The sequence below is a fragment of the Nyctibius grandis genome, chromosome 25 (assembly GCF_013368605.1).
Source record: "Nyctibius grandis isolate bNycGra1 chromosome 25, bNycGra1.pri, whole genome shotgun sequence".
In the NCBI taxonomy this organism is placed as follows: domain Eukaryota; kingdom Metazoa; phylum Chordata; class Aves; order Nyctibiiformes; family Nyctibiidae; genus Nyctibius; species Nyctibius grandis.
The window spans coordinates 5,413,626-5,470,739 of NC_090682.1; the positions used below are offsets into that span (position 1 = coordinate 5,413,626).

Here is a 57,114-nt window from a genome sequence, read left to right on the forward strand (position 1 = left end):
CTCTGATCACACACGCTGCGCAAGACAAGAGTTAAGGCTTGCTCGCTGGCTGGACTTGGCTCTTAACACAGCCTTGGCAGCGGCAAGAGTCACATGCCACACTTGAACACCTTTGCACTGAGTTTACACAGCAAGTCAAACCCGAAGTGGCTCCAAAGCCAGCACAGAGCTAGTGGCAGCACTGGAGAGAATACAAAAAAAAGAAGAAGGAAATAAAACCGTAGTGCTCCCTCACAAAAGGGTTTTTACCAGGTTCTCCAGGACAAAGCCAGGAAATAACTCGCATACACTAGGACTGGTTGCTCAAGCTCACAAGTGTGACATGCTGATCTACTGAGAGAACAACCAGAGCTGCCCCTTGTTCCTGCCTCAGCAGCACAAGTGCTGGGCTTGCTTCTCTTGAAGCTCCAACAGACACCCCGACCAAGGCTGCCACGCACAACTGGCAGAGCATTTCACACAGAAAGAGCAGGACTGGCTCATGATACCGTTGACTGTTGCACATGTGGGCAGAGGAAAAAGAACAGCTCTTCCTCCCCGAGTGCAATGTGCACTGACATCGCCTTCTCTGCAACTCAGCACCTTCACCAAGGCCAGACCCTGCTCTTGGCTGCACCTGACCTCTCTCTGCACCACTGCAGAGCACCATGCCCACCGACATAAATCTCATCAGCGTGCTGCATTTGCAAGTTTCAGCCTGGCCCCAAAATAGCAACGGTGGTGATGGCCTGTAAGTGTTGCAGGAGATCTCCTTACAGTTTCAGAGAACATTAGCCAAGGGAAAGGAGGGGCGTAAAGAGAGACAGTTCATGCTTTTAAACTGCCTGGAACCCACACTGCATCAATTTATAAAGCTGTAGATCTAAGAGAGAAACCTACACTCTACATAAAACAAACATTTTATGCTTAGTTCCCTTTGCTAATACTTGTTAAGTCCTCTTCGCCAATTGCAAGCCATTTCTCTGAGATGTGGGCCCAGCTACTAGATTCTTTAAAAGGCTAAACTGCACCCAACTGCCATCATCACTCCAGGAATATTTCAAGTTGCAACCCTTTGCCTAGTGACTACTGCTGCCCGTGGAGAGACGCAAATAATGCCAGACGTGCTTCAAAAGGCTAATAGCCTCTCAGTGTACACAGAGCACTTGTTTGCCTGTCAGGCTGTGATCTGCCTATCCCTACTTGAGTTAAATCCTCTCAAAAGGAACCACACACCTCTCGCACATCAAGCGTAGACGAACAGTTAGGCAGCTGAGTATGCAATGTAGTTTTTTTCAAAGTAACAGCTAAGTGCTGACTTCTAAAGGTGTGTGATCGTTTTACAAATACAGAGGTTTCCCAGATCTGTTTTAACACAAGCTCTGGCAATACCTTAGAGTAATGGAAATGGAAAGACGAGCCCCCACGTTGTTTTGATAGCCATGCAGAGAACTGCCGCGTTTCTTTTACTGCGAAGCAGGTAAGGTACCAACGAACACATTGGCTGCACCTACCAATTCCACAGAACAACCTGGCACAAAGACAGCTGGCTCCTGCAAAAGCTCTCTGAAGGAGATGACGGAATGTGTGTGAAGGCCACTAGTCAGCGTCAGCCACCATGCAATTAAGATAAATAAAACATCATATTTACCAAGTGCCACATTCCTAGAGACAGAGCGCATGGGAGTGTCCAGTGACGGCTGCTCAAGCCCAGCAGGGCCACAATCAAGATTGAGCACTGAAGCACAAAATGCTCAAGGCTAAAAAAGGAGAAGCAGCAGCCAGTTCTTTGCTCTCACTCAAATTCTTCCCACCCTCTCCCACCCCTCAAAAACACGCAAAACTTTCAGCACGTCTAACTGCCTGGAATCTGGTGCTGCCAGTGCCGCCGGCAAGAGGACACACATGAGAGAAATCCAACTCCCAGCACTATCAAGATCAAAATGCCTGACAGAAGCTAGTCATGGTACATCCAGGCAAAAAGGGAGGACTTGAATCATAAGCAATAAATGCTATTATTACAGGCAAGAGGGAAACACCATGGCAAACAGGAAGCAATCGAAAGATTCTTCCAAGGTCTCCTATTTATTCCCAGCAGAAAGTGACCCCCCAGCTGCTCTAAAAAGCCTGAGCCAGACACACAGCAGCAAACAGATCCAAACCTAGTACCATGAACCACAGGACACACCACAGCGACCTCACGACTTTGTTTCTCAGAGCATTCACTTAGAATTCACAGCACAAAACACGCCCCCCAGCCTCCAGGGCATCGGCTCGGGGATCCCTTGTCGCGATACCTTTCTCTACCAACGCCCTGGAAATAAATCTGTTCTCTCCAATAAGAGGTAGGGGTAAAGGACTCCAAGACACACACTGTATAAAACACCATTCTGCTCCATTTCATCCCACTGCTTTGAAATCTGGAACCACAAAAACCTGATAACTGATTCTCTTAAGAGGCAGGACTGACCTCAGCACGAAGTCTCTAAAGGAACCCCCTTCCCCTTTGGTGTGTAGCTGGGCTACGGCTGCCCAGGCAGTTGGTCCACAGAAGCTGTAGGTGTGAAGGTAATGTGCTATGTGGCCACATGCGCAGGGGAGGAAATGGAAACAAACTCCCGGAGAATATTCTTGGCCATTTCAATATTGTTATGTGCAATGACCAGTGCTTTCTGAATGTCCTGATATGAGTAGCCTTGGCTCATTAGATTCTCGATCTCGCTGGAGAGCTGCAGTGACGCACTGGTCCCACCGCTGGCTCCGCCTGTTTGGCAGCTCCCTGCTTTCCGCTCAGAATTTATTCTCCGTGGCAGTGGCTTCGGTGGCCTTTCTGGAACTTGAGAGCTGTCTGAAAAACCTGGAAGGAGAAACAAACACATCACTTCAAAAAAGAGCATGTGATTCTTGCTTGGAACCGAGCGGGAATGACATTAGACTGATAAATGGCACTTCAAAAACATGCCATTGAAAGCTACGCCCCTTTCTCCAACCAGCCTATCTTCTCGCACAACAGTACAGACTAGTGCAGCTTCCCCTCGTGTGTGAAAAACCAGCCTTGGAGATTTCTTTAATTAAGAGGCCACATCAGGCTCATTTATTAAAATAAGACCACATAAATAGAAAAAATTGACCAGGGGTGTATGCGTGCACGTGAGCAGAGCTCAGATATCAGCCTTAGAATAAGAAGCAGAGACCTGCTGGGAAAAAAATGACACAGAGAATATGCAACTTCACCAAACATGCCATTTCCTTCTAGAATCAGACAGCAACCCCCAGTTTAACTGTCCAGATGCTGATCTCTCCTCACAGATCTGTTGTCCGCATTGCAGCGTGCTGAGGGAGTGTACGCACAAAGCCAGATCTATCAGTTACAACTCATCCACCACAATTGCTCCAACAACTGAATTATGTTCTCTGAAGAGTCTGCTCCTTTTCCTCTGCCAGCCCATCAGCAGGCCAGGGCCGGCTACAAGAGCTCCTGTTGAAGCTCACCCTACCTAATGGCTGGCAGCTATGGCAGATCAGTAAGCTCAGCCTGTTCTGCCTTTCCTCTTAGTCATTCAGATGTGTTACTTGCCAGTAGCCACATCATGCACTGCTCCTGGGAGGAAAAAGAATAGCCAATAAACCAAACAAGATATCAAAGACTCCACGGATTTAGCTCATGCCTTGGAGAAAAAACATTGCTTAATGTGTTAATCCAACTTCTGATAACTTCTGATAAATTCTAACCTCCTGTATCATTGCAGAAAACATTTTTTCCTACTTTGCAAACCACAGGAAACTTTTCTGCATGAATATTTGACATCACCTTAAAGAAAGTTTTATTTGCCTTCTGGAGAAACTCCTAAAGGCACTCAAGATAGAGTTTTCTAGCAGTAGAACCAAGGTACAACAGACCAATCCGTAAGGCTAAGTAGGTTCAAACAATCCCTTTTTAAGAGTGGGCACTGCAGCACTGGTCAGAAAAGAAGCAGTCATTGTGGAGCCTTTCTCAGAAACTTCTACTGAAAGCACTAAGATAGAGAAGGCTCTTCAGGAAACAAATTCATTGAAGCTTCCTCACCAACCACAATGCAGTTCAACTCCCTTGTCTTCAAAGTACAAGCTGCTTACTCATAAAAAGCTTCTTGTACATTTGAGAAAAAGGACTACCCACTTCTCTCCCCCCAGTTGTCTTCTGAAATAGCTGTTTCAGCTTGAACTGGATCAAATTTCAGAGACCATGGGTCAATTTGAAAGGGCAACTACTAGCAGAGTTTTTTTGGTAAATGATTAAGAAACTAAACTGTAGGGCACAATGCATGAGAACATAAATCTGCCAGAATGTATCCCATACTAGTCAGGCTTGCTTAACACCAGGCTTCAGCAGTAGCCAATACCCAGTGTTTCAGAAAACTGCATATGCTTTCCAGAGCAGTAAAAAGCAGCATTTTCACAGCATTTTTCATTAGCAGATCTCCTAACACTCCAAAGCAGGGCAATAGCGTTGTTATTTCAAGGCTGTAGAAACAAAGAAGCATCAATGATTAAGCTCAGTACTTCATCTGGGAGAAGGATGTGAGCTCTCTCTGCCCTTCTTAACCCCGTCAGCCACATTCTACAGACACAGTGACAGACCTAAAAAATGAGGCAGGGAGGAGTGGCAAAAGCTAGTAAACCTCTCTGCACTAGTAAACTCTTCTCTGTGCTGAAGAAGGGCAAGGGGAACTGGTGAAGCAGGTAAACAGAAGACTCACTGGGGCAAGTGGTCCTGGGTACAGGAGGATCTGACCCCCGTTCACCTCTAGAAGGACCATGAAACTCACTCCTCTTACTTGGCAAATTGTCATAGTGTTCAGACATGCTGAAAGCCCCCAACAGGAAGAGCTTCAGAGCTTCCTTTAGAGCTGCTGAGCAGTTGTAGGGAATAAGTCAAGCATTACTCAGAAAGGCTCTTGGAGAGATTAGGCTTTAGTTTTTTCCTCAGAGAACATGCCTTGCAGCCAGGACAAGATGTCCTCTACACCACAGGGACAAAAAGCTGACCTTGCTGAGCCACTAGGTCCCTGCTCAAAGGGTCTGAGAGCATCAAACAGTACACTTGTGCCATCTGCTGGCAACAACCCCAGCCGAGACTGAGCCAGACAAGCTGTGCAAGGCCAGCCATGTCACCTTCTCCTTGGAACAGTGATAAGCAGTAATGTTCTCAAGTTCTCTTTCATGCCCTGGTAATGCTCTGGTACAAAAGGTATGCCACACGCCCTGTCAGAAACAGTGGCTTAAGGAATATCCTTTAAGCTGAGGAAAAGTTCTCCTAACTGTGATTTAAATGTGATTTGCTAGCTCAGTGATTAAATGACCAAGTTGTAAATCAAACCGAACACTTAAGAACCAGTGTAATTCTGCCTTGTAAACCTGACTTTACACCTTACATACAAAACCTTGAGCGAGTGACAGAAGTTCCAAACAAGCACGGCAATCCATTAGTACTCACTGCAACATGAAGGGTATGAGTGTTCTCTAACCTGTTACAGGGTCGTTTTCCAAAGACATTCGGCTGAAGGCAGGCGTGGCATTGGAGATATCAGACAGTGTGCGACGGGCAATAGCAACTGGTAGCGGTGGTTTGGGGATATCGTAGCCATCTTCTTCATTTTCTGACTCCTCAGGGCCATTGCTGGCAATGGCTGCTGCCAGATCCCCTTCATCTAGAACAAGAGGCACATTCTGAGCTCTGGGAGTGAACAGAGCCTCTGTCTCTCAAGGCAGACTCTGTTCCCCTGCAGTCCACAAACATTGACAGGACACACAACTAAGGTTTCGCTGCCAAAACCCCACATTCAATGGAAGGCCTTTCCAGAAGGTAGAATTAGATTAAAAATACTATGATAGATGTGGGCTGGCAACTGCTCTCCAGAAAAAAAAAATAATCTTCAAACCAGCAATTTTTTTAACAACTGTTGAGTATTTTTACAGTGCGTTTCAACTAGGCTTCTCAACAACATCCCCACGTGCACTCTGTAGTACACAGACCCAGATGTTTCCACATACATCCTAGCTATTTTAACAGCAAAAGCAAGTAACATTTAATTTAGTCTAAAATGCTGTTCCAGCTGGGACTGGGACCAATTCATTGTACCACGGTTTCTCAGTTGGTTTTTTTTCGCACATCCACTCACCAGAAGCGTTGACAGTCTCGAAAGCAGAGGATGCTGCTTGGGAGTGAATGTTGTACATTGCTTCGTACATACAGCCATCTGTCTGCTGGTCGCAGTCTAAAACTCTGAGGGAGAGAACACATATTTCACTTCAGACAAAGGACAGTGGTCAACAACCACCACCTAGTCTGTGTGACTGAGATTCTGCACAGATCCCTGCTTCAAAGTGAAATCACCACTGTTCTGTGAAAGAATATTTGTCCCAGAAAATGCTCCAGTAATGTCTATTGCAATACAGCATATCAGCTTAAAAGAGTTTAATTGATACCACCAGAACACAATCTTTTAATAGAAGTTTAAATTTCAGTTGCTGCTGCTCTCAAAAGGTTACCAGCAGAAAGAGGGGGGAGTGTCTATCTGACTCCTCTAATGCTGTATAAGGATTCCGCAAAAGAGCAGCAGTCACATTTCATTTACAGTTAGCTATGTTAGTTTATATCTGGTGAGTATCACTGGGGGAATTCAGCAAACCAAGCAAGCAAAACCTCCACCCTAGTAAACAAATATGCTTTCCCAGAGCTGTGAGGAGGAAGGACAGTACATACAAAGAGACTCTCACCGTAAACTCTGAGTCATTTCCAAAGGCATTTTGATCTCTGGTTTTTGTACAGCAGGACCTGGAGGCACTACAGGCAAAGAGGATGGTGACATGTATTCAGTGTCTTCATCGCTTTCAGACTGTTCCCCAGGAGGCAGTTTTGGTACAGGCAGTGGTCTGGAGGCAGAAGAAACAAGATATAAACATCGGAACAACATTTACACCAAATCTAATTAATATTGAAGTGGCCTTTAAAATCCACAGCAGAAGTAACAAGCAGACATCTTATAGTGGTTCGGTCTAAAGAAATAACCGAGCTCTCACGATTCTCAGCAGCCCAGCTGCAAGGTCACACTGGCACAAGGTCATCATGCAAAAGGAAGTTGACAATATCATACACATTATACATCACCTACTTCACATAAAGACCGACTCAGAAGTGAATTCATAAAGGATCTAACAGCAACTGTAGCCTGTTTTCTATTGCCACAGCCAAGGGTAACTACCACTACTATCCACAGATCTTTGGGATGCTGATTTCATCTACTTTCTCTAGATTATCTATTTTGAACCTGTCAGAGATTGAAACTAAGGCTGACAGAGTTGTGTCAAATTCTGTCCCTGGTATCAGCACGGAAGGAGCACTGCAACTACCATTCTGTAAGTTATAAAAGAGAACTTTTGCTAGAAAGTAACAGACCTGGCAGCTAAGGAGTAGATCGCGTTGGCAGACGAGGAGGGTTTAATTTTAGGGTGTTCACACTCTGAGGTTGTTGGTGGACCACTGTTCAGGCTCTGAAAGAAAAAATTCCAAACCAGGAATCAGGAACACCACATATACCAGTGTAGTTGCAAAGCTGTCAGCCAGTCATTCAACACATCCTTTGGGGGAATGAAGCACCTTCATTTATTCCAAAGCATTAACTGACACCTTAGAAATCCAGTAGCTCTGTGACAGTCTTCCCTCAAGTGAGGGCACAAGTAAGGTTTTTTTCTCCTGTAGCCAACTGCTTGTCTACACAAAAACCGCAGGAACTTCATCTCTTTTGAGACTCCAATGACTTTGGCAAATTCAGCTGAAATAGGCCAAAAGGCCAAAATGGGGGACAAGTAGAAAAGGATGCAGACAAGCACACACATACAGAGACAGAATGACAACTGTGCAAGTGTCATTTTCTTAGACAATCTGGCTAAAAATGTACTTGCTTTCAATTTTAGAAAGCTGGAGATTTTAAAAGGAATAATTAGGGGAATAGAATCAAAGAAAGCTAAACTACCTGGGATTTCTTTTAGAGAACAATATGTTGGACTACTAAGTTACGCATTATGACACTGGTAATAGTAATAGATCCGAATTTAACTCAGGTTTTACTGTGCTAAACTAATCATAGCTACTGTGTGTAGGTTTTTCAGGACTGAAAACTGAGAAGAGTAAATTACACTTTTTCAGCATACCAGCTCCAAATACAAAACGTTCTCAGTTTTTCAAAATTGAAAGATGAACAATGATCGTGAAATTGTGGCTCATGACTGCTCAAACTGGGATTTCAGCCTTGCTCACAAGCAGCATAAAAGCACTTCCCTAAGAAGTCCTTCCATTATTCTTCCTTGCTGGGGCATTCACCGGTTCCTTTCTCTCTCTCCCTCCCTTGGCACAAGATCACCCTATTCAGATGTAAACCATGAGAAGACTGCACCCTGGAAGACTTAATTCCTCACAGATTACCTTCACCTCCAATAGGCCTACTCACCACTGGGTTGTCCAGGCTGAGCGTGCTCCCAAGTCGATGGCTGTCAGCCCTGGAGTCCATCTGAGAGGGCAAGGAAAAGGGAAGTGAGTGCCTGTTTGACAGTTCTCTCCCAGCCCAGGGGTCACCAGGGCTGAGAGCTACAGCCGGGGCTTTTGGAATCGGCCTGGATGGCCACAGATCCGCCTGACGGTTGGAGGGCACAGGGGGTGGTTTGTCTCTCGAAGGACAGTCTCCTGGCGTGCAGGGCAGCGGACGTCTCTGAGGTCGACCCTCAGTCCCAATGGAATGTGGCCTGTCTGGAGGCGGTGGCGGTGGGAGATCTCTGAGCGTGGGTGGTATCGGCAAAGGTTTATCCTTGTGAAGAGCACCAGGTGCAGCCTGGAAGGCAGAAGAATGTAAAATATTGCTTAACAAAGGTAGTCTAGACACAAAACATAAAAAGGAGGGAGGGCGGGTGGCAGAAAGGTGAGGTCTGGATTTTGTTTTATCCATTTTTACAAGAAATTATCTCCAAGGATGCGGAGATAGCTCTCCATATCTCCACAAGTTAACCCTCCAGAGACACCTTCTCTACAGGCTTGAAGAGGTAACACAGTAACTACACGCAGCTACAGCTAGGCATTAAACACACCAGATTATTTTTCTTGAAGGAAAAAAAAAAGCTTACAGCAGCGTTAGATTGGATTCCAAACAAAGGATACCCATCATTTTAAAAAATGATTCAGTTGTGGGTTATTTATACAATTTAACATTCATCAGTCAGCAATGAATATTCATACAAATGGATAGTTTCTTCTGCCTGAACTTTCAAGCGTAACTTCATAGAATCATAAGATGGAAAAAAAAAAGCTGACCTTTGAAGTTGTCCCAGGACTGGAAGCCCCAGGCGGATTGGACACTCGCTGCTGCAAAAGATCCAGTCGTGGTGGCACAGGAGGAAGGGTGGCCTGTGGAGCTACTGAGAACGGAGAGGGAGGACGCTCAACCTGAAAAAGAAAAGAATGGGAAAATCAATAAATGACAAAATCCAGCAGCACTCCTTTTCTCTAGAGAGGCTTTCAAGCTCTGTGACGTGTACTGGCTCCAGTATCGCTATTGGTAACATAGTAACAACCATACACCAGTAAATGAAGGCAATTTCACAGCACAACAGTATTTGACTTGCAGCAAGCCTCGAAGATCACCAGTGGGCTTAGCTGTGGCACACAACCGAAAATGCACACTTAGCAATGGCACAATAAAAGACAAGCTGTTTTGCCGGGGTAACAAACCTGCCCTGAGCAGGAGCAAGCTGCTTTTCTTTTCGACACAAGAGGGCATCATCTGCTGCAAAACCTCCCTATCACTGCAGGCACCACTGTGCAAACTATCTTGACTACAGTGTCATGGCTGTTGCAGCAATCACTAGTGTGCACCAAAACCTCCATTTTTGCCCCTGGAAAGCTGTTTTTCCACCTAACAAATTAGAACAGTGCCTGTTCTTCTCTTGTTCGTAAAGTTTATTTTACAAGCAAGGCTAGTGCTTTCCAACTTTGAAAAGCTTTACACAGGTTTGAACTCACTAATGCCAATAAATACAGACTACTAGCCTACTGCAAACCACAACAGGATGTCACACTGAGGAAATTGCTTTGCTTCCCCCAAGCTATGTACACAAAAACTACCTCCAGGAACACAGTTTACTGTTTAGTACACTATTTCACAGGGTGGAAGCTAAAGAGAAATAAGACCATAGGTAAACCAGTGTAGAGGATCCCTTCTGACCAGGAAAGACACCTTATTTTAGTGAATTCAACTACTAAAAATCAGCCAAAGACAAACCCACTTCCCTACGCAGTAAAACAATGCTAAGTGCAGATGTGCAAGAGCAGCAACAAGCTTTTAGAAAAAAAGCATGCAGGGATCCATAAAGAATGCCTGTCTTGTACACATCTCCTGGCAGGAAGTAGCACTAACGGAAAGGAGTTATCACACCTTTATTATATGAATTTATCAGACACCGTATAAAAAGATGACAGTCAAACTGACTTCCTCAGCAAAATAGCCTGCCCTCTACCCAGTTAGTCATCAGGACCTTAGGAAGACTGTATCTGGTTGGCTGCATTCATCAGTGGGGAAAATGGATGAATTTTTGCTGATACAGGTGAACTATGGCTAATAAATCAAAAGCAGCATTGCTAAGCATGCAGAGGAGTGTTATAAACCTAGATCTTACATTCCAATAGGTCAGGCCAGCCTTTCCAGCCTTCTAAGGATTCTTTCAAGACAACCCACAAAAGATCAAAGATTTCAAAGTGTGATCACCATTGTTTAATAGAACTGATAGTGTAAACTGAACTGACAAAACTGAACCTAAATCCCCATTTTCCATACTAAATAAAATCTTTCCTGGTGTAAGGTCTGACAACCCTCACATGCACAAATCACTAAGACCACAGACAACTGATGGAGAGCATGCAGTCTTTGTACATACTGCCACATCTGCTAGCACACACTCTGGTGACCTTACTTTGGTACCGGCGAGTTCTTTCATCATGAAGAGGGAATCATCAGCTCTGTCGTCATCATCATCGTCATAATTGGGTGAGGGAGTTCCTTCTGCCCCTTGCCGTGATAATCCTCCTCCTCCTCTGGGATCGAACGGGTCTACTACAATTGGCTCCGTGCCTTTGATTTCACAGCGGCAAAAAGGACAACCCTGGCCTTCTGATTCCTTCAGGGAAGAGAAGAGATCTGTTACAACAGCCACTATGATGCAGAAATTAAACACATAGTTGATATACAAAGAGGTTTAAACCTGCTTTTTGGCAGGTACCTTCCAAGTGAGAAGCCGACAGAAAGGCAAACTGTGCTACAATCACAGGGACTATTTTGCCTTGTGAGGCAAGTCCTCACATTTTTTTGCCTATTCCTAGATTAAGAGATCAGGCATCTAACCAGCTTCTCCCTGTGCTGGTGAAGCTGGCAGTGATGCACTGACATTACTGAACTATGAGCTTATGTCCTCAGTTATGCTACTTTATCTCCATACCTGAAGGAAACGGAACAGTTTTGAGAAGAGAATACACTGCTTCTGTAAAAGAGCAACTAGCTTCACTCAGAGAGATTAACAAGAAGCAACGCCTCACCTGCCATGCAGTGAGACAGGACGTGCACATCAGATGGCCGCACGGTTCAATCTTCACATCCTTGTCGTTTTCAGCACATATTTTACACAGCTGAAACGTGGAGCCCATCTCGCAATACAATTCATATTGTTCCTTGGGGAAAGACAGACAGACATGGTTGATACTGTAAAATAACAAGCATGATTAGTCATAGCTACAAGAAACCCAACAAAAGATTTGCAGGAAAAAGATAAAATAAATTCTGAACAGAAGTCTGCAAAGATTTCACTATCATTCTATGTATTAGATATATCTGTCAAGCTCTGAAAAACATGGGCTTCAAATTATCCCAGATTTTCATCTAGGTGTCCCAAGAACAGCCTAGGAAAGCAGGGCTCAAGGCATGCTGGATGGCACAAAGAATGAATATTTGGCAGGATATTCTAAAAAAAAAATCTTAAAATCTGTCAGCCCTTCATAAAGCTTCACCTAACCTCTGCAATCTCCTCTGCCCATTCCTAACATTCAAAGATTTCTGCAACTCTGTTAAAGTACAATATATCAGCCTTACAAACAAGCCTTGGGGATATCAAGTATGACAGAATTGTATAAACAGCTAAGGAGGCTAGAAATTAAGAAGAAAGCGAGTTTGATGGGATAGAATACTTTGCTCACCTGTGTAACTTTAATGTGGTCCTGAGGTGTGGGCTCACACAAGCCAGTCAAGTCAGGATTCTGATTCCGGCCATCAGGAAATAAATAACTGTAAGCAGTTGGGGAAAAAAAAGATATCTCTCTCTGTATGTGCATATACACACACTCATACATACACATGCATGAACACACATATGACGTTTCTTTTGGGGATGGTGGAAGAAAGAAAGAATAAGGGTGAGAAGCGAGGGGTAGGAATTCAAGGTATTCTGAATTCAAGAGAAGTTTTGGAAGAATTTTACTATTGGACAAAAACCAAACATGTCATTCTTAAAAATAAAAAGCAGCTTGTCTTCCTTCCTGGCAGCAATTTTTATCTTAAACAGGATGTTCTGGTCCCAGACTACTCTTCTTAAATCATCCTATGGTGAAACTGTAATATCCAGAGTAAGAAAACTGATGCCATAACATCAGTTGCAGTGTCTCAAATTAAGGACTCGACTGGAAAAGAATCTATGACAAGGGAAACACTGACACACACTTATCCTCTGCTATTGCAAAGGACAGTACAGCTCTCCAGTGCAAAAGATAGCTGTCTGAGTATTCTCGAGTGCCAAAACAGTTAAGCATATGAATTATTCCACTGACATCAATGAGACTATTCACATGACTGAACTGCTTTGCTGAATCAAGGTCTAAATAAAAAGGAAGAGCTGAGAGATGTCCGAAAGGGGCTCAGTCATGTCAATAGTGATTGCTTGACCTCTGCAACATGCTGCCTCTCCTGTGAAGTAGATAAATGTGTGATGAACCCAGAGGGTACATTTTAACCATTCAACTGACTTTAAGACCTCACCACAGGATTGAGATTTATACAACAAACCCACAGAGAAAAAGGGCAAAAGGGCAAAAAACTTTATTTTGATAAAGTTACTTACAAGCCTTCCCTGAAGCCATCAATCAGTGCTTGAAAAAGAGGTTTGTTGTGGGGGATTGTCTGAAGAATGTTCCCATCTGCAGTGACATAGCCAATGGCCCACTGACCAAGTCGTGTACAACTCAATCGGAAAATATAACTAAAAACACACAAAGGAAAAGAAACTTAAGTTTGGACTGGAACAGACAGAAAAGATTAAATGTCAAGTAGGCAGTCTTTGTCTGGCTATCTTAAGTCAGCAAATAAAAACTAGAAGGAATAACTTGATGATTTATACCAGCCTTCCTCAATTTACCCCCAGGCAGAGCCAAGGAGAACCTTGCAATCTGATACGAAGTGAGAAAAGCATTCAAGCGCTGGCCTCCAGGTGAAATTAAAGCCAGAATCCAGAGCAAGAAAAGTTAGCATCATTAAAATAATTTGTTCCAAATTAACTTTAAAAAAACCCAACAAACAACAAAACCAACAAACAGACTACACAAGGTTTCCATTTTTAAAACCAGCACAGAACTAACAGCACAGTAACAACCTCCAGAAATGAATGCTTGGCCCTTCCTGCATAAAGAGAAACCTGTTAGCTGTGCTGCATTGGGCCAAGTTCTACCCAGGACATTAGGAAGCCCAAAACTGCTCAGGTCCACAGCCCCCCCAGAAGCATATGTTGCCCCCCACAGCCTCTGAAGTCTGTCCAGCCTGCAGCATTACCTTGCAGCCTGCTCTGCCTACCATGTTGCTTTCTGCCCAGAGCAAATACTGGTCAGCTGCCTTGTCTGTCTGAAGTTGGCTTCAAATGTACACGCTGCTTCTGGGGGCTGCAATCTGCTCAGCTCTCCTGGTTTTATGCATACACACCAGAAAGTTATGGGACCTACAGATACAATCCCTTATTCATGGTCCCAAACATCCCACCATTTAGGCTCGCTTTGGCAGCGTCTGTCTCTGCGCTCTGCTTATGCCTGAGGAATCTGTTGTGACAATTGTTGGGGTGGGCAGGAGGTAAATCACCACACAGGGGATAATCTCCAAGTACAGGGCAAGCTAGTGTTTTGCAGTTTAAATTTCTGAGGAAGGAGGACGAAGTAACACCAATCTCCCCGGTCAGCGCAGTAATCAGCAACGTCAGCAAGAACGATCAAAAAAGCCACTGCTGCCAAGCACTAACCTGCCAGGTTTGTGAATGAATTTCTGAAGCCGGGCTTTCACCTCATCATACGTTAGGAATGCCATATAACCAGGATGAGTCACCGCGAGGCTATTCCAGTTCCTGAGCAAAGAGGACCATGGCTATAGAAACAACACAGAAATATATTAACCATGCACTTCTAAAAGGTATCAACACATACAATATTCCTTAATCAAAGGGATCAGTTCTTCAGTTAAAGCAGCAGGTTTCTTATCCCACCGTAAATCCAGTAGAGGAACTAAAACCTACATTCTCATGCAGCAGCCTTAGCATTTGCATTTCTCTCTTGGTGGTGATAAAAACATCACCTAAGACAGACCTTAATAAAAACTCCTCTAATAAATGCCAAGGGAGAAGTCACTGAGGTCACAAAAAGACAGCTCAAGAATAGCTACCAATTTGTGCTGCTTCTGCAGAGAAAATGACTCATTCCTGAGACAGGGATAAAGAAAGGAGTTTAAAAAGATTGTGCACAGGACTAGAAACCATGACTAGTCTGATCTCTACCACCAACTTCCTATATGGTCTCAGAAAAGTGATCTCCCCTCCCTGTCTCAGTTTCACTGTGCGTAAGATGCTTGTGACTATTCCTTAACCACCTAACCTCACTTGGGCGTGGCAAGAATTACTGGCTAGTCTAAGATTTGAATAAATAAACCAGCACATACATGTTAAATATTCCTTAAAATGATGCATAAAAAGTCGTAACAACCGTTCGAAAGCTCTCAATCCTGAGAAGGGCTTGGATGTCTAACTCTCATCCAATTTTTCCAAACTTCTCAAGTTGTCTAAAAGAAGATATTAGCTCTCCCTAAGAACTTTGAATCTCTTGTAAATTGCAGCAACTCTTAACTTGCTCTTTACGTACTACAGTTGGAAAAAGTACTGAATGAGATCAACTACGTTGCAACACCGAACACGGGAATTTTTCATCTAGACATATCTTAATTACAACCCACCCTATCACATGGGAGAAGGCAAGTCAGAGCCAAAGAAGTAAGTGTTTGTTCTTGTAAATACCCAGTTGCACCATCAGAAGCTCTGTTTTTGAGTTTAGCACTATTAAAGACTGTGGGTTACACTTTTACCTACTACTAATATCACTTCAGTAATACAGATATTTCTTGTGCACAGACAACAGACATGTCCACAACATCCTGGCTGTGTCAGTTCAAAAGATAGGAAGCCCAAACTTCCATGCTTGTGCTCCATCCTGAACAACCCCCCCAAGGAAAATAAATCTGACAAGAAAGAAAAGGACAAGGAAGGACAGACTGATTAAACTAAGCTTCACATTTCCTGGCTTACAGAAGTTGTGTCAGAACTTCAGTCTACAACTGACCTTTGAAAGGGAAAAACTGATTCATGGGAGGATACTGAATATGACTTACAGTTGTAGTATATATTTAGACAATTTTTTTCTTCTACAACTAGAAGTATCACACTTTTACTGCAATATAGGGTCCTAAGTATTACTAGAGCTGTTTAGAGGATGAAGGGCAAGACAACCAAATCCCATACAGCATTAAATAATGTCATTTTAGTGTGTTTGTCCTGGGAAAAGAGTCTAACCTGAAACAGTCTAAACTGAAGCACTAAGGCACATTTCAAATGATTCACATTCCTCAATTCTTACCTGAAAAAGTCGTGTGAAGATATCAAATTCAAATACTGAAATGTAGTCATTGCACGTCAAGTCAATCGTTGACTTCAGAGCCATGGCTTCCAGCCCTGAACTGATTGGATGCACTTCATGCAAGGCCTGACGGAAACTCTTCCAAGGAACAATAGTCCTGGGGAAAACCAAGCCATCTGTAAATGGGATATGTCTGAAGACCACGGCCATGTACATAACCTTGTGCATTTTTTTTGTTAGTAGGCACTTCACGATAATGGAAAAGAGGAAAATCAAAATTAGCCACAAGAGATTTATTCACGTTATGCAAGTACAGGATTTCTTGGTACTGCAGTAAATGAGCAGCCAAATGAACTTTAGACAATTTTCTCTGCATATGCAAAATTTTGGAATCTGAAGTCTGGCTCTGCTTTCTCCTTTCCCTTTTTCTGCAGTCCTATCATGTCAACGCTTGTATGTACCCTGGGCTGTATACATCACCATCACTTGACACAAGTTTCATAATGTTGCAGCAGTAGAGAAGGAGTTAGCGGTAAGTCTTTCAGTAGAGGTCTAGATAGTTTTAAAAAAAAAGCTGCAAACAATGCTCTAAAGAGGGATTAACTGGAGAAGTAAGATAATCAGAAGCCAAAACAGAGGCTCCTGTTTAAAGGAATATTTCCCCTCTTTTAAAATATCAAGTGGAATACAAACATAGAAAGAACATGCCTAGCTTCAGAAAACTGTGTTATTCATGAGTAGATATATTATTGCTGTTTGTTCTGACAGCTACTAATTAAACTCTTTATGTGAAGTACCTTAGTTAGAAAGCAGTACCCAATTCCATTAACTTTAATCCTCAAACATTGCTGCGGACACCTCTACAGTTCATTTAGTCAGCCTGTCGTTAGATACAAAAATTGAAACTGACATTTCGACAGTTTGCACACAAATATACATTGCATTTCGCTTTCTCCTTCATTCTAACTTAACAAAGCCATTATACAAACTGACAAAAGTTCAGAGAAGCCAGAAGAAAGGTAACTAAGCGATTGGAAAGACTAATTGGAGGGAAGATGAAAAGAGTTTAATACAATGGCTTAGCTAAAGGACATCTAACATTGGGAACATGGTAACCTGTGGAAGAAGAAAGCAGATTATCTTGCATAGTGCCTGGAGCTTACTTACAAATTAAGGAATTAAATTAAAGAGAAGAAAATTTAAGCTGAATAATCGAGGGAAACTGTGACAGTACAAGAGTCTCCTAGGGAAAGTGGGGAAAGACCCATCACTTGACACATTTAAAACAAGACAGGACAAAGAACTGGGAAATATAATGTAGGAACAGTCCTGCATCTCACCTCGGAGAGTGGACCAAATGACTAGTAGGTTTCTCCCATGGTTCATTTTAACCTGACAAAGACCTTTCTGAACCGCAAAACAGTACTTTTAAGTGTGTTGTGTGCAATTTGTTCCCACGTCTCTATTTTTAAGCACAGTTAGAAACTTACTTTTCACCAAAAGCCTTTCTCCAAAATTCTGCAGCATCTGCCTTGGTAATCCGGAACGTGTCTCCCTGGAAAAGGCCGCTTGGGAAAATACCTTTGAGTTCTGCCAGCATATGGCTGAATATCAGGGATAACTTTGTCAGGTTACGCCTACAAAGGACCACAAAAATAAACGTTTCTTTTAGAAAAGACAGACGTGGTTTATCACTCTGAACAAAACAGGAACAGTACCTATTGCAATTCAAGAAGTACCCCAGCCCAGAAAACTCCTCTTATTTGGGACCGCCTTTCAAGTATTTACCCAGCGTTCAGAACACATCCATCACACAGTACTTACCAGCAAGGTCTGTGTTTCAAGACATCTTCCACAATGACTAACTTTGCATGACCTCTTTGAGGTGGGCAGGTTATTTCCAAGGCAAACCTCCCCAAGCAAATGCATTCACAGAAAACGTCCAAAACCAATATTTAAAAATTACCTATTAAGTAACAGCATAAAGGAGCCAAAACGTCATCAGACTCTTTTGCTCTTGGGTCTGAAAATTCCTTATGAGAGCATATAAAACTACTACTGCCTTGGACTATGTAAGCTGAATGTCTTTCCAAGTCTCCAGAGGGTCCCAACACAGTAGATCTGCTCAGAGAACATCTACCCGATATAATAGGCCCAGCTCTCAAGGGAAGGTCAAAACACCTGCATTTTTTTTCTAAAATGGTAATAACATACACACAAAAGCTTGAAGGTCAGGGCACTCAACCATATTGTGTTGAGTAATCATCCAATCTGAATTACAAATTGGTACCCCAAGTCCCTTCTCTACCTGATGACATTCATATATCAGGAGTGCTCTAGTCCATCAGGGTATGCCCTTTTCTGAACTGGAAAGTTGGAGAAGAGGAGAAGAGATGTCCTCTGCTTTGGATGTAGTCAACATATGAAAGATTTCCAGAAATAGAAGACAGGAGGACTACTGCCTAGCAGAGAGAACAGAGCCTTGCATTGGGAGCATTTTGGGTTACATGCTTCACAAGAAACTAGCATTGGATTGGCATCAAATTCCAGCAGTACAAACTGCTTCTTCCCTCCTTGTAGTCTTAGTGACTACGTTAAGGAGGTAAACTCTATGTTTTAACTGTGCTATGAAGAAACAGAGCTAGCTTGGGTTCCCCAAAGCATCAGTGCCTGTAGTAGTACAGGAATACCAAAATAACAGTCTTCCTAGTTAGGAGTGAAACAATGGCACTATTACACACTAGATAGGTCATCTTCTACTTGCAGATGGAAAAAAAAAAATCTATTAACTAGTGGTGCCTCTTTCTCTCATTCCTTTATCCAAATAAAGGATGACTGTTCTCCTCTACTCCATTACATTCTCCAGATGCTGGAAAATGGAGTTCCTGAAAAGATGGGGATATTTCTAGGCCACAGGCTTTTTTTTACCCCCACTTCACATGTCTGAAGGTAAAAGAAGGAACTAGTATCATGTGGGAAAGGACAACTTTTAAGTTATGTCCAACAGACTTGGATTTTGTCATTTCGTTGATGTCCGATAACAACAGGTGCTCAAGGTCAACATAGGTAAAACCACTCAGATGCTCTTCTGTAGGCTGCTCCATTCAACAGCTCTCTACTGGATGTGTTACACATTCAAACTCTGTGTATTGTAAAGCAGCTATACGATTTGGTTGTTTGATTCTATAAACACCAACTGAAAAGCTTTGTTGTTGTTCCCCACTCTTCATCAGTTAACTGGTCTCCACAGAAAGGGGCTGTCAGAAAGTCCCCTTGCCTTACTAGTGTATCACAATTTCTAGTCATCATGCTTTTGCAGTTTTGTTATACCTTTGGAGTGCTATTGTAATTCCTCACCGTCTGCTTTTAGGAAGCTTTTTATACAGCATAACTAGACGGGATCCTGTGTGAAGGAAAAACGAAGCTGTATCAGAACAGCAAAGTAATGGCTTCCTCTGTGATCTCAATCACATTTATGAAGGTGAGTGGCTCAGGACCTACTTGTATGGATATACAAAGAAGCTGCATCAGTACAAAAGCAGGCTGTCACCTTATCAGTAGTATCTGCTCATTTCCCCACCCTGGTGTAATGTTAAGCAATTCAAGGTTGTGTATTCCTCTTTCTGGTAGCAGATAAGCAACTACTTCGCATTTACTGGGGAAGACACAGATTCTGAGGCACAGCCACTGGCTAATACTACAGAGAAGATGATTTAACTGTAAACTCACATCCCAGCTCCCTCCCTCCCAAGGGTAGGTTCCTACCATGTCCCTGCAAGACCTTTAGCTGCCAAACACTAGAAAAATTGCAGATCAGAGGTTCTAGCTGCAAAGCTTGTTCCCCAAGCCATCTTCTGAAAGTCCTCACTTCCATCAAATGACAGAAAAGATGACAGTTTAGGGCAGCGCAAGGAAAAAAAGCAAAAACCAAGCTATTATGAACCATTTAATCCATCTACAATTCAAGCAAGAAAAGAGATGGTATTAGTTTTTACTAAGTTTATAAAAATGGAGGCTTGAGCAAAACCTGCTAATTATTTTGTTACTCTAAGATGGAAGTAATTGGTAAGAATTAAATTCTGAACCATTTCCTTGAAAGGTTAATGTGCAATATTTGCGTGCAATCTTAGCAAGTCAATTGGCATCTCACAGCAATGCATTAATGCTAAGTGACTCCAAAGTTAGCAATCCTAAAGTTGTTTAGGTATATGGCACAAGCTAGCACGATGTGCTAGCACTCTTAACACTTGAAAAATCATGTCCTATTTGGGCAAAAAAATCTAAGCATGCTTGAAACTAATGTATACAATATTTACTAGACGGAAGGAAAGTCATTTCAGGCATATACTTGCCTATTGCTGCCCATCACAGTGTGAAAATTTGTGTATGAGCAGGCAAGGGCATTAATGCATTTGTGACCCTAGAACAAGAAGCTAAGTGACTAAATGCATGGCTTAAAGCAGCAGGTAACACTGCAAGAAGACAAGGTATATTCCTGTGTCCAGTTGCTTATCACTTCTGCTTAAGAGCCCTCACCCTTAGCTGAGTTTCAGGAAGTGCTTGCACTCAGCTGAGCATGTCATTTCAGTGAGAGAAGTAAGAACTTCCACAGGCTTAAGGATAGATAAACAAATGATTTTACACACACGCACACGTTGAGGGATTCTGTTTCCAAAAAAGTTTCTAATAACCTTAAGAATTGAAAAGGTTCAGGTATCATTTTTTACAAACAGTCAGCTGTATCTTAGGTAAACAACAGGAAAAACACAGGAAGTGAACATAAAGAGCAGCAAATTACAGAATATTTTGTGTTAGTAACTAGATTTTACATACAGCAACTAGTTACCAATCCTGTCCTAAAAGGACATTTTCTTTCAAGAGCGCACTCCTTTATTTCAACAGTTACACATTTGTAAATTAATACAGACCAAATAAATGCTTGCAACTACAGTGAACATTTTTTATTGGCATATCAAAGTTTAGGGATTATGATTGTATTTTATTTTTAGTAACATCAGTAACTGTTCTTATCTCCAACGGTCTCCCTTTAGCCCACATCCAGGGCTAAACAATAACCACTTGTTCTATCACCCAAGACCCCCTCCCCAGCTAAGAGGGAGTTGGGAAAAGGAGGGAGACTCATGGGGTGAAGTTGAAACAGATTTCATAAAATAAGAAAACCAGTATCGATACCAATGTTAATACAAAAAACAGAAAGTTATACTTAGACCATATAGTCATGGCAAGACCCTCCAGGGATGAGCAACCATTGAGAAGAGCAGAGCCAACAGAGGAAGGAGCAGGCTATCCCAAGCAAACTTTCCAATTTATAGTGAATGGAACATTTATGTTATAGAATACACCCGTGGGCAGCCTGGGTCAGCTGCCCCAGCTTTCACTCCCCATAGCTTTAGCACCTGGCTAATTCCAAACTGCTAACGGCCTTGAGCACCATGGAAGCCTGCATACCATGGCTGCCCATGAACTAAAACAAAGTGTAACAGAAAATTGATTCTATGGTTTTATCACAGCAAAACCAGGACACATTGCTTCAACTAAATATAAGCAAGTGTTCTCCCAGAAGAAGGGTAATATCTTCAAAGAACCCTTAAGTGACTTAGACCAGAGATTCCCAAACATTTTTGGTCACCGACCTCCAGCAATCTTCCATGTTTCTTACAGACCATGATGGCCCTCTTTAGCTAAAAGTTTTAAGCACAGTAATGAACACAAATACTGTTATCAAGAGTTGCACCAGAGGTGTGCCAACCACAGTCTGGGAATCGCTGACTTAGGCACCTAAATCCCTTTGACAGTCAGTGGAATTTAAACACCTGTCATATAAGCACTTTTGAAAACATTACCCAGGGACCGCAGGACACATCAGTTGGCTCTCCTTACTGTTTGCAGCTGAGCTGAAGGAACACCTGTGCCAGCTTTAAACGAAAAACTACAGCAGGTTTCTGTTCAGGGGTTAGGTCCAGAGACAGAGCAACAGCTACAATTTCGGTATGATTTCATATTCCTGTGAGTGCTTTCACACATACATGCAAAGTATTCAGTTTGTTATTGTTAGACAGTGAACCAACAACATAATGTAAAAAGTGAAAGCTTAGAAAGCCAAATATTTTTCCATTCTATGCAGTAACCAAATATTTTATTAAGAAACACCTGCAGTTCTAGCATGGAGGCATTATTCCTTCCATACACAGAATGTTAACAGAGAACCATTTCTTTAACAACGCAGAAATATCACCAGAGCCTGTTCAGCTGCAGTTACACTCGCCTGTAAAATTGCGCTACCTTGACATTGACAGGGCTCTAAAGATGCAGGTCTCAAGCAACCGCTTTGGGGAACAAAAACCAGCGTGAAGCAAGACTCTTTCTTCAGTTACGCAGCGCTCATTAATCAGCTGGCTCCCCGAGGCTGGGCCAGACCTGCCGGCGGCTCTGCAGGCCGAACAGGCATGTTCCTTCGTCCTCCCTCCTCCGTGCCCCCTCCGCTGTGGTTGTGCTACTTCCTTCCTGCTTCATGACTGTTTTTGCTCCACGCGTCTCAGCGGAACTCAAAAGGTCGAGCAGGCACTTCCATTCGCACCGCAGCTCTCCGCTGCAGCCCCTCCACGGGCCGGGCCCCAGATGAGTTTTCTGGTCCTGCTGCCTCCCGCAGACCCAGGGACAATTTTTCTTTTCCAGTTTCCTGTTTGCTGGACAAAAGCGTTTTTCCATCTTATAGGCTCAGTCTTGCAAAACCATTAACAGCAGAGGACAGTTTTAATCAGAGCATTCCCTCTTTCAGCTACATCAACACAATTAGTTAAATTAATTCAAGTTACAAAGTCATACAGCACCTAATGCACTTGACGACTAAAATGCCCTTCTTACCTCAAGGCAATATTAATATAGTGCTACCATTTCTCCCACTGCCAGCTAGAATATTTTCATTTTCTTCCAATATTTCTCAACTACTTCACAGCTAACCAGCTGACACAGTATAATTTTGTTCCTCACGTATAGCAAGGAGACTGCTCCACTGGATGATTTAGTCACAATATTGTGCTCACATGCTCTAATTTGACATGCGCATACTGTCACGTCTGTAAAGCTCGTTCTGTTGAAAGCACGCCACAAACACCGCTGTACAGAGGAAGTAAGAGCTGTAACACAAGACAACTGACTACAAAATGCTTCACTTCTCTAAAGTTATTGTGCATATTTCTTATATTATGACTGAACTTTCACAGAGATCTTTGTATTTGCACTCCCACTGACTTCAGCTACACTTGTGAACACTGGGTCTTCACAAATAACATTCAGCCTAAGAACAGGGTGTGTTTAACAAAGGTTTAACAAACACAGCCACATCTCCACCTTGGCCCCAAAACAAAATTAAGCTGAACATGACTCAACTGAGTTCATTACAATACACTTTCAAGAAAATGCTTTATTTCATAAAACCAGCACCAAACTGGCTAAAATTACACATCAACAATGAAGATTCAAGAGGGTAAAAAGAATTTAAATCAGAGGACCTAAGTTACTTGTAAAAGCATCCTATTCAAAACTCAAGAGAAGGCTCAGCTTGGCTGTTTAAAGAGGCATGGTCCAAAAATGCAGCTCACAACAAGAAATGCAATTTCAGTACACTGAAGGAATGACTACATAGCAATACTTTTTAAAAAATGCTATTTATTCTAACGGAAAAATAAAGGAAAAAGCATTACAGAGGATGGGGGAGCGTCTGACACCTTAGCACTAAACTCATTGACTGAAAGCTCCTAGAACAGATGATGCAGTTTCTAATTGCTTCTGTCCTCACAGAATTGCAGAATTAACACGTTTACCCAGGACAACTCAGATGCACCACTTACATTCTTCAGAAATTCTACATTTTTTTGGTGAAAGAATAACAAATTGGTGGCTTGGAAATGAGACATGCTCAGTTAAACTGAGGGAAAACACACTCTAATCGCTGTACTATTATTCACTGCTCCTGCTGAAAACTTGTATTTTTTTAAAGCACTCACAGTCCAAAATGGCTTCTGTAGTAACACAGTCATGTCTCCAGTGGCTCTCCATCTACGTTTATGACACGCAGAGCTGCAAGCACACCATAATTATTTCACTAGTTGAGCAATGAATGCTTGCTTTTCTGTAAATCACACCTCAATGACCCTACTGATGGATAAGGCTTCCTTCAGGTCTTTGACATTCTCCTCAATATGACATCATAGTAAATTTCCAGAGGCAAAAAAAAAAAAAAAAAAATTAAGTTTTTTACCTCATTTTACAGGTACAGCAACTGAAGGACAGAAAAAGTGCTGGAAGCTAGAATTACAGCTAGGGAATTTCTATTTCCTTATCACATGCTCATTACTGCAGAATACTATCTACTTACTAGGTACTACTGCAAGAAATTATAACTAAGGAAATACAAATTTCCTACCCTCTCACTTCTGGGGTTACTTTGGAATTACACCTAAACATCATCTGGTTGTAAGTGTGACAAGGTTAGCATCCACTACAGGTAAATGGAAGCTCCAGTACTTAAGAAAAAAACAAACCCAAAACCAGAGTTCTTGGGTCCTACAAACAGCCAAACATTATTTTTTCCTGTAGCTACTTTACATCTTACAATTTTACAATTTGAAGATTTAAGAGCTAAAAAAAAAAAACAACCACCAAACCAAAAACAATAAAAGAGCAAGAAGTTTTCTGCATGCTCTTCATGCTAACATAAAACTCCAGCCTATGCATATCAGCAGTAAGTGGAAACGCTTGAGGTGATCCCAAGATGTCTTTTATAACTCAGACAGCCTCGGAGTCCTCTACACACAGTAATCAGTTTTAAAAATAGAAACAGCGGAACTACTTTCAACAAAACTTGCAACACAGGAAGTGAATGAAATTCCACTTAACTATTACTGGCTCAACAGAAGTCACCTTACGAAGTTATGCTGGGCCACTGCTCTGTAACATTTACAGTATTTGCACAGGACAACTGATATAGCAGACTAACAGCAAACCAGACATTTTAGAATCAGCAAATTAATTGCTTGTACTATACAGAATTTTACAGGATCAGCTAATGCTACATTGATTTTGCAAATAGACGTGACTGATCTGAAGCAGAAAGGACAACACAGTCCAGTGTGCTGACCAGAAGCACCAACCTACTGACCTTTGAAGGATCTGGACTTATTATTCCAGGCACAAATGCTAGTGTTCTATTTTTAACAAGCTAGATTTCTTTCAATGTTAAGAGGGTAAAAATCCACTTATTTTTCTGCATTTTAAAATTATAGAATGCACTTTAAAGAGAATAAATTCATTTGATATGATTAATGCTTTTTAAAGAGCTCAACATATACTCAGAGGATTGACAAGACAAAGGATAACCTCTCACCTAGGTAACAGATTAATTCTTTTATCAGATTCAAGGGACTACACAGCAAAACCTACTCCCCAGAACACCACCACTCATTATACTTATATTTGGGCTCTCTGCACTGGAGTAAAAAACTTCTATTTCAGGGGCTACTTGCTACAGTTAAAGGGAGAAACAAAGCACAAAAGCCCTGTTTCCAAATCAAGGAAGAGTCCACTATTTCACACGTGATCTTCAGCAGCCTCAAAACTATCTTCAGTATCACGGCACCACTGTGCGATTTCTTGGCAGAAGGATCTGTAAGGTCTATCCCTCATTCCCAACTTAGATTCTGTCAAAATACTAAACCCAAGGTATTTTCATACTCCAGTTCAACATATAACTCTGGCATATGCTTGCTTTTCAAGCTTCAGACTCCAGGATCGCAGATAATGGCAGCACTTGCCCAGCCCGTACCTGTCCTGCCAAGTAATTTGGAAACAGATCTCCATTTCTGCCCCCCCCCCCCCACCATACTCACCATGACCAACTTACCCTCTACAGTCATTTTACAGTCCTTTCTACAGGTGGGCAGCAGTCAGTGAGTCACATTACCCAAGCCAGCTGTGGGTGGCATATAACTGAGTGCCATCTGATCCACTTTCCAGAGACAGAAAGAGGGCAAAGCCAGCAAGTTCACAAGCTAACACCACACAAGGTATTGCTTCAAACTGCCCTAATTTTGTCCAGTACTTTCTAGCAAGCTGAGTATTTTTTTTTTTCAACGCTATCTTATAGTTCAGAAAAGTTTTCATGCACCAAAACACAATGGCTGAAAGGGCCATGACTGCAGACTTCTTCTAATCAACAGAAAGCCAACACATGGCATCTTGGCCCTTAATACACAAGCCAAGCACCCGAGAAACATGATATGGTTGCCAAGTAGAACCAACACATTTTTGCCAGCGTCAAGAAATCCATCCACGTTCCAAATGATAATTACTATGAACTAAATCACACAATTGCACTTCCATCCACAGCATCAAGTCCACAGTTAGTCTTCCATAAAACTCTACATTTTATAGGCTCTGAGAGCAAAGAAGCATAAAAAAATCTTACTTCCTTATTATGCAATAATCTGAAAGCTTACATTTATCCATAAATTGATTTTCAAGACAGTGGTCCAATTTTTGATGGAAAGAAAACTAAAACAAATGTAAGCTTATGCCAATTGTGCTAGGTTCCACAACTATCACCTAAACTAGCAATTTAAAGCCAAATTAAAAAGAAATAATTCACATTCCTCTCTCCAACAACATTTAAATGATAATGAATTTCTTCTTGGGTAATAAGCAGTTAGTTAGTGTTCATATGCGGGAGCCTGGCAAGGAAACCTTTCCTGTGAGCAGCTTTGGAGCCTGTTCTTTTCTTTAAGATGTTCTAATTTAAATGCAGATGTAGACTTCACACTAGTGGGTTTTGTTAAAAAAAAAAAGTTGCTGCTGTATTAGAAGGAAGCGACAGAAAGAGGACTCGCACACACCATGCACCATTTGAGTTCCACATTTTATACTATGTCTTTTTCACTGGACAAGTGTGTGGAAACACTCTAAAATATGAGATTAGAGCACTAACCCCCCTTCCCCCAAAGGGCCTTTCTGGTTCATGGCTTAACACAAGTGTTTTCCAACTTTTTCCTCTTTAAAATCCAACTTTTTTTTTTTTTCCAAGTCATTCTTCATGCATTTCCTTCCCCTTTAGAGATATGCATGGTCATTTCCAGTACACATTAAATAGTGGTAGCTTTTTCCTGTGTAAACTAGTAAGTCTTTACTTTGGAGCTAGAGAAGAATATGCAGTCCTGCTGAGCCAGCATCCCATAAGGCTATTGTCAGAAAGATGACAGTTAAATATCGACTAGCTTCCAAAACCTTTTTTGCAACTCCATGTATATGGAGAGGGTTTATGATATTCCCTGCCTAACCCCATTTTCTCCTCTACAGGTCTGTTAGTTTTGTTAACAGTTTGTTTTCCAAAGTACGCAAGCTGAACTAGTAAAATAGCTTGTGCTATTTCTTAACCATCCAGTCCACATCCCGAGTAATTACTTCTCCTCAGCCTTTCACCTAACCCCCACCCTCCAGCTTACATAACTGCATTCTAGTGTGGAAACATTTGCAGTGGTCTGATTTTATTTAGAAAATAAATTTTCTGAATTTTCCCTCATAATAGACTGTTTTAATATAATCAGTAAACTTGATTCATTGGTGAAAACCAGATTCTTTAGCCTAATCCATCCTTTCCCAATAACAGACAGTTCCTATTCCTGTCTACTGATCAGCAAGCTATTTTTCTGTCCTGCCATGTGAAGTATAATCTATTTACACAACTGAAAAAAAAAGCTGCTGCAATAAGTAATTTACATAGTGGGGAAAGCTGACGAATGACAGCTACTCTGTGCAAGAGATCAGGAGAAGTAAAGCTTTCTGCAATAGAAACAAAAAATATTCCAACTTAACCACTGAGCCTCTAAATTAAACTGTAATCGAGAGCTTAGGCAAGTTCAGCACGTTCAGAGCAATTGTGGCATTAGCATTACTGGCACTGCCAGTCAATGGAACCATCACATTGGAGGAAAAAAATATGTATGTTTAACCAGTTTTTGTTATCACTAGTTAAAAAGTAAACTCAAGAAATTAACAATATTTACAGAGTCACATATTTACCACTGAAGGCAGCACAGCAAGTTACTCTGTGCTAAACAGGTGTACCTTTCTCTTTTGCATATAGACTTGCTAAGTACCCTCTACAGAATTTCTTTTATTGCACTGTTTCAGCTATACAGGCTACAAACGTCACCTTTGAGTGTTTTTTGTTTTGTTTTTAAAACTTCAAGTGACAAGTCTTAAAATGTCCTTTGCATTGGAAAGCACTGTGGACCTGTAAAGAACAGGAACCAACAGCTTTAGAAATGTGTATAGCCTCAAGAATACCTGCTAATTACTGCAGCACAGCCAACCAATTATCGAGTGACTTACCTTTACCTTACTGCAAGCATATGACAAAATATCCAGAATGATTAACTCTTGAAATACTATTTGATTCCAATATCAAAGCCTGCAGATGTCACCATTTTATTTTACCAGATCTTCAAATATGTAATTTGCTTTTAGAGACCAACCTACCTATTAGCAAGGACAACCCAAATAAGCTCATAAGCTGTCAAAACTCAGAGGAGCAATAGTATCTCCACTAAAAAAAACACACCTACTCAGAAGTCACCAAGTTGAATCTGATCCACTTGCTAAAACTCAGTCTTTAAACAGTAACTAGAAGTTACTGCATGTACTTATTAGTCAGGAAGTGCATACATACCTTTAAAAGCACTTTCAACAGCATTAATTTTTAAACAGATATGGAAGTGAGCTGAAGCAGAATTTAAATAGCATCTTTAAAGCTCTCCTAATAAAATAAGCGAGTTCTCCTCACAAAAATTGTAGTATGAGTTTATGCAAGAGAGTAACAATTTCATCTGAACAACTATACATCAAAACCACAGTGTTAGAGGTAAAACAGCCGTTACAGTCCTAAGAAAAGAGAGGAAGCCATTGAGCGTTCATAGCATCGGACGTCACGCTAACTGGTGTTAGCCACAACAGGAGGATGCTGGCAGCACGCTGACGGTTAAGGCATGACACAGGAGAGCTGCGTTCACTTTTAACAGCTCTATGACTGCAACTAGTTTAAAACTGGAGGAACAAACACTCACCCACATCTGTAAGCACAGTGAGTGTTCACACAATCCTTTTCTAACCCTGTTCACAGCACCTCTACGGTAGTTTGAAAGTCAGAATACATCAAGGAGTGCATTCTCTTCACAAACACACCTTTAAACATTCAATATGCAACTGCAATCTTACTCTGTACTACTGGATTTTAAACTGCCTGCCTTACAGCCAACACCAAAGAGCATCCATATTATACTCCCACACAGTCTACTCTAAACACATGCACAACACAGTGCACCAAACCACTCAACGCTAGATGACACACATCTTTGCAGCTATTATGAACTCTCAAAGCAGCACAAGCAGCAACAAGACACGGTGCTCTCCGCAGCTGTGCTCCAATTCTGCCTTCGTCCACCTTGGATGAACACACTGGAGAACCTCTGAAAACTTCGAAAGGAAATACACAAGGAGCAATTTAGAATAATAAAAATAGAAGGCTGATGCTCAAGTGATCAAGACAATTGTGATCCTACAATCTAAGAGTCATTTCTAATTACTGGTCTGTTTGCTAGTAGCAAACACCTGCACAGCTTTCACGCTAGTTATGCAAATGTCAAAAGAGTGCATTTGCTCTACATCAAGAGACATTTGGGGGAGGAAAATAAGAGCATACACAACAGGAAACAAAATGAATGCTAAATCTGGAAGACAGGAAGAACGAAGCTTCAAGGACAACAGGAAAAAAGAAGTCAGAAAAAGTCAAGACAAAACCATTATTCAGTACACTAGATCAGATTTTTAAAAGCAGACTAACATTAGCCATAAACTTGCACGAGATCGAGAGCAAAACAGATTTTTTTTTTATATATATACATACACACACACTGCCATGAGTGCACTTCCAGTGAGTACCTGATTCAGGTTACATTTGTTTGCTTTACAGGCTGCTGACAATCTTCCAGAAAGCTTCTTCCACACTTTGAATATCTGAATTCATTAATTCTTACAAAAGAAAAAATTAATGTTTTTCTTCAACTCTTAACAAGGTGAGAAAACTTCTTAAGTTTATTCACCCGGAATTATTATACACATTTTAAATCTAAAGGTGCATTTATAGCAAAAAATCATTTAACTAAGTTTCAGATGAAACAAATAGCACTTAAAGTGATCAGGTTCCAAAAGCTCACACAACCATGAAGTCCGACACTGGAAGTGCAGTATTAAACAGTATCCCTACCTAAAGCAAAAGTGCCATTCTTTGTGCAGATATCTCTTGAACTGGCATATGAATCATATGCACAGACTACTCTAACCTCTTTCTTTTCTACAACAAATTAGAGAACTGAGGAAGTTACCCAGCTCATTACCAGCACCAGGAAAAGGGTGTCTGATATTTCCCCTTTACGACAAAACAGCGACTGCTGCTTCCTGGGCTGAGTGAAGAGCAAAGGAAGACGTAATGAAACCAGCCGAGATGTGATTCTGCTTTTACACTTATGTTTACAGGACTCACCACAGTTGCTTCCCTGGTAAGCTGTTTATTCATAAATGGTACAATTAGCAATTCCCCAGAGACTCCCATCACCGCTGTGAGAAAGCAAGTCTCTACTGGAATGCTGTTTCTGAAGTTCACATCTATTGATTTGGATTTCCCCCGCCCCCTTTTGTCAATTAGTTTGACTACAAACTGACTGGGATGATTAACTCTCTGGAATTATTTCTCTCTGCTTCTCTCTGCAAAAACAAGGGATTGGAGGTGAGATGTTGGACTTACAATTGACATAGCTATCATTTACTCACCAGATGTTCCCTATGTATGATGGACAGATCACAATACATGCACGTTAACCAGAACAAATACCACAGATAAATTCTAAACGGTTTCATACACCCTTTTAGACTACTTCTGGAGGCAACAGTAAGTGTTCTAGAAAATAACATCAACTCTATTATTACATGAGAGCAACACACATAACCATTTTCAAGATAAATGCTACTTAAAATATTTTAAGAGCAACCCACTCCACTGTAAAAAATCACTCAGTCTTGAATGATAATCTGTGTTGTTACTATCTCAAAGGGTGATACAAGAAAATGACCAGTTCCAGCAGAAGACCCAGAGATTAATCAGTTTAATCAATTTATTCACTGTAAAAAGTGCTTTCCATACTGTAGCTCATTTTGATCTGAGCTAAGGCTAAAAAAAAAATACAATTTTCCATTAAGTATTGCCTCATCCGCAGAACATACCAGGCCAATGAGCTCTTTTCTCCCCACACTTGTTACATCCATTATCTTCTATAACACTTTCTGAAAATTCCAGCTAGCAGCATCTCCCAAAACCCACTTCTCACCTGCAACGAACCAATTTTGCCTATAGTAACCATATTCTCCCAAGGCTGGGGGGGGCAGATATTATATTACGTCTATCTTTTGAGTTCGCACATTACATTGAACCCAGTTCCTGAAGGCCTCACACAGATAACTCAAGTTTTAAAAGCAGCAAGTGTACCACATGAAGATGCCATATTTAGACTCCCCAAAGCCTGTATCAAAGTCTAACAGTAAGTCTTATCACCTCACAAAGAAACGGTGCTAAACAACAATCCAGAAGGAAACTTTGATTTCTTAATTCATTCTTCAACATGGTCAGTGAAAAATGAAATAACACTAACAATGCCTTCCAGAGCCACTATCATAGTATTTTGTTGGAGTTCAATATTACAGAATACGCTACATAGAGTTCAATATTATACAAGAAACATGTGCCAGCACTTCTCCACACACACCCCACCAAGTAATTCAAGCAAGTAGTTGCCAGGGTGTTAACCACATATTCTCCCCAGAGCAATGATGTTCAGCCACTGGGGTAGTTTTCACTTTTTTTTTCCACTGATTTTTTTTCAATTCAGCACCTACTCCAAAGTTCTGAAATTAGTTTAAAGTTACAACTGTATGCTTTGTATATCTCTGTCCGTTAGATCTACTGTCAACAGTTAGACAAATATGTAAGATTAACCTTTTCCAGAGCTTTATTCTACTCTTAAGTCACCCTGGCTCTCCTTTCCTTAAAGCTGGATGAAGGAAAGCACCACCTTTTCAGGTACAGTACAGCGGTCGTCAAATTCATGCTATTTTGTTCAAGAGAGCCTGATATTCAGATACGATTGCAGTTTTTTAAAACTTAAATTTAGACTTAAATCTCTTCAAAGTCTGTTTTCATGTTAAGACAACGTATCAACCAGCAGACATACGTTCAAGCTCTTGTTCGCTAAAGTAGATTTATATCATAAATATTTGAAAACATTTCTCCCCATTACCTAGGCTGAGAGTTCTCCTCATACATCCGCTCTTTCCCTTCCTTGAAAAGGCTGATGGTCTGCTTGGTTTTCTTCATCAAGTTTTCCATGAACACGCGGAAATACTCATTTTCTCCTAGGGTCTCCATCTTCCCCTCGTAGCGTGATAGGATGGTTCGTAGATGTTGGTAGGTATCAGGCAGCAGATCTAGGATATAGGGCGGGCTGTTCTTCAACGCCAGTTTTGGGTTCTGACACAAACGCACCACCTACGGTTAAAGAAGAAAATACCATTTTGAAAAGGTAAAAATAGCAAGTAGTGATCAGTTACTTAAAAACGACTCAGTGTTACTTAAAAAAACAATACACTGAAACATTCACTCTCAAACCGCATTTGTTGCTCAAGTCCATATAGGGAGCCCAGCAACCATAAAAGAATCGAGTCTATGGACTGAAGCGCACATGGACTGACTAAACTCCCAGTGTACATACGACTATATTTCATGAGGCTGCGTTTCACCCCAAGTGCATTTTCAAAAACAAAATTCAAGAAAATGCAATATGGAGTTTGTAAACAGCAAGGATGTAGCTTACCACATACGTGTCTAGTACTTCCTGCCACATTTCAGACTCTGAACATGCCCACAGGCAGAACTTTACCTGTCTAGCTGCCCTGATTTTGGCTGCAAAAGTGACTTTTCACACTGACCCAGATATTCGGGACAAATATGCCCACACAGAAGTTCCACTGCTACAGGTATCACTGATGCCAGTAAGTGTTCCCAGGCTGAAAGTCTTTTGAAGGCAACAGTACTAGAAGATTCTCCTTTTCTTCCTCCTTGAATACATACAAGGGCTAATAGGAGCAACAGCTTTTATGGATAATGACAACCATCAAGAAATACTGAATGCAAAGGAATTTTTCTGTGCAAGAGTAAGAAATAAGCTGTAGTTAAGTCTGGGTTAAAGTTTAGCTCACAAGAACTTGCATTCCCAGTTATGCATCAACTTTGCTTCTGTTAGATGAATCCCACAGCAAAACTAGATTCTTCATAGAAGAAATCAAATAATTTCTGTGGGTTTATTGGGGTTTTTTCGATAACAACACATCCACGGTGATACTAGTAATTAGATTAAAGGGTTATTAGATGACCTCAACCTATCTTCCGCTTGGCATGCAGCTAAACATCTCATTTTTCTTCCTTCCAAGCCACATGTTCTCTATTTTTTTAGCAGCGAGATCACATAGTATTCGAGTTAAGAACTTGAATCTATGAACACAAATTTTTGACATCTACAGTGAATTTATTGGATCATCAATAAAATAACTGCATTTTTACGCACTTTCTTTTGCATTATGTACTTAAGGCACAAGTAGTGAGTAAAATACTCCTGTTCAGAACTCACAAGCAATGCAACTGTTATACCTGTACACAAACAAATCAGGATGCACGCTGAACTTAATATAGGTCTTTAACATGCAGGAACATAGAGCTTACGTGCCAAAAGCTTATGATAATAAGTTTATGTGATAGGGGAGGATAAAGGAAGCCACTTCACATCCACCACAGCCAAAATTTTCCATTATCTAGACAGAGAATGATAGGGAAAGATAACAGCAAAGTTGCAATTTGAAAAATTAGTGGTGCACTTTCAGTTATAAAAAAGGCTGAAACTCCAGAGTTGCAAGGCCAGTTTCTGATGAAGTTTACAAGCTAAGAACCAGCAGCTGGTGTAGTCTTACTGCTGTCTTGCTGGCTAACAGCTTCTAGCTACTGGTATTTACACCAAACTCGAGAGGAAGCTGGTACAAAATGTAGATACAGTTTCCTAAAGTTCTTCACTCCAATGAATGTTATCTGACTGCTTAATACCAAGCACATGAATGAGGCCTAAACTAATGACACTGCCAGGTATAAGGGTATTACAGGTATCAAACAATGTAGTGCTGCAGAATGCAAAGCCTAAGGGCAGTAGATAGGAGAAGGTAAAACAACAATCCAACGTCCTTTTGCAGTGCATCATTTCCACAAAATCTTGTGAAACCTTCAAGAGGAATTGACTAGTTCCCTACAATGCATACTTGAATACACTTCCTGTAAGCACTTAAATGCTGATGGTAAAGAAGGTCATTTATTCTGAAACAGTGCTTTAGCATTTAACTTTGCCGTTCAGGGTACACGCAAAAAGCAACCTTGTCGACTTAAGTGACATCTCCAATTATATGTGACTTACAGTAGTGCCTCTAATAAGAGCTGACTGAGAAAGACTCAATTTCAGGGACAGAAAGGCACCCAGTGTATCAAAACTCAAACAGAAAAATCTGACTGCCATTAAAAGAATTACACGCCTAAAAAAGCCTCTGCAAGAATACATGGGGAAAAAACCTACCAAAATTTTCCCTCCATTTTGAAGAGGTTGCCAAGGATTAGGAGGTCTAGATAAGAAGACGGATGGTCAGACAACTGACTTATCCGTTTGATTCTGATGCCTCAACTGCTGCTTCCTTGGAGCCCATGAACATTGTACAATGAACCATATCAACAAATTGAGTCAACACGTTTGTCCCCTGAATAAAACTAGTTTCACTATGCAGCACGAATAGGTTCTAAATATGCTCCTCAGATGCAGTTCAGCTGTGCTATGGATAGCAAAACCTTTTCTTCAACGGAAGTTGTTTATTATACGATGGGTTTAAAATCTTAACAAAAACACAGTCAGCTCCTACGAGGAAGCCACATTAAACAAGCATCCAAGTCAGAGTATGGACTTCTCTCAGTTGTCTGTAATAGAAACCAGTTCAGCTGTTACCCCTTGAAAACATCCAGCTATAGAAGAAGCAGACCCACTGTGCATCAGTAATGTAACAAGCTTCAATATCAATTAGAAAAACTTCCTCACAGCAGAAGCAAGTTCTGCAAACTGCTTATTCTCACAGCCTCTGTAAAACATCTCTCAAGTGACTTGCAAAGATCCCCCAAATAGTTAACAGAAAGGCCAAAACTGCTGTGATTTTCTTACCAAATGAGCTTCTTTATTTACCAAGTAGACAAAAATCAGCTAAGATAAGCATTTAAACAAAGCTACTGTTAACTAGGAACTGCTGCCTCTTGACCAAACTTGGTTGTTTTATAACACAGCAGCAACAAAACCAGTTGCATTTTGCTTGTTTCTCTACATGTGCACTTGCAGCATCATGACAACGTCAAAAGGAATGTTCCCAGCCCTGGGAAGAGCCGCCCCTCAGCGAACTACCCTGCCTTCCACAGGGACCAGCAACGTGTAAGGAAATTGAGCAAAAAGCAGCAAATATTTTTGATTAGGTGTGATGGTAACAAACACAAGCAATCCATGTTTTTGAACTACCATCCAGACTCATCCAAGTTCGCCTGGCTTATGCTTTGTTCTCTCAGGAACAAGCCTTTTACAGAGACATTTCTGGGTTTTTAGAAATACCAAAGCATTTCAAGCTTAGCATGAAGATTCTAAGAGGCTGGACTGCGAAGAACCCTAAAAATTGACTTCATCAATTTTCATTTTCCAAACTCAAATGGAGAAAATAATCAAAACCCAGTTTCCTCCCTCAGTTTTGAAGAAAGAATCTGTTATCTACTCATTCGAGGAAAAAATATCATAGATTTTTGTAGGCCTGGAACTGAATCTCTCCCCTCAAGATTCTGCAGCTTGCCTTGACTGATCTCTGGGTGTAAAATATTTCTATTCAGCACTGCTTCATTAGACTTGCACAAATAAAGGAACTGGGTAGCCAGCGTAGGAAAGCAGTGACGCTATATACAGCACACTGTCACAGGCACAACATATAGATAACAGATAACCTGAGAAACACAGCCAGAACCATGAGCTTTTTTAAATACTGCAGTCAGGTTACACAGTTGGATTAGGTACACGGTGGCAGAAGCAAGGAAGAGCATTCAGGAAAAACAAGATACCTGAGCAAATGCCCTCATTTAGCAACACACAGTATTTGTTAGGAAGGGCAGAGAGTGCTGCTTAACAGAGGCACAAACCTATACAAATTGTTGCCCCTCAAAGCTCATCTTCCTCCTCCATATCTTACTACATGTACTGTACCATTCTTCTGCTACATCCCTTACACCTCATCCCAGGCGGCTTGTGACTACACCGCCTATTCTTCAAATACCATCCACAGCAACGAACTCAAGTGGTCTGCATTATCTGCTGCCCAGATCACATTTGCAAGAACTGATTCATAATCTCATCCTTTTGTGTAAAAAGTACAAACTGTTTTCACCAGCCAATACATCATACGCTTTCTTATACTAGGCACTGCTTTATTTGCTAAAGACAGTGATAAGATGAGCAAGCATGATAAAAACAAATTAAGAGCAGTACCTCCCACTTGAACCAATCTATACACTTTACTAGGTTCAAGAGACTGCAAGAACATCGCTGTGTTGCTTACTGTGCTATTCGTCACTGCAAGCTTGCAGGCTCACAAGACATCTGACAACACATTCAGCTTCCAGAGACACATTTAACCGCTATTCTGTAGATAAATGCATAAACATCACCTAATTCCGCTGAATGTGAACATCCTGCTGCACAGTGATGAAAAGGGCTATTTTACGTCCATACTGTATGTGACCACATGCAACTGTAGGAGGAACAGTTAGTACTGACAAAAATTAGAACCTCAAGCAAAAGAATCTGAAAGACAGGAACACATCAGGCAGCTTATGGAGAACATTATGGGGGAAATATTTGGACAAGAATCAACTCGCATAGGAAATTCATCAGTCATATCCGAAAACAGAGATGCACGAATGTTTTGACAACACCAGCTAATTATGCAGACTAACAAATCAGGTCGTGAACGTACTGTACACACACAGATACAGCACACATTTCTGAAAGGCAAACACATCATCTATTAAACATGCACGCAAGTATTTTTTTATTTGAGCCCATCATTTCATTTACGTGGCCCAGAAAACTAACCCATTTTCAACACCTTCCATTCATTTAGCTCCTCTCACCACTAGTTCCACGAGCACTGTGTTTGCCTGGCAATTTGCTTCACTACTAAAAAGATTTTTAATTCAGAAGTGTTCTCATAAGTATGCGTGAGTACAATTAAAGTCTAACTGAAATCTGAAAGGCTTTGCACAGCCAAATCCTTCCTCCTGTACAAATCAGACTTAATAACTAACTCTTAAAGACTTCAAAAAATAAGCCTACACCTAAGAGCTACAACCATCCCACTGCAATTCAAAATGCCAAGGTAGAAAAAGCTTTTTTTCAGGCCAACCTCCTCCTTTGAACAGACCAGGTACGAGGTCAAATACAGGTTGACATTCACGTCTATATCACATGCACAAGAACAAATGACGTACATTCTTACAAGTTGTATCTGCAAGTCAAACTTACTTCTAAGATTGCGTTTCCATGCTCAAACTACCTTTCCCACATTAGCACTTACACTTGCCCTCAATGTTTGTAAGAGAGCCACTGGCACTTCTCGAAATACCTTTTTCTTTATCCCAGTCTCAGCAGAAGGTGATCAAAGCTCATCACAAGCTCAGCAAGGCACAGCCATAAACCATGTCTTTTGTTGAGCCAGCCAACATAAAGTGATTTCTTGGCACGAACATAATTTAATGTCTTTAAAAAAGTAATCTATTCTGCCTGCTTTAGCATTTACTGCAGAAGATTCAGACACTGCATGCATAAACAATGCAGGGAAAAAGAGAAAGAAAAGTTGAAATGCATAAGCCTGCAGGGCAATTGGATGAGGTATGCCCATCAGCCCTGCTTGCTCTGCTCCCAGAGGGGAGGAAGGTGGTGACACTCCCTAAGGACCGCAGGCAACTTGGGCGATGCTCTTACCCTGCACTACTTTGAGGGCCCTGAACCCAGCATTATAAATGCACTGCACATTTTAGACTCCAACATGTCAAGCCTAGCCTCGATTCTCAGGGCTGAACAGTAATAACACTGGAAGATCAATCAAAATCCCAGGAAAAAAATGTTAGAAGATTTTTATTTTACACCCACTCCTGGATGCCCATGCTCACTTACTGGGTCACTCTATAAATAATGCTAGCATTCACTGACAACTCACCGGGATTTCTTGAAACAATGGATTTACCAACACCCCTAGCCGGGCTAGTAAATCAATTGCCGTAGCCCATCACACCATCAGGCCAAAAGGTCTGGTGTCCTGCCCCCGGCAATAGCCATTTCCTGGCATTTTAAAAGGTGGAGGAGGGGGGAGTTTTAATGACCCCAGAGCGCAGTGCCCTGCATAAAGGCGTGGGACTGGAATATGGCCTTTCCAATTCCCACACCAGAGGTTTCTGTTGTTTACCATTAGAGTTCATACTCCTTACCTTTGTGTAACTGCATGCATTTATTGTGGCGGGTTTTATTCAGACTTTTATGGTTTTTACCAGGCTCCCAGTTTTAAGGAAAAGCCTTTGCGCTGAGCTCACTAACAAGTCCCTATTCATTCAGAAAATAATAATCTGAACTGCCACAAAGCAGATGCTCAGCCTCACCATCCAGTCCCCACATACCAGGCTCTATCAGAGGCCGAGGCTCACCTTCAGACAAGCAAATCCTAGATTCCTCCCTCGTGCAGTCATACACGGGTAGGACCTACTGCTGGCACCACCAGGATGCACCTGCAGCTCCCCACCAGGCCCTACCCACACCCAGCCTCTCCCCCCATCAGCACCACCAGTACCCACCCCACCATCTACAAGAATACAACAGTTATGATGGTACAAATCCCGGATCCTCTTGAGCAAGTCTGCATCCTCCCCTCTTTCTCCAGCCTGTTCCCCCCACAGCCCTGCACGCAGCTCATCCCTTGCAGAGCTGCTGTTCTCCCTCCATGCCTTCCCATCTTCGCATCCCACTCCCAGCCTGCCTCTGGCCTCTCCTCCACCGCATCCCCCTCCACCAGCTCCCACATCCTCCCCCCCAAAACGCTGCACCCTCTCCTGTGCCCATACAGCTCTCGCCCCACCACCCAAACACTTCACCCCAGCCCCACCCTGAGCCATACAGCTCTCTCCCCCCCAGCCAACCCTGCAAAAGCCTGTAGCTCCTGACTTACCCCACTCCAGAGCCCCGCTCTGCCCCCAGAGCCACCCCATCGCCCCAAACTCTTCAGCCCAGCCCTATCTGCCCTACATCAGCCCCCACCCCGCCTCCCCAAGCGCTCCAGCCCACCCCCCGGCCCCCCATAGCCCCCGTGTCCAGCCCCAGCCCGAAGCCCTTTACCCCAACCCCACCTCAGCACACAGGGGCCCCTTTCTGCCCCAGCCCGACCCCCGGCGCCGCCCCCCAGCCCTCCCCGCCTGCCCAGGGCGGCCCGACGGCCCCGCCAGGCCCACCTTGTCCATGAGCTTCCAGCACTTCTCCACCATCTTCTTGTCCACGGCGCCGGGCTGGTGCGGGCCCAGGTGGTGGTGGTGGGGCTGGAAGGCGTCCTTCATGAGCCCGATCAGCCCCCCGGGGCCCTTCTTCAGCGGCGCCGACATGAGGGCGGCGCGGGGGCGGGGGGCGGCCGGGGGGGCGGCCGCGAGCGCGTCCACACCCGCGCCCGGCCAGTCGCCCCCGTCCGGCACCGGGCCGCGGCCCTGCAGGGCAACCGGGCGTGGGGGCGCTCCCGCGGGCGGGCAGGGCCGGGCCGGGCCGGGCCGGGCCGGACAGGCGGCGGCAGCGGGAGCCGCGGGCGGTGGCGGTGGCGGCGGCAGCGGCGGGGGCGCCCGGCTGTAGCGCCGCTCCGCCCTCCGCCCCGGCCACGCCGCACGCTGATTGGCGGGCCTGCCCTCCGCGCGCCCGGCACCGCCCCCTCCGCCGGGGAGGAGCCGGCGCCGATTGGCCGGCGCCCGCGGCTGGGGGAGAAGGGCGAGCGGCGGCCGGGCGGCGAGGCCCCGCCCCGCCCCCGTGGGGCAGGCGCACGGCGGCGCCGAGGGCGGCGCGGCGGCCATGATTAGTGCGGGCGGGAGGGGCGCGGTCGCCATGGGAACGGCGAGGGCCGCGCCCGGCGTCCGGGCCGCGCTGCCCCGGTCCTGCCGCCCCCGGCGGGCGGAGCGCGGCGGGACAGAGCCGGGGCCGGCGGCGGTTCCCTTCCCCGGGCCCTCTGCGCCCGTTTCGGAGGTTGCGAAACAGGATCGTTCCCCTTTCCAGCAGCCGGGTTCCCTTTTCTTCGAGCGGCCGATGTCCGGCCCGAGAACGGGGAAGCGGCGCCGGGAACCGCGCTGCGCCCCTACCCGGCGGCCTCTGCCCCCGGCCGGCCCGGCCGTGGGAAACCAGAAGCCGGCCCTGAGCCCGCTCGGGCCGCGGCGGCGGCGGGGAGGGGGCTGAGCCCGGGGCGGGGACAGCATCCTAAGCCGGAGCCCTCGGCAGCGGGGCTGCCGGCCGCTGCTGCGGGGAAACCGACCCCAACCCGCCCCGAGGCGACCGGGACGGCACTCCCGAGGGTGCTGCGCGGGATGGAGGGTGCAGGGTGCTGGATGCTGGATGAGGGATGGAGGATGGAGGATGCAGGACACAGGGTGTAGGATGCGGGATGCGGGATGCAGGACACAGGGTGTAGGATGCGGGATACAAGATGCAGGGTGGAGGATGAAGCAGCACCCCGAGCACTGGCCCTGCTGCGGGGGCACAGCCCTCTCGCCGGGCACTGCTCCCCTGCGCTGCTGGGGCTGCGCTCAGCTGCAGGCGCCAGGCAGGAGCAAAGCCCGCTGCAGGGAACTGAACCAACATCTCCTTCGCAGCAATGGAAATGGGAACAGCTAGTAGTTCTGTGGTGCAGTTGGAAGGCACATGGCTGCTGTCGATGTCTTTGAGGCATCTCCCTCTGCAAGGCAGGGGAAGGAAAAGCCTTCTGCAGCTGCTATGCCGGTTACCTGCAGCCCAGCTCCAACAGGTCCCCAGGGGTGGGAGCACGCATGGACCAGAGGGGTGAGAGTGTACAGAACAGGGAGATAAAAAGAGACCAGTAAGGTCAATCTTTTTGCAGAGCTGACAACACCCAACCTTCAGAAATTACAACATGGTCTCGAAAGTAAGTTTAGTTCTGTTTCTTCGCTGCCTTCAGATCCTCTTTTCAGCCTCCTTTCCCAGGCAGAAGAACACTTCCTTTGTGAAAAAACAGCTGAGGCTGGTACAGCACAGCATCGGCCTCACAGCACGGGCTTCAAGGAGGAAAGAAGACAAAACAGCACAGCAAATGCTGCAGTTTGTCCAGCCCCACGTTGGGGACCAAAGACAACAGAGCTCACCCCTTTGCTTCCCCTGCAGCATCCATGCACCCACTCTCATACGGCAGCCGGCACCCCTGGGGTGCCAGATGTGCAAAGCCACAGCAGCATGGAAAAGCCACTGCCCTGGTACACCGTCTGCCACAGGAGGGATGTGCCACGCTCTGCTGCTGCTCAGCCCCTGCCAGCCCAGGGCACGGCCGCAGGGCTCTGTGCTCAGGCTGCAGTGCTGCCAACAGGGAGACTGCCCATGCCATCCCTCTCCTCCTGTCCCTGTCCTGGCTGGTGCCAGGAACAGATAGCCCTGGTTCTGGGTATCTGTTGGCTGATGGCTCGTGAAGAGTACATAGTACACGGTGTGCTGAGGCATCAGATGAGCGGGACAGAGGGAAGCAGCATGCAGTGCTGGATATAGCAAGGGAGCCCTGGACAGACTGGTTATAAAACTCTCTGTCTTGATTGTACTGCCTTTGGTAAAGCTTGGTAAATATTTCTGGGACAGGCAGCTCCTTGTCTGGCTTTAATTACCTGGGCAAATTTTGCTAAGGATTATATTGACCTCAAATATGTCAACATTTATTGAGGCTGTGTTTCTGAGGCTTTTCCCATTAGATGCTAATGGATTCTGGCTAATAATCAAGCCGGACTGACCACTGGAGGGTGCCCTGGCCAGCTCCAGGATACCACAAGTACCTGGGGAGAGAGCTGGGGAGGGCTACACCAGCTTTGTGGAGCCAAATATAAAAATCACCATGGCCCCAATCCAAAGAGATCAGGGAACATGCGTGAGCAATTGCATTCCTAACTATCTGCTTCTCTGGGCATGACTCACTTCAAGTCGTGGCTGTATTTACGTGTGAGACTTCAAGCAAAGGTTGCTTTCGCTCAGGACTGTTCCCTCCCTGCGGGAAAGAGGAGTCCAGCACTGCTCTGCAGGGCTCCCATTTGCTTCTATCCCTTGTGCCCCTGTCAGGGCTGGGGCTATGCTGAGCACAGCGGTTACTTGCCACCACGGCGCTGGAAAGCCACGTCACGCTGGTTATTTTGAAATCGCTTCCCTCCAGCCTGGCGACTGGCAGCCGAGAGCGTGTCTGGCTGCCTCTGGCTGCCCGTGTACATCCCATGTGTTGTTGTGGGTGAGAACAGTGTCTTGGTCGCTTGCTGGTTGTGCCACCTGAGGCTGGGCATAAGCACGTGCTCCTTGTCCCTTCTGTGTGCCCACGCCGCCTGCCAGCCGGCAGACAGGCCCCTCGTGCACTGACGCCCCTCTGATTGCTCAGCTCTGCGTGGCCTAAGCCCAGCTCCCCTGGCTCTCCATACCCAGCCTGCCACCCTGCCAGCTCCTCCAGTAGGGCCACGTGTCCCTGCCGGGCATCCCCGGGTTGCGATGGCCCTACAGCCTCTCCACCCACCTGCTCCTGCTGCCCTGCCCACACAACGAGGTCCGTGTCCTGCTGAAGAACTGCAGTGCACCGAGGAATCGCTTGCTCCTGGGTATTTAGGGTTAATCGCATCCTGAACAGAAACAGCAGTTTAAAATCCTCTCCCTTCCTTCCTCTCCTATTTTACAAAGCAGATTCAAATCCAGTCCCCAGGGCAAAACTCACAGCGCTGAGCAGGAGGGTGTGCCGGAGGGGAGAGCCAGGGCAGGAAGGGAGGAAGACACTGGACTCGTTTCAGGCTGTGACCTGGGAGAGTCACCCTCCCTGCCATGTCCCCATTTTCCCACAGCTCAGCTGGACCCATACTGGGGCTGCTCTGGGACTGTTGCTCTGGGTTGTGAGCAGGACAAGGTCCTGTGGGAGCTGAGAGCACCAGGGCGAAGGATTGCACTGGGGCCCCGTGGGACAGCCTGGCTGCACTGAAAGTGCAAGTGTGCACCAGGCTGGAAGTGAATCTGGGGTGGGGTTTTGAGAAAGGGGTTCCCAAGCCTCTATGCACCATGGCTGCTGCCCCATCTTCACTGCAAAATCCCAGCCCTCAGTCCCAAATGATCATGCATCTCTCCAGGGCAGCCGCTTCAAGTAAGACCGGCTACACCTTGACTCTGCCTGACGGGTGTCTGCACAAATACTGCCCTGGTGCCGGTGTTTGAGCTGGAAGTGTGTCCCAGCCAAGTTTTCCTGGGGCAAACATCCCAAGGCGCGCTTCCCCTGGGCCATCTGACAGCCCTTGGTGTCTCTGGGCCAAGCCCCTTTGAAGAGCTGCTCTTAACTCTGTCCCTTCTTTCTTCCCCCTGGCTGCAGAAAGCCAAGCTGAAGACAAGTACAATGAAGGGCTCAAGTGGAGGCTGTGGGACCTCGAGAAGGTGCTGGAGCAGGCACAGGAAGACAAGCAAGACATCCATGAAGGTGAAGGCAGAGGTGGGAGCAGGCAGTGGGACAGATGCAGGAACTCCACACCCTGGTGCTGCTGGGGGGAACCAGCCAGGCTTACCGCACCTCTCCCTTCAGCCTTGACTGCTCAGCCCCAAACCACGCTGCTGTTGGCTAGCCCTGCTCCCTCCCGTTCTGTCAGCATGTCAAGGCTCTGGACATGAACTCGTTGCACCCCAAATGCCTGTACTCAGCACAGGCAGAGGAGACCACAGAGGCAGAGACTTTGCCTGCAAAAGTCATTGCCTCACCATTTCCATTAGTGCTCAAGAAGCGGCTGCTTTAGCAGAGGTAAAACCTCAGCCAGAGGTTTGCGGTCTTCGCCACATGCAAAACTCCGTGCTCATTTTCACTCTCCCACGCTCAACAGAGAGGTGAAACTTTCCCTCCAGGGCTCCCTCCTGTCCCCCCCGGCATTGTCACAGCCCTGCCAGGCAGGGAGAGGGTGCATGCACGGCTGCTTCTGATGCGTCACCCTGCAAGGGGAACCCTCAGGTCAGCTCTTGCTGGAGCCCCTGCCTGGTCACAGGTGCTGGGACCGGAGCACAGGGACCGCCTGTTTGTCCCTCCTATAGTCTCCACATTTTTCCCCTTCTCCCTTCCCTGGCTCCCAGAAATGACCCCTCGGTAACATTAACATCCTCTCCGTAACATTTCCCACATGAACAGCAGTGTGGATTGTCCTTTAATCAACCCCAAAAGGGTGACGCAGGAACAGTGCTGTGATGGGTGGCGGACACTCACTGCCCAGAAGTTCACAGGGAGGATGAGAGGAGGAGCACAAGAGAGATGTCCATGCAGGGGTAGACCTGAGACAACAGGCTGAGAAGTGGGGGGTTCCTCCAGTGCCCCGTCAGCCTCTGCTGCTCCCTTTCTCCTTCACACGGCGGCCCGAAGGCTGGCCCTGGGCTGAGCCAAGCCTCTGGCTCCCCAGTCCCCTGGGTCATGGCATAGAGGGCAGTGCCTTGGCTCTCCTGGGAGCTCCCAGAGCCTGGAGCTGGGCAAGGGCTTCAGTGCAATGTCCCTAGATGCTCCTGGAGGCAGCTGGGCAAGCAAAGACACAGGTCTGTCTTCAGGTTACAAGAAGTCACCGTCATGATTAATAAAAGCTTGGAGCCAGCCTCAATCAGTGGAGATGAGTCTCTGGGAGGTGTGATGCTGTGAGTCCCATCGCGGGCACGGAGGCACAGCAGCTGTGTGTGCAAGGGCCATGCTGAGCTGCACTGTGCTCTCTGGAGAGCTGGGCAGGGGGCACCGATGGGCTGGACGTGGCCTGGGTTGAGGCGCTGTGTGTGGGAGCCTGGCTGGAGGCAGGGTGATCCCGCATTGCTAGAATGCCTGGTGCAGCCTCCTCTGCTCCTCCTGGCGTGGGCTCTGTGGGGACACAGCAGGTTGGAGGGGTCTTTCTGCCTAGCCCTTGTGGCCAGGTGACAGCCTCCTCCTGCCAGCATCACAGGTGCCAGGGAAATATTAGGACAGGCAGGGCAGGAGGATGCCGGGACTCGGAGCAGTGCCAGGCTGTGAGCAGCACTGCCGCGAGGGCCTGGCAAGAGGGTTTACCTGTGTGATCCGTACCTGTGTGAACCCTATACTGTTGGCAGCAGCTACCAGCCAGGAGCCAGGTCCCTTTGGTCCCACCTCAACATGACAGAGTACAGGAGAGCCACTGGGAGAGGGCAGGGAGGGCGTGCAGGAGCCTGAGACAGGGTCACTGTCCTCAAAGAACAGCAGAGGGGACAGCCCGATCTGGAAGAGCAGAAGAGGGATAGCTGTACAGCTCCTGGTGCTCCACGGCAAGCCAGGTCCCCTGCAGAGGACCTCACTGTGCAGACCTGGGGGCAAGACACCCATCCCATCATCCAGCCTTGCAACACCCGAGGGGTCCCCAGCCAGGGTGGGACCACGCTGGCTTCCCAAAACCTACCGACTGGTAGAACTCATCGCTGGCGGGGTCGATGACCAGCAGCGTCACCTGATCATCATGGGCACGGATCCTGAGCACCGTCTGCTGGTGGTCCAGCCCCTCGATGCTCTCGCCATTCACAGCCAGGAGACGGTCCCCTTCCCTCATCCCTGCCTGCTCAGCTGGCATCCCCGCGTCCACATCCCACAGGAACTGGCCTGCCGCAGCGGGACAGGTGGAGGGTGGGGAGATGCTCACAGAGGCATTCAGCCAGAGAGGAACTGGCAACACTGACCCCCGTGTGCAGGTGGGGACAGGGTCCTGCTGTGGACACAGCGCTTGCAGCTATTCCCGACCCTCAGACATGCCTTGCTCGGGTATCACTGCCCCCTCAGCCCCCTCACCTGTGCCCCCTGATCTGCAGTCATCCTCCTTGAGCAGAAACCCATAGCCAGCCGGACCCTTCACCATGTGCAGCTCCCGGACCTTGAAGGGGAGCCAGGAGGTGTCCGCCAAGGCAGCTGTGACCCGCAGGCCCCGCAGGCGGTAGAACTCCTCCACGGCACTGGATGCCACCAGCAGCGTCACCTTGCTGCCGCTCTGCTTAAGCTGGAAGGGAAATGCAGGGCACTCAGCAACGTTGCCGGTCCCAGTCCCCCAGCCACCTGCACCGGGATCACGCACCTTTCTGGCGAGCTGCGCGTGCGAGTAGCTCCTCACGCTGGCCCCGTTGAGCTCCAGGAGCCAGGAGCCTGACGGCACCCCTGCTCTCTCCGCCGGCCCATCCTGCTGCACCGACAGCTGGAAGGTGCCCTTCGTGCCTGCAGGGAGGAGAAGGGGCAGCCTGGGGTGAGCAGGCGCTGTGTTGGGCAGGCTTACGGCGCCAGCATCCCGCTGCCCACCTTACCTTCCGGACCTGACACGCTGAAGCCAAAACCGCTCTTGTCCCGCACTATGTGGCAGAGGCGTGGGCGGACGTCTGCCGGCAGCATGTGGGCCAGGTCCCTGCCCAGGGCCTTGGCTGCCGCGTAGGAGCCGCTGTCCAGCACGGCGAGCAGGACCTGGTTCCCGCTGGCCTTGATCTTCTGCACCACCTGGGAGCACCCGGGCTGTGAGCCCTGGGCAGGGCACCCCTCCAACCACAGCCTGTGGGATCAGGGGGCAGCAGGGTCCCACACCCTCTGTGCCCCTGGACCAGGAGGACCCAGGCATTCCCACAGCCCCTGGGTGCTGCCAGCTTACCCTGCGGTGGTCCAGGTGGTCTACGAAGTGGCCATTGACCTGGAGGAGCTGGTCCCCATCCTGCAGCCCCCTGCGCTGTGCCAGCCCCCCCAGCTCGACCTGCCGGATGATGTGGCCCTGGCAGCCCAGCTCCTCATGGAGGCAGAAGCCGAAGGTCTCCTTGCTGCTCTTGCTCAGGAGATAGAAGCGGGGCTCTCCCATGCCCTCACCATCTGCGTGGGGGCACAGCCCGTGAGCAGGGCCCTGCAGGGACCCTAACACAAGTTCTCCACCCTGTCCTGGGCTGGGGTCTCCCCATCCCCACTGCCTTATGTGTTCACCTCCCCATAGCTCCCCGATGTGAGAGAGCCCAGGACCCCAGTGATGCCAGAACCCCATGCACAGGGATGCCCTGGGGAGATAAGGGTATTTACCCATGTCCTCGGTCAGCGACAAGGCAGGGTTGTCGATCCCGTCTTTGGGGTTAAACTCAAATTTTCTGAAATGATAAAGGGCAGGAGAGGCCACGTTAGTGCAGCAGCACAGCCTTCCCCCTGCCCTCCCCAGCCCTGCCGTGGGGAGCCCTGTTCCTCCCAAAAGGGCCAGCCAGGGCCACAGCTTCTGTGCCTCCTCTTCCTTGGGGAAAGCCAGGAGGGGATCTCCCTCTTGGACTGTCCCCCACATCTCTCCTGAGTTACCAACCCAGTGAAGACCTTCCTGGGGAAGGCAGCTGGGATTGGCAGCCATGACCCACACCACCACGGCTGAGGATGTGTCCCAGCACAGCCCGGTTGTGGGGCCACGAGCCCCGGGAAGCCCCTGGCCAGGTGGAACTCAGCACTTACTTACATGATGGACTTCTTGTCACCCTCAAGCCCTGCAGAGGGAGAGGAGAGGTCAGTGCAGGAGGCGGCGGGCCGGCAGCAGATCCCAGGGCTTGTCCGTTCACAGGCTGAGCACGCCATGCCAGGTGAGGTGGGTTTGCTGAGTCCATGCAGCCCCCGCCAGCCCCTTCGTCCCTCAGCTACAGCCTGTGCCCAGGCACAGCTCAGCCCTTGGCCCCACCACCAGTGACCTCTTGCATTTCAAAGCAGCAGGACACCTGCTGCTCGGGTCCAACGGGCACCCACTGCCCAGCCCAGTGAGGTTCTGCAGCACCGGGGGCAAAGTAGGGAGATGGAGGTTAGCCCTGGGGTTTACAGCGCTTTTGAGTGAGGGATGAGAAGCGTCACCAGGGCCCCAGAGAGCTGGCTGGAGCCAGGAGATGGAGACAGAGGCCTTCCCCTGCTCACCTCCCCATAAAACCCTTCCCCACCTCTCCCAGCACAAGGACCCCCAAACCCAAGGAGAAGGGATTCCTGCCAAGCACCCCCACGATGTCCATCTGCATTTTCCTGGATGCCTCTAGCTCTTTTCCATGGCCTGCCTGGGCTCTGACATTGCCTTGCTCCATGTGGAAGCGGAGACATGCATGTGGGGAAGGGTCTCTGCAGGATGAAGACCCACTGGCCCAGCACATACCTTTTGTTTGCTTCATGGCTGCAGGGAATGCGAGAGGGAGCAAGGTACAGGGTGAAGTGGCAGGGAAGCCACTGTCCCCGCCTCTCCCAAGACGCCCCAGGTTTAATGGTTAAACAGTCCGATGTCTCCCCTGCCCTCCCAGCCCCAGGGCACTGCCAGCCCTTGCCCAGCAGAGCTGGGAGCAGCACCCTGGGATACCCAGATTGGGAACAGATCCTGGTGTCCCAGCTTCCTACTGCCCCCAAGGGCAGCCCACGGTGGGGAAGACCAACTGGTTGGGCATGGGCTGGAGCAGAAGTGGGCTGCCCCATCCTAGCCCTGTGAGCTGGGGAAGGGCCAGAGCCCTCCACTCCAACTGCTGGAGGGACAGCTGCACCAGCACCTCCACATTCCTCCCCCAGGAAGGGCCCAAAGAGGAGACTGAGTCTCAGCACTGGTGTGCTTCAGTGGAAACAAAGTGGTGCACTTTAATGCTACCAAGGGGTTCACAAGCAAGGCTGAGTCCTGCCCCTCTGCCACTGCTGTGGCTCGTGGCCAGGCCAGCAGTGGCTGGGATGCAGGGGCTGGGTCTCTCCAAGCCCAGAAGAACAAGTCCCATTTGCTCCTAGCCTGGTCTCTGCACAGTGCTCCCACACTTCAGCCTTGCTCGCAGATGAGGGCTGAGCCCCACATACCCAGCACCTTTGGCAGCCTCAGTAGCACCCGACCACTAGGCATCTCCACGTGGATAAGGGCACAGGGGACGTGCTGCTGGGGCACACTCCAGCATTTCTGCCCCAGCAGCACTGCTCCCTCCCTGGCTGGGTGGACAGGCAGCAGGTCAGAGGGTCCCGTGCTGCAGCTTCCCCAGCATCTTCTTGACCTCACTCTCGACCCGCAGGAACTTGGCTTTTCTCCAGGGGTTGGCAGTCTGCCGCCGGCTGCTCTCCAGGTCCTGCAGGAGGAGGGCAAGGTGCTGCCGAACCCGCTCGCGGTCCCAGAAAGGCAGGTTCCTCTGCACGACGTTCAGGATGTTGGACCAGTAGTCAGAGACATCGGTGCCTGCTGTGAGGAAGACCAGTGCCCTGACACCATCCCGGTCCATGCGCAGGCTGTGAAGTGCCCGCTTGCCATCCTCACTGATGTCGTTGAAGTACAGACTGCAGGTTGAGAGAAAAGGAGCAAGAGACACTGTGAGGGCTGTGGGGTAGGACACAGAGGCAGATAGGGGGTCCCCGCTCACTGCCACGGGGAGGGGCAGCGGGTCAGAGGCATCACCTGCTAGAGGGAAGAGATGGGGCAGAGTGAACTCACTGCACTTTGTCCAGCGTTGCGTGTCTTTTGGCCACCTCCACCACGTGCAAGGCACCTGTGTCTGTCAGGGAGTTGTAGCCCAGGTTGAGCTCCTGGAGGTGCTGGTTCTTATCCAGGTGCTGAGCAATGACCTCTGCGCCCCGGTCCCCCAGCGCGGTGTGCAGCAGGGACAGATGGGTCAGCGAGCGGTTGCCTGCCAGCGCCTCGGCCAGGTATTGTGCCCCCTGCTCGCCCACGGGGTTATTTGCCAGCCTGTGGACACCGGAGCTCAGGGCAATGCCAAGGCTGGGCAGGGGGCCCAGGGCACACGGTGGGCAGCAGAGGCAGTTCCACGCAAGGACAGAGGCAGTACTCACCGCAGGTTGCTCACCACACACTTGTCATGCAGGAGCAGGTCGCGGATGTCCTTGTAGGCATCAGAGCCCAGGCTGTTGAGCTGCAGACTAACGCAGAGCGAGACGTGGGGGTGGCAGGACCGAAACGACTGTGATGTGCAAGGCTGGCAACCCTGCTCCCTCCATTTTCCCTGGCCCTCCCCATCACTGCCCCACCTGGGCTCCCCAGACAGGGCCACGCAAGGCTTCCTCTTCAAAGGGGAGCACGCTGAAACCGCCCCAGAGCCTGGGTAGCATCAGCCAGTGCCAGCGGGAGCAAGAGAGGGGAAGGGGGTGCAGCGTCTGCAGGGGGTGGGCGAAGGTCTGAGGAGGAATCAGGCCCCCACCAAGCCCTCCTGAGCATCTGGAGGGAGGAAGCGCTGCGCAGCCGAGTCCATCTCTGCTGAGCACGGCTCGCCACCCCCTGGGCGACAGGCAGACTGCAGTTCCACAAATGCACTGGACAGAACCCAGCCCTCTGCGCAGCCCGGACTCCCACCCGTGGGCCACGTATCTCCTGCCCGGAGTTTGCAGTAGCAGAGCTAGCTACACGGGGATGCTGGGTGGCTGCGGGGGACCAAGCAATGGGAGGGAGCTGGCAGCCCAGCCTGTGGCACTAGGTGCAGAGAGCTGCCCAAAGAGTCCTACTGGGGGTGTGTTGGGACTGCAACTCCCAGCGTGCAGTGCCAAAGTAAGGCTGCTCAAGGAGCGTTGCATGTTGGAAGCTGTAGTCCCCCAGGTCTGCACTGAGGATAAACAAGAACATGCACGCCCTTCCCTACCTTTGCCATGCTCAAGCTCCTAGTGTATCCCTGCGATGGGCAAACGTGACGGAAAGTCTGATTTTTGAGTGCTGCCCAAGGGCAGAAGAAGGTGGTACTCACTGGAGAGCTTTGCATCGCAGCAGGACAGGGAAGAGGATCTTCAAGCTGCTCGTGTCAAGGTTGCAGGAGGTCAGGTTCAGCTCCTCCACCTCATGGCATGTGGTGCCCATGACAGACGCAAGGACAGAGCACTTGAGAGGGGTCATCTTGACAGATGAGAGGTTGACAGTCCGGAGGGAGCGGATGGCCTCAGCTGTGAAGCGCTCGTTCTGGAACTCATGCAGGAAGAAGAGGTAGTCCATCAGCTCGGAGGGGGGCAGCCCCTTGCGACTGTTCCTGATGACTGTCTTCTTCATAGCCTTGGCAATCTCAAAAGCTGCCAGGTTCTTGATGGAGCAGCCCAGCTGCTCAAGGATGGCACGGTTACGGCGGGACAGTATCCCACCCATAAAGATGGGGAAGAGCTCAAAGACCTCATCATCAGGGGCCTCATCAGGGTGGCGCATGGGGCCCTCCACACCCAGGATGCTGGAATTGATCTGGTCCAAGACATCATCGTTGTAGTAGTCCTCCTCTTTGAACAGCTCCTCTGCCATGGTGTGGGCAATAGCATCCCGGTCCTTGCCGCTCAGCCGGGAGAAGTAGCGAGGGAAGATTTTGAGCAGGTTGAAGAGCACTGGCAGGAAGCGCAAGGGCAGCACCTTGGAGATGATATTCAGAACAACAGCGACATCTTCACTCACCTTCCCAATGACCTCTGACAGTTCTTTCCCCACTCTCTGTGCCAGGGTCTTCTTCTCACCCAGCACCACATACAGGGCTGCCAGGTACTCCTGCATAGCAGGGATGGTGAAGACAAAGGTGTGCTCTTTGCCTGGCTGCACACATGGAGTGAGGAAGAAGCGGAAGACATCGCTGCGAAAGACCTCCAGGAGGTTGAGCTCACTTTCAGTCTTCATCTCCACCTCAAAGCACTGCTGCAGGTCATCCTCTGAGAAGCAGGTCTTGCGGGACACCACCCCTTCATAGGCCAGCTTGCCCACCGTCTTGGCCACATACTTCATCATGGAGATGTTGGTGGGGTCGGTGCTGTCCAGCACCTCCCCACTGAAATTGAGCCTCAGGAAGCTGGTGTAGATGCCAGTCAGGGTCTGGCTGGGAGGCACCGTCTTGGTGAAGTAGAGGAAGTGCAGCGTGGTGCAAACCAGCCAGCAGTAAGAGGGCAAGAAGCAGGCAGCGGCTATTTGGTTGTGGCGCTCCAAATTCCTCGACAACATCTCCACCAAGTTCTCCTGCTCACCTGAGCTGCTACCTGCACTGCCCTCTCCATTGCAGCCAGGCTGGCTGAGACGCATTTGGAAGTACAGCTTCTGCAGGTTGGTGTCGGAGAAGCCACAGATCTCGGCATAGCGGCCCACATACTTGCCAGGGATCCGGCGCACTGCCGATGGGCGCGTGGTGACAATGATGCTGGCCTGGAAGCAGACGGCTGGGTAAGTTTGGGGGTGTTCCCTCTGTGGCTTTGATCTAAGCTCCACAGGGTCCCAAGTGCATAACCCACATATAGGTGCACAAGGATCACACCACCCAGGGGATGGGGTTTAAGAAGCTGCTGCCCAAAGGGCGTTGGTTCAAATTTGGCCCAGGCAGAGGGGACAGAAGAGCTTTCCCCATCCCCTGCTAGGCATATATTAAGTCTGGAAGACCACAGCCCACCAGACTGCTTTCTTTGCCTTACCAGGCCTCCCCAAATATCTCACAGAAACAAACCAGTAACAGCGACATGAGGCCACCTTGGTGAGCCCCTGCAGGAAAGGAGGCTGCCTGCTCGCTCACAGCCAAACTGGGCTACAAGCAATTAGCACAACGGCCATGCCTGCAGTGCCCCAGGGCTCACCCCCAGCCCTTCTCCAGCACAAAGGAGCTGGAGGGAGACACTGACCTCTGGTAGGAGGTATTTGCGCAGCAGGTTGACCACAATAGCAGAGGGAGGCACAGGCTCATTGGGGTCACAGCACAGCTCCGTGCCAGCCAGGCGGAAGTCCAAGTTGAGGCGCTCCAGGCCATTGAGGATGAAAAGCACCTTGAGATTGGCAGCACCCAGCATTGGCACCACATCCCGGAGGTGCTGGTACTTTTTGGTTATGAGGCGCCGCAGGGAGATGGGGGCATGACTATGGGACAGGTCCTCGCAGGAGAAGGGAATGACCAGCTCAAAGCGGGGTAGGCGACCATGGCACCAGTCCACCACCATCTTCTTGATGAGGGTGCTCTTCCCTGTGCCCACAGTGCCATACAGCACCACATTCTTCACCTGCCGTCCACAGGCATCCACATCAAAAAGGTTCTGGAGGCTAATAACCTGGCTGCAGGGCTGCTGGAGCTGGTTCTGGATGGTTAGGTCAGGCGAGGGCTTTAGGATCTCCTCCAGGGAGCTCTCCCGGATCACTGGGTCCACGTGGACCGCGTCCAGCGAGAAGGAAGGGCCAAACTGCCTCTCTTCATTGGGCTGGTGGCTGAACCATGCAGACAGGCTCTTCTGGTGTTTCTTGATGGCATCTAGGAAGAGGAAGGTGCTTGACAAGACTAGGGCTTCTCACTGGCAGGGGACTGGGGAAGTTGCCTGCCCCAAACCACTGTAGTGAGGTGGTTGCAGAGAGAAGGACAGAACCCAGTTCTTGCTAACCCTCACACTGCCCAGGACAGCAGCTGCCCCCAAACCACTGTGTAGGACCCTCCATCCTCTTCAGCGCAGGGCTGCAATCTTACCAGAAGAGGCCACGTTCCTCAGCTGGGACAGGCCGTGACGAGAGGAGCTGCGCTGGACAGAGTGCTCTTGGGACCCTCCCTGGTAGCGAACACAGCCCCTGCAAGAGGAGGGAGAGTGTCACGAGGAGGGCAGGGGCCAGCAGCTCCAAGCCCTGCTTGGGGCAGGGTGGGCAGATCACAAGCGAGTACCATGGGAAGCGCTGAGTAGAGCCAGCTCACCCCTTCCTTCCCCTGCACCGAGGGGGAGCGCAGGGCTGGGGCAAGGGCACAGCTGGAAACTGAAGGCAGGTGAGCAAGCCGTGCGCTGTGCATCCCCAGCAAACCCGTGGCGAGGCAGAGAAGTTGGGCTGAACTCAGGGCAGGCAGGGAGTTGGGTTTGGGTTGTTTTCTGGGTGGAGGCAAAGCAGCGTCTCTGCCCGCAGAGCCCCAGTGGTCCCAAGGCAGCCAGCTCAGCCACCCAGGTCCTGTGGCGAACAGCCACAGGGCAGAACGGGCCAGGCCCCAGCTGTGTGGCACTGTACCTGGGGAGTGAGATGCTGCTTGTGCGAAGGATCTTCCTGAGGACGTAGCTGCTTGCAGTGCCTGGGTGAGAAGAACAATGCACATAGTCAGGGATGGCTTTCTCCAGCACAGCAGAGCTAACAGCACCGAGCTCACTGGCTTGATGTCTTGCTGGGGTGACCCACAGACTTCACAGGCTCCATGGTGCAGCTGGGGAGAGATGTCCACCAGGGACAGGGCTTCCCTGGGAGCAGGGCAGGTTTGGGGTCCTGGTCCCACAAGCACAGAGCCCAGCTCACCTGGCACCAAAGCAGCATGCAGATAAATGCTCCGGGTCCCCCTGCTCCCTGGCAGGGATAGACACAGCTGCTTCCAGCTGCCCCAGGGCAGGCAGCTCTGGCATTGCATGGCCCGTGACATCTTCTGCCTGAAAGAGAGGGGACAGCCTATGAGGCAGGCTGGGTCCTGGACCTGCCAGTTCCCTACCCCAGCCCAGCTTTGCAGCCTGAGGCTTTACCTACCCCCCCAGTCCAGGGATGCCTGGATCAGGAACAATCCATCCCCATATCTGACCCCACAAACCCACTGGCCATGGGGAGCAGCGGTGGGCTTTATATTAGAATAAACCAATCACCCTCCCCAAACTGCCATGAAATCCTGTAAAACCAGGAGCTGGGGCTGGGAGAGAGGAAACAGCAGGGAGGGGCTTAGGAAAGGCAGAAAATAAAGGTGGTCCCATACCCACATGCATGCAGAATGGGGTCGGCAGCTCTGCTCCCCAGGGACGTGCCGCAGCAGTGCCCTGCCCAGCCTTACCTGTGCCAGTATGGTCCTGTCTGGCAGAACCGGCTGTGCCGGCGCTGACTCAGGCTCCCGCCTCAGCTCAGCAGGGCGATCCTTCGGGAGCACAGCTTGTCCTCACAGCCCACAACATCCTGGGAAACTGAGGCACAGCAGGGAGGGTGTAAGCAAACCCCAGCAGATAGGAAGGGACAGCATGCAAATCTCTCTGCGTTCTGCCTCCCCCAGGAGAGGACGGGCAGGGCGATGGCTTGCTCATACCTCCCACAGCCTGGGCTTTTTGCAGTCCCTCCTCCTGTTATCCGGATGGAGAAACTGAGGCACGGGGTGGGGGCAATGGAGCTGACCTTGAACCTGGGTGTCCTGGCCTCAAGGCCCTTGCAGCAAGTGAACCCCAATGCATCCCATGCCAGGCTGCCGGCTCCTTCCCGGCATCCTCTGCCACCCAGGGCACGCCGCCGAGAGAAGGGCCCCATGCCCCCTGCCCGCTGCAGTCCCCCTTCAGGGACCCCCAGTGTGTGCCTGGCCCACACGCCCTCGCTCTCTGGTTACTGCTTCCGTGTCCATGTCCGGAGGGACACATTGCCCAAGGTCCTGACGGTGCAGGGACAGGAACCCAGGGCAACGGTGAGGCTGGCGCCGAGCAAGGCGAGAGCGATGGCTGCGCCTAACGCGGCGGGGTTACCTCCAGCAGGACTCCTTGCCAGGGCGGCTCAGCCCACGGCTCCCTGCGCTCGTGCTGCCAGGCGCTGAGCCCGTGGAGGAGAGCCCAGCGCTGCTCAACTGCCTCCTTCCATCCCCGTCTCGTCCTCTCCGGAGGCGGCTGTTTCGCAGCAGTAACTTCCTGCGACGCCGTCCCGTCCCGCCCCGCGCAGAGTGGCCGCCAGCTCTGCCGAGCATGGTGGGAGAGCGGCCATGGCCCCGCTTTGGGCACGCAGCAGAGGGGCCGGCAAGCACAACAGCAAAGAAAAACACCTGTACCCCCAAACACAGGGACACGCACAGCATGGGGGTGGTCCTGGGGTCTTACCAGTGGTGCTGCAAGGGGAGGTTTCCTCCGGACGCATCTGGTGGCTCTGCATCCCCAGCTGGAGCCCGGCTGCGCAACAGGACAAGTCCTGCTCCGGAGTGAAACCCCCCGTGCTCAGCTGCCAGTGCAGGGAGCAGGATAACAGGAATCCCACAGGGAAAAGAGCCCGGAGTAAGCTGTGCTGGCAGGGCAGCCCAGCACCGCCTGGGTTTGCCTGGCTGTGTAATACATGTGCACAGACATGCGCACACACAGACGTATATACCCACCTTCTCCCTGCCTGCAGCTGTGCTCTGGCAACCCAGGAAGGCAGTGCTGAGCCCAGAGCCAGCGGCGTCTGCGGGGCTGCGTGCACTCTGCTCGGTCCCTGGGTGCTGTCCTGGGAAGCACCAGCCCCCCCCAACCAGCCACAGGCAGTGCTGAGCCGGGGTGCCGAGGCTGCAGGTTCACACCTGGGTAACCCCGGAGGGCATGCTCGCACCCCACAGAGCCTGCCCTCCTTTGCACACACTCGGCACCCTTCCCCAGCAATGTGTGCAGCCACTTGCCTGCGTGCTGCCCTCCCAGCACCCACCCCCACACCCCAATGTGTGGGCAGGGACGCCCATGAGGGTACCCGGGCACACATCTCCCCTCGCATGCATGCCCTCTGACCGCTCAGGGAGGGGAGGCATCCAGGCAGTACACTATAAATATAAGTTTTATTGATGTGTGAAATCCAACAAGTACAGCTGGCATCTCAGAAAGACTGAAATAAGCCGCCACGCCTCCACCTGCTCAACAGCTCCTGTGGCTCTCCGGACACTGCTGAGCACCAGCAGCAAGCTGGGACCCAGGCACCCCGTCCCTTCGGGGCACTTACC

General features: G+C 47.9%; 3 protein-coding genes across 3 annotated transcripts; all 3 read right to left on the reverse strand.

The window, feature by feature from the left end:
• Positions 1–1,821: 1,821 nt before the first annotated feature.
• CBL (Cbl proto-oncogene) lies at positions 1,822–39,911 on the reverse strand. The gene is made up of 16 exons (XM_068418231.1): positions 39,765–39,911; positions 32,404–32,651; positions 17,476–17,622; positions 15,986–16,142; positions 14,329–14,450; positions 13,168–13,305; positions 12,251–12,338; positions 11,597–11,728; positions 10,978–11,181; positions 9,323–9,454; positions 8,469–8,846; positions 7,418–7,512; positions 6,739–6,894; positions 6,141–6,244; positions 5,487–5,669; positions 1,822–2,836 (listed from the first exon to the last, which is right to left on the reverse strand). The coding sequence occupies exons 1-16, from the start codon at positions 39,909–39,911 to the stop codon at positions 2,556–2,558; spliced, it is 2,712 nt and encodes a 903-aa protein (XP_068274332.1). The 3' UTR covers positions 1,822–2,555.
• A 5,360-nt stretch (positions 39,912–45,271) lies between these two features.
• NHERF4 (NHERF family PDZ scaffold protein 4) lies at positions 45,272–48,675 on the reverse strand. Its single transcript, XM_068418239.1, has 10 exons — positions 48,660–48,675; positions 47,988–48,015; positions 47,573–47,637; positions 47,160–47,371; positions 46,825–47,011; positions 46,602–46,738; positions 46,322–46,526; positions 45,939–46,135; positions 45,590–45,760; positions 45,272–45,388 (listed from the first exon to the last, which is right to left on the reverse strand). The coding sequence occupies exons 1-10, from the start codon at positions 48,673–48,675 to the stop codon at positions 45,344–45,346; spliced, it is 1,263 nt and encodes a 420-aa protein (XP_068274340.1). The 3' UTR covers positions 45,272–45,343.
• A 428-nt stretch (positions 48,676–49,103) lies between these two features.
• NLRX1 (NLR family member X1) lies at positions 49,104–56,427 on the reverse strand. The gene is made up of 10 exons (XM_068418238.1): positions 56,252–56,427; positions 55,237–55,363; positions 54,720–54,847; positions 54,441–54,501; positions 53,920–54,017; positions 53,093–53,709; positions 51,211–52,625; positions 50,309–50,395; positions 49,953–50,204; positions 49,104–49,798 (listed from the first exon to the last, which is right to left on the reverse strand). The coding sequence occupies exons 3-10, from the start codon at positions 54,838–54,840 to the stop codon at positions 49,480–49,482; spliced, it is 2,970 nt and encodes a 989-aa protein (XP_068274339.1). The 5' UTR covers positions 54,841–54,847; positions 55,237–55,363; positions 56,252–56,427; the 3' UTR covers positions 49,104–49,479.
• Between the last annotated feature and the right edge of the window lie 687 nt (positions 56,428–57,114).

Excerpts from the sequence above, each read along its gene's own strand:
- CBL (XM_068418231.1), bottom strand. The coding sequence starts at position 39,911 with ATGTCGGCGCCGCTGAAGAAGGGCCCCGGGGGGCTGATCGGGCTCATG. Across the intron at positions 16,143-17,475 it reads AGAAAGGCTTTTGGTGAAAA|GACTATTGTTCCTTGGAAGA; the intron begins GTAAGTTTCTAA and ends GGTTTTCCCCAG. Across the intron at positions 2,837-5,486 it reads GGAAAACGACCCTGTAACAG|GTTTTTCAGACAGCTCTCAA; the intron begins GTTAGAGAACAC and ends TTCTCCTTCCAG.
- NLRX1 (XM_068418238.1), bottom strand. The coding sequence starts at position 54,840 with ATGTCACGGGCCATGCAATGCCAGAGCTGCCTGCCCTGGGGCAGCTGG. Across the intron at positions 54,502-54,719 it reads GCATGCTGCTTTGGTGCCAG|GCACTGCAAGCAGCTACGTC; the intron begins GTGAGCTGGGCT and ends CTTCTCACCCAG. Across the intron at positions 52,626-53,092 it reads GCAAATACCTCCTACCAGAG|GCCAGCATCATTGTCACCAC; the intron begins GTCAGTGTCTCC and ends GTCTGCTTCCAG.
- NHERF4 (XM_068418239.1), bottom strand. Across the intron at positions 47,012-47,159 it reads ACCACCTGGACCACCGCAGG|GTGGTGCAGAAGATCAAGGC; the intron begins GTAAGCTGGCAG and ends GGGTGCTCCCAG. Across the intron at positions 46,136-46,321 it reads CTGCAGATCAGGGGGCACAG|GCCAGTTCCTGTGGGATGTG; the intron begins GTGAGGGGGCTG and ends CCGCTGCGGCAG.